The sequence below is a fragment of the Centroberyx affinis genome, unplaced genomic scaffold, assembly GCF_046629955.1.
Source record: "Centroberyx affinis isolate AG114_WGS23_722 - 3 ecotype Tasmania unplaced genomic scaffold, CSIRO-AGI_Caff_v1 ptg001129l_1, whole genome shotgun sequence".
NCBI lineage: Eukaryota > Metazoa > Chordata > Actinopteri > Beryciformes > Berycidae > Centroberyx > Centroberyx affinis.
The window spans coordinates 120,001-174,972 of NW_027279668.1; the positions used below are offsets into that span (position 1 = coordinate 120,001).

Sequence of the window (54,972 nt, forward strand, 5' to 3'; positions counted from 1 at the left end):
ATTCAGTTGATTCTCTGTTCCACTGCTTCAAAGTTGTAAATCTAGTCTGCAGTCCACTAAGTCTTTCTTGGAAAAAAGATCAATCTGCATGAACAAAGATTAGGCAAAAAAAATGACAGCAATTACTATGTGTGTGTATTCCAGCATCAAACCTGATTTTCCACTTTCCTAATTCTTCCTAAATTGTTTGTGAAATGTTTACTTTCTTTCTTGGCTGCTCCAGTGTGACCCTTGTATTTCCAGACAGTTGCTCAAATAAAAATTCCCAAAATAAAAAGTTCACTGATATCCAGCGGGAAAGTCTGCCATGTGTAAAATTCCACAGAAATCAAATAAGGTGCACCGCAGTGTAGGCTACTACCTGTTAGATGAGCAGCTACACTCCACATGTGCAAGACAGCATTTTCAGATTTCGCTCTGAGGAGGAAAAAGATCCAAGACTTTAAGTGGAACGTTGGTCAATCCAAGTGCATGTCAGGTAATCCCTCTGTCCTCTTCTCTTCCCCTGCTCCTCTCGCTCTCTCCTCATCTCTCTCTCTCTCTCTCTCTCTACCCCCGAATGACTCCACCTTCACAGAGCATTGAGGTGACGGTCTGGGGGGCAGAGCGGACACTCTCTCTCTGAGTCAGAGTTGTTCTCCTCCTCTTCGTTGGTTCCTTGATATGAGGACTCCTAGTCTGATCTCCTCACCTGAAGGGTGATCACAGAAAATGACTGTCTGAGAGGTTGTGTGAGTGTTTTGTGTAGCTGGGTGACTCTGGTAGCTATTTGATCCCTCCCTCCCTTTCTCAACTCCCCCTCTCACATATGGGAGCAAGTACTGCTCCATGTGTGTGTGTGTGTGTGTGTGTGTGTGTGTGTGTGTGTGTGTGTGTGTGTGTGTGTGTGTGCACGTGTGTGTGCACATGTGTGTGTGTGTGCACGTGTGTGTGTGTGTAATTGTGTGCGTATGCATGCCTACATGCAAGCAAATCTAACTTATGAAAGTGGGTGGTGGGACTCGGAGTGAGAGGAGATATCAGGGTTTATCTGTGTAGATGCTCTATGGAAGAAATCTGGTAGTATTTGGCCAAACCTTACAGCTACAGATTGTACTGCTGATTTCTCTATTGGTAAATCAAGGCATGATCCTGTTTTTACTGTATATGGTTGAAAACTTTTGCGTGGGATAGCGCCAATGTGTCTAGCTGTATTTGTATATGTGGTTGTATGTTTATTTGTGTGTTTTGCGTATGTGCACGTGCCTGCATGCTTGACTGTAAAGGAGATAAGTAACACAAATTGAAATGGACCCACTTGTTACTCATTAAGATGTGATAAGTCTGACAAGTGGGGATCCTTCTCTATCTCTTCAGATAAAAATCATATAAAGTTACTACAGCCGGTTCCAGTGTGGATGCAGGCTTATCGTGGGCATCTCGCCGAGGCCTCTCTCTTTCCCTCACGCTCCTCTATCGTAGTGTTTTATCTCTCCTGCGGTGCTGTAATGCAATGAAGCTCTCCAGTTTCACTCACCAGACCGCTGCCTTCCTCTGTGACTCAGGTGTCTGAGTGGCCAGCAGCCAGTGAGACTCTTTTACAAACCATGCATCATTGTCCCTCAAGGCAATGAGAGGCACAGAACGGACAATGTTATAGTAGACTAGACAATATTGTAAGTGCACTGCATGTACAAAATACTTACTGTTTTAATGAAGCACACTGATGAGGGGAATCATTATTATTGATTTCTCTTGTTAAATCTATACCAATCACAAAGGAGGAGATCTAAGAGAAGCATTTGATTTTTAAGCTTTGAGGCAATTGAGATGTGGATTGTGCAACACTGATTGAACATTCAGTATATGTCTTTAAATGGATGCATCAATATCAGCCTTATAAATAGCATGCAAGGATCACAGCAATGACATTTTTTAACAAACCAGCATAGCAAACAGAACTTGGGCTGGTTGTGTAAAACTCACTTCTTATCTATATTTCCCCTGATCCCAGCTTTCCCATCTCTTTAATGTTGGGGCCTGTCCTGCTCCCCGCTTTCTCTCCCGCTCCCCCTAAGTCCTAGTTTTTAGTGCCTGCTTTAATGTCTGTCAACGATCTACGGCCAGAGCGGCAGTCTGGTCTTAGGTCTGGTCTTAACTTAGCCGGGCTTTATCTGGGGGTACAAACAAAGCAATCTTATCAGCGCTTCCTTTGTGGTGTCCCTTCCCACTGTGATAACCTGAATCAGTGCAGAGGAGGCAGGGCTGGGAGGAGCAGGCATCATTTGTATTGATTAATGTTGCTGCAGTAATAGCGATATAATAGTGTTTCTGGATTTATTTGGGTTATTAAAAATGACCTCCAGTGAACCTAAATTGGATCAGACCTGTATTTTATTAATTTCTCAATCTAATTTGCTTTCTTCTCTTTCATTATATTTGCTGCTTTAGCATGACAACATTGTCTGTGTTTACTTAACTTGGTGAGGTTACCAAACCAATTTGGGTTTTTCTTTCCTCACCTGCATATCATTGAATGTTTACTGCCTAATGTGTGTCCCAACGTCTCTACTTGTTCTAAATAAATACTAAATACCAAAAATGCAAAATGCAAAAAATGTCCATCATAACAAGTCAGTTAATCTAGTATTGAGTCCTTAGATTATATTTATCCAAAAACAAGTGAAAACTGAAAATTGTGAAAATCTGCCAAAGAGGTGAGATCAGTTCGCTTGTTTCCAGTGCAGTTTGACTTGTTTCAACAATTTTCAACTGAATGTCTTGAAATAAGACAGATCACCCGTCTAGGATCAAGATAATGTCACTTGAGCCAGGAAATTTTTGAAACAAGCTGATGTGCCTTGGAAACAAGTGAAATTATCGCAACCCACTGGCAGATATTTTCATTTGTTTTCAGAAAAAACAAAAGAAGGACTTGTCAAGATGGACATTTTTTGTGGTCTAAATTTTTCAGTAAATCCTCCGCTCACTCTTCTATTATTTGCTGTAGCACTATGCCTTCCAGAGATAGTATGAGAGCTAATATAACATTCCTCCTCTGACAGTTAGGACCCATATATATTTATCGTCCTGTTACATCAGGAACATCTTTGAAAATAATTCACATTGGAAGCATGACTCATATTCTTCTACTATCCAGTCTCTGGGGTACAGATAATCTTTCACAGCAACATGAAGAATAAAAAACTATGAAGATATACCCTCAGCTCTTAGTGTTCTTTTCACTAAGACAGTAATGTACTTTGTAGGTGCCTCAGAGGGATGTGGGCCTGCAATGATGCTGAGAGACTCGAAAGATTTGCAGGATTTCTTTAGAGGCCAAGGAGCAAATTCTTTGTAAATGTAACCATGCCAGTGTTTGTTCTTCTAAACGCAATATAAGTGAGATTTGGAGGGACTGGAGATGGTCTCATCTCCCTCCACGTTCCACAGCTTTAGCTTTTAGTGTATCTTTATAGATCTATCTCTCTGAATTGCATTTCAAAGTTCAAAACAATAGGCAATAGAACAGACAAATGTGTTTCTGATCCCTCGCTACAGGCTGTGGCTCTAGCTGGGTTCTTATGCTATTCCCAAAAACAAAAACATAATTACAATAAAGGCAATGAAAAGTCAAATACCGGAAATTTATATGCATTAGCAGAGATTTGATTTCACACAATGGCAATGCCAAAAAGGAAAACGATTCAAGGCAAAACACACAGAATGATTCCTTTTATTCCTCTGGTTTAAATGTAAGAATCAGCCGGTTGACTGCTAGAACAAGCTCTTCTTTTTCTGCATTTATCCTTGGCAATGCAGTAAAAATGTCAGTGGTTATCAAGTGATCTTTTGGTGTATATCCAGGCTCAGAGGCTGTTACTGTGCTGAGCTGAACTCATTTATTTAGATTTTTACATTTACAGTTTATTATTTGTATAGCACCTTCTCAAACAGAGAAACAAGCTAGGAACAAAGTGGGATAAAAAGGCAAAAACAAACAGTACCTGTAAAAATTGTCATCAATCAAATAAAAAACATAAACCCAGCCTGTAGCGGGGGTGATAGTCTTGCCACAAGTCCTGGTGTACTGTTGGTGTATTCTATATTGGATGTTAAGAGTAAGAGCCTGTCTGCATAAATCAGTTTTCAAGAATCAACAACATCATCAGCTCTGACATCATCTGGGAATGAGACAGAGATCCACAATAGGAATGGTATCCTATAGCAAAGTTTGACATAAAAAATTTTTTTATTTTGGCAACATCTTAGGCGATCAGCTGTCATTGCTGTAGTGTTTTCTGCACTTCCCAGAGATCACCTGTCAATCAAACAGTGAGTCCAGTACTGTCTAGTCTAGTCTAGTTTATTTGTATAGCCCTTTATCACAAGCATGTCTCAAAGGGCTTTACATAGCATCATATACAGTACATGTCATATACATACTACATCATCATATACATCCTATACTACGTCATGTTGTACTGCAACGTCTTTTTCCTTGGGCTTTCTGTTGATGAAGTTGGAATTTCTGTAGGTGGCGCTCTTTTCTTTGTCTGTTCAGCCATGGAGGCTATCGCTGCTCATACTAACTACCCAGTTCTTCTTCTATTTATTCCAAACAAACTGTTGTTGCTGCTGCTGCTGCTGAAAAAATAAAACTTATCACAGAACACGCAACATAACATGTAACAAATTTAAAAGCTTTCATGAACTGAGTATGTCGGAGACAGAAAGTAGCAAAAGGGACATTTAATCATATGAAAATGTTGCAGATTATTACTTTAACTTTACATTTATTACAGTGCATGAATAAAAGCATTTTACAAGCGTGATCTGACATCTGAGAAGTTAGCATTTAAGCGTAATTTACTCAATCAATCCATATCCAACATATTTTTGGATCCGAGTTTCTGAAATATCTTGTGACAGCAGGTGGATCCAACCCTGAACACCGTGCACTCTGTTGTTCTGTGTCTGTTTACAATGTCAGCATTAACAAGTTCAACTGTGGAAAAAACATATCCACCTTAGTCACATCATGTGTGTCTGATTTTGTTTGGCCTCACTGTGAGCGTATTGGCCCCTCCCTCTTGAACACTATCATTAAGCAGATGTTTTACAAAGAAAAGCACCTCACTCAGAGTTACTTAAGCTCATATCCGTATGTGGTCTATGAGGGAATCAAACGCACAACTCACAAACAACCGAACTGACCTATGGGAACCATGTGTGTGTCTCCGTCTGTGTTCCCCGGGGCCCGCTCTGTGTGTGCTGGGTCAGAGGAGGCCGAGGCTTTAATAAAGGAACAGGCCTGGTGCAGGGATGCCAGTCTAACTGCCTGGGGATGTGCAGCCTGATGGGGTCCAGATGAGAGCCACCAGACTGGACTTCTTGCTCCAAACCTCCAACCAGTTGGTACATGGATTACGGTTCCACTACATTCCTCCTCAAGCCACTCTCTGGGTTTACACTGGGATTTGATAGGTAAGCAGTCAGATTAAAGTAACATTCTCCTTTAAAGAGACTGTAAAGCTTCTCATAGATCACAGGAAAATGTGTTACCTCATGTTACAAAGAGATACTTTGCAAACATATGCTTGGCTTGTACCGGAGGCTCTTTTTTTTTCTGTTGGTCATCAAATGTAAATATTTAATGTGTCCCTGGCCGTTGTGTGGAGGGGTGTCTGGTAACCTAGATGAGGTTGCTCTTTCCTGCCTTATGGTGAGCAATAGATGTTTGTCATGTTATCTTTCCCATCCTGCATAGGCACTTACATCATCCCCCTTCTGCTGAGTGTCAATTTCAGCAGGGCAGAGGAATTTACTTACAGGTCAGACATTGGATCAACTGATCCGCATTGAACTGTCCTCAGGCTTCCTCGGGGCAACATGAGGTGACGATGCAGTAAATATTACAACAAAATATTATAGTAGAATTACCATAACAAGTGGTATGATAGACACAACAAGGACTCCTGAACGAGGAAATAAAAAAATGTCAACAGGGTGCTATCTTGGTCATAAAAAAATGAATTTTATATCATTGATTGTGATAATGGGAGAAATCAGATGAGATCGGGTTTAAGAAAATGCTGTTTTTTTTTCTTGCTCATTTCCCTTTCATGAGTACTCTGCTCTACTGACATCATCATCTCTCATCTAGGCTTCAACCAGGGAATGTATTGTGGTGTCAAGACTAGAGGTAAGCTGGGGACACAACACATTCAAAATGAGAAATAGCACGAGAACTGAAAAGATGAAAAGGAATCATGTTTATTTGACTTCACTCCCTGGTGAGGCTAAAGCCACTGCAAAGTCATAGAGGCATTTTCTGATATTCTCAGGCTTTTCGTGAACATGAGCTCCATAAACGCTGATTGTCCCACGCTTAATATGGACTGAAACAATACAGTAATCCACATACTTTCCCTGGCCTCCTCATGGAAAAAAGTGTCATATCCACTGCGTATGATTAGGGTTAACAAGCAAGAGGAAAAAAAACGAGATTCTTTCCGTCGTGCAATTACAACTCCGACACAAACACAAGTAGCAGGTGTCAAATGAAGCAACACACAGTGACATAACATAGAACGAGAGATGTGGTTAGGTAATGCAACTGGATGGAGTTTGCTTCGTCATGATAACACACACACACACACACACACACACACACAAACACACACTGCATTGAGGACATGATGCTCCACATTGGCCCGGTGTCCTGTTACTCCTTCCATTACTGCTGACTAACTCTTGGTCTGGGTTGAATGACAGCAGCGGGATGCGTGGAGCGGAGCAGCGTCCGTTCGTGTCGGGTTTTCTGGCACAGAGGAGCCTGGGAAATCTGGGCCAGCTGAACCTGATCCCTGAAACAGAGCCTGATGCTACGGATTCTGGTGTTACACATCTAGTAGCATCTGGCATCCGCAGGTGAGAATGACCCTGTTGACCTGAAGGGTCATGGTGCAAAACACAGAGGGGGCAGAGGAGTGCATCGCAGTTAGCTGAACATTAGCTGTTTTCGTTATTTTTGTTATTGATTTGTTGTCTTTTTGGCATTTTTGCATTTATTTGACAGTTTATCAGTGAAGAGAAACAGGAAGGTTGGGGGAGAGAGAGGGGGATGACACACAACAAAGGTCTTAAGTCTAGTGCTGAAATGATTAGATGATTAAAGGATAAATTCAGTGATTTTGCACCTATATATTATCTGTCTCTTACATACATGTAGTACTTGGACCCGCAGAGAATATTGACTCCTGAGTCAGCTGTCGGTTGAAACAGCGATCTCCGTTGCTGCTAACAATGAGTCCAAATGGGTTTGTCAAAATATCTCCAAAAAAGCCGTTCGTAGGCTCCACAGGGGTGTTGAGAGTAAACATGACACAGTTCCTCCATTACGCACACTTTCACTAATCAGGAAATCACAGAACTATTTTTCTCTGCCGCAACACTGCTGTGGGGTGAAAGTGTGTTACTGGTGGAGGTGGAGTGATCTAGTTTTGGACGGTCAGAGGAATATAGAAATACGTGAGTCGTTTTCACAGACTGACTTTTGGAGATATTTTGACAAACCGTATTTGGACTCATTGTTAGCAACAAGAGGCAACGGAGCTCGCCGTTTCAACCGATAGCTGACTCTGGAGTCAATATTCTCTGCAGGGAAGTACTACAGGTATGTAAGAGACAATTTATATATAGGTCCAAAATCACCGAATTTATCCTTTAATCCATTAGTCATCGTTACATGGTACACAGGCCTTAGACCACTGAGGCATCAGGATGCCCCAGTGTTACTACTGTTATATTATATTTAATATAATAACATATTTAAAAGATCATCACTTTATTTCAGCAATTCACCAGAGAATAAGGTACCCAGACAAGCCTGCATACTTCACACCAACAGATTCAGAATATTCAAAGAAAAAACAAGTTGTTCAGTTACAAAGCACTTTTGACACAAACATCTTTCATCATTACATTTATTGCTGGAGACATGTTGAAGACAGCTCAGTCAAGGTAACGTACAGTATGTAGGACAATAGTAATGCCTGTACAACATCATATAAACACAGCGGCCATCTTTAGTGCGGCCGAGAGGGATGACCTGCAACACCTCATTCTCACTGGTCAATCTCATAAAAGAGGAGGAGCACCACAGGTTGGACTACAGAACTGTGCAGGTTCTGCAGTTGACTAAATTATCATCGACAATCACAGCACATCGACTAAACCAGGAACTTGTACCCAGAATAGTGTAAACACACAGTGCCAGCTCTGAGAACAAGAGCATTACTCAAGCAGAATAAAACAACAAAAATAAGAGTATAAAAACATACAGATTATTATTATTATTAACAATATACTGAGGAGATCACCCAAATTCTTTATTTACATTATATATTTACCAGTTCACTTTGAAATAATAGCAAACATATGGTAACTACCTAATGACTGTTGAGCTGTGAATCATCAGCACCACATCATGTAAAAACAAGCACCTCTTGTGCAGAAACAGGTTATTCATTATTCACTGGGAAAGGATCAGAACATTGTGTTATAATTTAATTAATCCCCCACAATAGTATTCTGAAAACTGGGCATTACTGCTTCATCCCAGTCCAGTCCAAACTGTAGGCATGTAAATCATAACGCCATAACTGCCCATATCGTATTACATCATACAATAGTAGTTACAAGCCAACTTAAGGGCAGGTAGGCAGAGAAACAAACACTGGAGATTAGAATGGGATCTTTTTCAACTGATAATGAACATTTTTAATGATAGTCAACACTGACAGTTAATATGGCTTTGGAATTTGGAATTGGTCCATTGAATTAACACAAGCAAGTCTCTGCTCTGAGAAATAGCAGTGGTGGATGAGACATTTTTAGCATTTTTAGCACAATTTATACTTAAAATCTGTCAGATTGGAATGTCGCAATAGGCACATCACCAGTGAGCCAATCACTGATCTTAAATCTACAGTGTATGTTAGCCAATATTGATCGGTGGCTAATCAATGTGAACACATCTCACATTTTGACATTCTGGACAACATTCAACGAGGCAGAGAATAAGATAAATCAATGACAATGATAAAGATGGAGGTAAACTGTAAAGAGCAGCAAATAAAGCACTTCTTTCACCTGCTAAATTTTCAGTCTCTGGCAGAGTGTAGAAAGTCTTGGACAAGTTATGGTTAGCATTACCTGATCGGGAATGCAGATTGTAGTTTAAATTTCTCGGACGCAGAGCTGCTCTGGAGGCAGAAACAATCCTATTAGGTTAAATCTCAATGGGCTGAGCCAAAGAAGATTTCTGGACGGCGGAGTGAAGTTATCCAGGCAATCGCTAAATTGCCTGGATAATGAATGGCAATGACTGGATTATGAATGGCAATGACTTCTGTTTCATTAATTGACAGTGACAGTGGCATTCTTGCTAGCTAACCTAGATCAGTTAGTATGGCTAGATTGCATTTTTTGTGTGTGCATTTTTTCAGTTAGCAAGAGCGCTACGCTTCATAATACTAGCTAACGCCTCTCTTACCACTTGCCTTTTTCACTGGGCTTCAGTCCAACTTTACTTGGCTAGAAAAACTGTATCTGGCAGGGGAATTCAACAGTATGCAATTTTTTGTTTTACTCTGGTAGCGAAATTATTAGATAGCCAAAGCATTTTAATTCTAATTTTGAACAACACTTCTGTTTTCCAGAGTGCTCACCTCAACATGGCTCCATGAACAGTAAACCTCTGATAGCTGCACTCAAAATGTGTATTCACCAGCAGTGTTTGGGCTTTTTCTCCAGCTTTCTTTATCGCCTATTGCATGTTTCCGCGCAAAATGATTCCTTGAAAAAGATTACAAAGAACATCACAAAACCATAACTCAGTCGACCCACTTTAGTTTGTATGGACAGTTTCAAATGAGCATGTGGTGGTGTGGTGGGTGTTAGCACCTTGGTTTGGAGTAGTACTGTGCAAAGCTGTGTTATTCTGGTTTTGGAATAGCTGAGTACAGCAGGAGGATAAGTATTACTGTAGACCGGGATGTGTCCATGGTATGAGGGTGTGTTACCCTGCCTACGGCCCACAGGTGACACAACACTGTCTCTGGACCGACCTGAGGGAGCAGCGGCCCAACAGCTTCAGCTTGTCACAGAAGCGAGACGACATGCTGTTCTTCCTGCATGCTGGACCTGTTCAAGAGGGAACAAGCTCAGTTGAGTTTATTTATAGAGTGCTTTTAACAAACAGGTTTGCCACAAAGTGCTTTACAGAGAACAAAGGACACAAGGACACAAAAACAAATGAAAACTGATGTGTGGACCAAAATGCATGTGTAAGTGGAAATGGGAGTCTAAGAAGGCCAATCTGCAGAAGTAAGAGAATCACAAGCTGCAGTTGAGAGATAAAGTTAAGGGATTAACAGCACAAGTACACAACTATACAGTAGCATACAGTCAGTTTATGTACCATGTGCTAAAAGTGAGTTTGCTTTTCAAAACACAGACTAGGCCAGACAGAAAGGCAGAGCAAGAGCTGCATGCGTACCTGTGTTGGTCTTGCATTCCTGCATATTGCACTTCCTGAGTGTTTCTGGTTTGGTAATCTTCTCACAGAGGCTGTTCGGCATTACAGCCAAATCCCCCTTACTCACACAGCTGACTTCGCGCTGCTGCTGACCCCCGCCGCAACTCACCGAGCACTGTAAAAACACACGCATACACACACACGCACATGCACACACACATACAGAGTGATAATTTAGTCCACTTCTAAGACTATTATAACCACTAATTATTTTTTGTCCACAACATTAAAAACATCTCCAGTGCCCCCAGTGTGCCTGACCTCCTCCCAGTCCTGGGGCTCCCAGTGGGTGCAGGGCTTTAGTCTGCACGGCTCTGTGCTGTTCGGCCTCAGTGGGGCGCTACAGCGGTGAGGCTCGGGACAATACACCAGCCGCTCCCTGACTCCCTCATCACAGCTCCCCGAGCACTGAGGACGACAGGAGGACTCATGTCAGATAGGAAATTTTGCAATTCGATACAAAGCAACAATATGACAAGAAATCAATTCTCTCCATGTGTACATTTTCTACATATTCTCAATGCTGTCTTATATCCAGTGGTCGCCATATCTGGTAGTTTCCCATTTCTGGCAATTAATCATTAAGGTTTTGACCACAAACGGCCTACAATGTATACAATTTGTGACTACATAGGTGAAATACATTGTTCCTCAATGCTTAATGTGAAAATACATGGGCAAGTTTTTGAGACCGTGTAGAATGGCAATAACACGACCTTTGGTTGGAATGTGGACAGGAAAATGGGACAAAATCAATGTAGATAATACTGGTTGGCTATAAACTATAACATGAAGGACTGAGGAAAACTAAACAAATGAAGTTGGAAATCATCTTCATAACTCCACTGTGCAACATTAAAGTTACAAGAATCTTATTAAACATGTAATATATACAGACTTGAAATATTTATTGTGCCTAGAGTGTGCGCCCTACCTGTCCCCAGGGTGATGCTCTCCACGTCAGACAGGGTTTGTGGGGGCAAGACAAGGTGCTGGGCGGTCTAGTGGACAGCGCCTGGCAGTGGAAAGGTCTGAGAGGACGTTTACTCTGGGAATCAACACACTGGACATCACGCTGCCTCCTCCCCACCACCGTACACTCCTCTGGACACTAAAGACATGGAGAAAATCACAATACAGTGAATGGCTCAGAGAATAAAAGCAACTGACGCTCGCTTGGAAAAGTAACGAGGAAGAAGAGTGATTATCAGATTCAGCCACTGCAGGACACCCGAGGTTACCGACCTTGCTCCAGTTGCCGCTAGACCACATGGCACAGGGGCGTAGGTGACAAGTACGAGCAGGCTCAGGTCTCTTCAGGTTGGCACAGTCCTCATCATTCTGGGAACTGCACACTACTGTCCTCCATACTGCGCCTATCCCACATGATGTAGAACACTGGGGAGAGGAGAGGAGGGGGTGGGGGTGGGGGGGCGGGGTGGCTTCTTTATCATTGTGTAATTGTGTGTAATTGTGTGACAGACTCATAAAATGAATTGCAATGCAACAATGTAACACAACATACATTTTTCAAGAATTCCAAAAATGACCACCAGAAATTCTTAAAGGAAAAATCCACCCTCAGATACTCTTCAACTTGCTTTTTGTTGTACCTACTTCCCTCAACCTGCCTCTTCTCCTTCTACTTCAGTTAGTGATTTACTCAGAAGGCCTTTCAACACGCCCCACAGAATGTGCCTGAACTGGTTCGATTTGGCTGTGGCTTATACGTGTAGGTGGAGGCTGGAGTTTTTCCAGTTGAGAAATAGTCAAGAGTCATGCCTCTTGCTCGAAATGCAACGTGTCTTGTGGCTGCATTGCATTCTGGTCTATTGAGGCTACTGTCGGTGGAGAAATTGGTCTCTCTGCCTCTTCTATGATGGATTTCTCCCTGTATGATTGTTGAAATGGCAGCTCTACAAAGAAGCCCTTGCCCTTTGATACGGAGGGGACTGACACCAAACCATGACAAAATGTTTCTGCTATGAAACTCCATTTTAGCTGCACTGGAAATATCTCGACGTGATGTCAAGTCATCTATGTGTGGCCAGTTATCCACGCAAATAAGAAAAATACAAACAAACAAACAACAAAATACCAAAACCCAGAAATGCATCACCAACAGTGTTAAAGTGTTTTAGGATGGAGGGAGGGTTATAAAATGCTTGGACCCACCTCACTCCAGTTTCCTGCTTCCCAGAATACGTCCATGCTGACTGGCTCTCTGGCCATCAGGTTGCTATGGTCACCGGTGGAGCTGACCCTGGGACTTCCTGGTTTCTGGTTCTGGCTCTTGGCGCGATGGGAGGAGCCTTTGGAACGGGACGAGGGCTTTTTAGAACGAGAGGCAGAACTGCTTTTCTTGGGAGGCTCAGCAGGCTTCTTCAGTTTAATAATCTTTAGTGTGGATTTGGGGGTCGCTGCAGTGGTGATTGTTTTTTTTGCAGTCGGGGAGGGGGCTCGTGTTGTGTGGTAGCGAGATTTTGATGGACTTGAGTGCCCCTTGGGTGTGGGAGTGGTGTGGGGCACCCTGTGTGTCCAGTGGGTGTATGGGTTGATGAAAGGGGTGGTGTTAGAGTTGGAGAGGGGATAGTGGCGAGTGGTCTTGGCCCACGTTTCAGTGCTGGTGTGTGGGGTGGAGTAGGTGTGTGTAGTGGACGCTCTGGTTGTGCGTGTGGCATGTGGGCTCGTCTGTAAAGGTGGGGCAGTAATGAGTGTATGTGGTGCTGCTGTGGTGGTGGGCGATTTAATGGGAATCCTGAGTGACGTTGCTGTGGTAACAACATCCAGGTCGATAATCCCCTCCTCCTCTGTTGTCCTGTCCTCCACAACATAGTCATAACCCGGAGTGTACACCACGTTTGGCGTACTCCCGTCCTCTTCCTCTTCCCTCTCTTCTACCTCTTTCTTTCCTGCATCTTCTTTTGTGTTCTTTACAGTAGAAGTGGCTTTAGTAGGGAAAGAGTTTCCTCCCTTATCTTCCACGCTCTCATTTCTCCTCACTACGACACTGAACTCATAATCATCTGTGTCTATGATTTCAGTGGTTGTGGTTTTAGGGGTTGTGAGGGATGTGGTGGTCGGGATGAAAGCAGCTGTAGTTTCCTTGCTGGTTGTTTCCTCCCTCACAGTGATAACAGCTGTGGGTGTAGCTGTAGCAGTGCTGCTCTTGGGAACCGAGGTAGGTGAGACAGGATGCCTGGTGGGGGGGCTCCTAGGTGGGTAGATGCGGCGGTACTTAGGGGGAGGCCCGGGTCGTCGGCGGAGACTTGAGTTGGGGCAGCTCTGCAGGGCACACAGAGATCTGGACCGAGGTTTGGTTGAGAGGTCGCAGGTCTTTTTGGGTGCTATCGCGCAAGTGACTGTCCGTGACCGAACACCTCCTCCACACGTCACTGGGCACTACGAAGGAGATAGAACATGGATCACACATTAACACATAAATAAAGAAATGCATTAGGATTGGATTAGGGGGATAAATACAGGAGAAAGAGGATAACGAGACAGTTAGTTACATAATCAAAGGGAGTGAGTGAAAAAACAAAAGGCAGTGTACCTCTTCCCAGATACCGACAGCCCAGTCCTGTCCACAGGGTACATCTCTGTTGCATGGCACCAAAGGTTTGGGTTTAAGGAGATGCTTGCAGTCCACAGGGTGGAGCACCCTCTCCTCCCCTGCAACTGTGCGGACACAGAGCACTGTTCGCTTCCGCACCCCATCTGATCCACAGGTGGCTGTGCACTGCTGCCAGCCCCCCACCCACCACCTGAAGGACAAGGGATGGAGAGGAAGAGGAAGTGAAGAAAAGAGACAGTCGATACTGATGATATGTTGGTATTCCAAAAACTAGACATACAAACATAGTAAGCCTCATAAGGCCAATGCAACCATCTGTTTGTTACAATGAAAATATCAATGATTGATAACAGCAGATCAGAGTATGTTTCTTGGACATACAGCTGCTCTGGAGGAAGAAATAATCTCATTGGTTGAGTTAAACCTCAGTGGGTGGAACCAAAGTCTCAGTTTTCTGGCTAAGTAATATAAAACTGAAGCCCAGGGAAAAGGCAAGGGATAAGAGTGGAGGGAGCTAATATTATGAAGCCTTCAGTTAGTAGCAAGAGTTACTAACTGAAAAATCTAGATTAAGCTAATTAGCTAGCCTGCTGACCTTCCAAGATCACAAATGCTATGAATAGGAATTAATGGAAAAAAAAAAGAGTAATTTCCATTTAGAATTTTAATTATTTTTTAATCACAGTTCCTTTGTTGCCATTCAAGATTGCCAGTAAGCTTACTTGCACTCTGAAAAACTGTGGTTCTTTGGCTCCGCCCACTGCGGTTTGACTCAGATTTTTTCTGCCACAAGACCAGCTCTACCTCCACCAAATATTTGTAAAACTGAAACTCAAATCTCCAATATAATCTCCTCTAAGCTCATAATAAGTGTTTGAGAGTACGGACCTGGCAGGGCAATCCATATTCTTGCACTTGCGGTGTCTGTCTACTGGGCGGCTCTCTGGGTCACACAGAGCCTCATCTACTACACCCACATCCATCTCAAAACAGCGCACCGGCTGATGCTGCTCACCTGAGACAGACAGGAAGACAGAAAGCAGACGGTCAGGACAATACTCAATATCGCAATACAAATTATTAAAATACTGAAATATGACCAAAAACTTTCACCCTACCATCACGTTGTGGAACACTAAACAGTGAGAAATTTTAGTCAACTGAACTGCAATACCTACCTAGGCCGCAGGTGGTGCTGCAGTCTGTCCATGCCCCGTGTCTCCACCTGTAAACGGGTTCAATGACCTCATTTCCTGTCCCGCGGCTCTTCTTGATGATGTACTCATACTTTATCCCTGGGTTCCTCTCCTGATACAGCAACTGGACAACCACAGGGGTTATTATGACTACCCACATGTCGGCACTCTATATAACCAATTATTTTCAACAGATTTAAAAAGGGCTATTTTTTTTTACTTTTTCACACATCAATTTGATGCCATTAGCTACCTGGCATCGTTTATTTTTCAGAAAAAGTTGTTTAGAGATATTTTTAATAATTTATATTTCAGCACACAAGCAAAACGAGCCACTGCTCTGATTGGCTGATCATACTGGGAGTCCACCCCCCTTCTCTAGCCCCGATTGGTTGATGTCACTTAAGCAAAATCTAAATTGCTGGTTATGAAAAATGGTAATACACATTTAAGTTTTTCATTGTTACTTCAATGCATTTCAGAATACTAAAATATGCAAAATACTATGAAAATGCAGGACTTGAAGGACCCCCTCCCGCCCCTTTAAACACACTTAGGCCTACCTGGATCATGACAGGCTGCCTGGTGGGTCCAGGAGCGGTGAGGTTCTCCATGTTCCCGCTGCGTTCGTAGTAGAACGTCGTTCCGCCGGCCTGGTACTCCCCGTTCCACTGGATGATGTAATTACCGTTGAGGAAGTACTCCTCTGACCCCTCACTCCTCAGAACCAGGAAGTTACCTGCCTCCTCCACTTCCTGCACCAGGATGTCTCGCGCCCCCTCAGGTATCACGCCCACGTCCACGTACCCTGGGAGAGGGGAGGGAGGGAGGGGCCAGAGTCAGAGCGTGGTAATGGATGGCCCACCATGGCTGCTGCCACACTCACAACAGCATCCAGACTACCAGACAGTTTCTCTCTGATCTTTAATAGAGGGTGGGCTGCGTCTGTGGGGGCGGTTGGCGTGTGTGTGTGTGAGTGTGTGTGTGTATTCGGCGTGGGGGGCACTGCCCTGTCTCTGTTTTTTATAGTATGTGGATAGGGGGATGGATGGGGGAGGGCGAGAGCAGCTATGAGTGGGTCTCTGGAGTTTAATGATGTTTGTGGGAAGGTGTGTGTGTTTCTGTGTTTGTGCAAAGGAGGGGGAGGTTTGCCCTTGGTCTAAGCCTTTTGAAGTCTTACACATCTGGGCTGGTTATCTGGAAAGGATGCTGTGAGGGGCACACAGACACACACAGACAGAGAGAGAGAGAGAGAGAGAGAAAGAGAGAGAGAGAGAGAGAGAGGAAGGGAGGAAAAATCTTTATTGTTTTAGAGTCTCTTTCTCTATAAATCTGTCTATACTGCATGTTGATTCTGTGAACTTGTGTGAGTTATTCTTTTCCGAGAAAATTATAACAGTAAACTGGGCCAAAGGCATCAACAAGCATATCTTTCCACAAATGCAAACACAGGCATGCACACACACACACACACACACACACACACACACACATAGAGACACACCACACACACACACACATACACCAGCCAAGTACAGCAGGACAAACAGCTGCATGGTCTGGACAAGAAGGCTGCCATGACAACAAAAAAACAACACAATGGCGTAATGCTAACGAACTGTCCTGAAATGACTTTCTCTCTGTAGAAATAAATTTGAATTATGTCCCTTTTTCACAGCCTCCTGGCGGGGGGGGGGGGGGGGGGGGGGGGGTCTAAGCCGTTTCTCAGAAGTGACTCAGTTTTTGCAGAAGGCGTATTAAGCTGTCTGGTTTTTGTTACTACGATTCTATATACTTATGAACATTTAACTCTGGATAATTTATTTATTTTCCACCTGAGCATAAGTATTATGAATTCCCTGTTGCCTTCATTTGCTTTTTCTTTTTTTGTCGAACTCACCAAAGCCTTCTCCTCCATCGAATGTCTTATAGACCGTCTCACAGCTTGTGCCATCTCCCAAACAGACTCCACAACGATCATCCACTGCATTTGAATCTATACCATAGTCACAGCCTACTTCCTACAGTCAAAACACACAAAAAAACCCACAAAAAACATCCACAGACATATTAGGATATAACATAAGGTGGGAGCTGACATAAAAATCTCTCTTCTTCTCTTTGCTCTAATCCTGCCTCTAAAGCTGATGATACATAGACACATTTTTAGTGCAAATTTTGGACAAAATTTGTCGGCAATGGAGTGAAAGTTGGAGGAGTGAAAATAGATGAAATAACAGATATTGCTGCCATCACTGTCATCTTTGCCTCCTCTTTTCCACTGAAAATGTAATAATTTAATCATTTTATTAAGGTTATCCACTGCAATTTCATAATGTGTATTTTAGGCTTATGTATGGATCTGTTTTGTTCACAAAAAAGAATAATCTATTCTATTGGCATCCAACAGCTAGCTGGCTTGATTAAATGTTATATAAAAATAATAAAAAATTATTATTCACTAGTTGTGCTTACTATTTAGTAGCAGTTGTGGACCTGCACCTTGCACATTCCACCATTATTTCAAAAAATATTTTGGGCTGAGGACAGGTCACCTGACCAATTTTCTTGTCTCTGATTAGTTGATGTTGAAACCTTGCCAGCAAACCTTGCTTTCTGATCAAGCTTGGCTAGATTTCTAATTGTTTTCAGTGAGGAAAAATTTCCAGCAAAAGTTGCCAGCAAACTTTGCCCCAAATTTGCCCTAAAAAAATTGCCTGTGTATCATCTCCTTAAACCTATAACCCCCTCCAGTCTCTTACCCAGCCACACTACCTTGCACACTCCGTTGACACAGATGTTTCTGGAGTTGTTGTTCATGAAGCATGGAGTCCCGTCCGTCACAGCATCAAGCATCTTCTCCGAAAAATACTCACTGACTGGTCGACAGTGCAGCTCACAGGGGCTTACTGAAGATGGTTGGGGGGTTGCATTTTAATTCCAAAGAAATGCTTGTTATTAGTATGTTTTGCATGTGTGAATGTGTGAAAAACCACAAATAACTTTAATCCCAAATGTTTCAGGGACTAAAAATTAAGGGAGTACTAATGAAGCATATTACTGACAGACAACAAAGCATTTTTGGAGCTCTATTGACTATAATTTATACAGCAGACAGAAAATGGCATCATGAGCCCTGGTAGCTTTGATCTGCATATAATTGAAAGTACATTGATTTGTCCATAGGAAACAGAACAAAAATAGTGTGCTCATTTCTACAAACGTAGCAGTTACTGAAGTTGCAACACTGGTGGCTTTACAAGGTATCTAGTGCCCCCTGTTGACTGAGACATATAATCACACCTACTGAACCTTGGCGATATGGAAGGGGAACTGCAAGTATCGCTAGTTTGTGTGTCTGTTTATCTGTGGTATCTGATCTGATTGTATATTTGTGGCTTTGAATACTTACATGGGTTAGCCACAGGAATCCACTGGTAGAGCTCATTCTGGTAGGGAACCGTGTCAAACTCACTACACAGCATCTCTCTAAAGGTGGGTTTATTCTTCAGGCACAGCTTTGTGTTACAAGTGCGATAGCGTTTCCTTTCCCCAGTACAGTACTTTCCCCCAAACTCCGGTCTGTGGAAAACAGTGGAAAGCTTTGAATCAACTGGGTGATCATAACTCAGTATCGTTTCACAGGGGAGAAAAGGATGTCATGTCATTTTATGGAAGACTTTGCCAGTGGTTGAAATGCAATGAAAAAAAAGGTTTAATTAAAAAAGGGTGGGAGAAAGAGTTGAAATGTGGTTTGTTGTGTGAGACAGATCTAGAGTCAGTTCTTACTTGGGGCTATTACATTCCCTCTCTGCTGCCTGGACTCCAGCTCCACAAGTCCTGGAGCAGTGAGACCAGGTGCTCCACTGTCCCCAGCCTCCATTCACTGTCTCTGGCAGCTTACCCACGATCACACACTCTCCTGAGATACACCACTGAGGGAGAAGAGATGTAACATGACATATTCAGCACAGAAGTCTCAGCCCCAGCCCTATATCCATACTGCCATCCATAATCCTCCCCAGACCACAGAAATCCAAACCCTAACAAGACAAAGCGACTGTCTCCATCCACCTTCTCAGGTCCACAGCGGGTGCCATCTATAGGTGAGTCCAGTTTGGAGCGACAGGAGCCGTTCACTGAGCACCAAAGAATCTGGCAAACATTCTGAAAAAAACACAACCCAAAGACAAATGAGCAGAGGATCCTACTTCACACATTTCATCAATTTTCTACAAGATTCTTTACCTTCAGTTTGTGTTTCTGCGTATGTGCACAGTACTCACATCGACCTCAGGGCAGAAGGTAGCATTGGGGCCGTACTGCAGCTGGCACTGGTGGTGTGTAGTGTAGCGGACACCCAGGTGGGCCAATGGGGTGGTGAGGTCCCTCTTGGAAGGACGGTCATCCAGACAGAAACCCCAACCACGACTAAGACAGAAAGACAAAGGTCCGATGTCAGATAGGTGACACATTGAAAGAAATGAAAAGGAGGAAGGGTCAAGAAGCAGGAGAGAGAGACAGGAAAAGAGAAAGAGTTTGATGGTTCAGAGAAAGAGGGAGGGCAAAAAAACATAGTTGAAACACTGACACATAGGAAGTGGTTTGTATGAGAAAATTAACTTCATCCTTTGAGCTCCTCTTACTAATCTGTCATTTATTGTGTTCCTGTGGATACTCTGGCCTCATTTGTTCAAATTTGTTTTGTGCTTGTTCAGTGTCTTTTGTATCTGTAAGTGTTTCAGAAGTAAATTTGACTTGGAAAAAGCAGCATGGGCAGTTAATGCAGTTTTCATGGTGTGCCGTGGATCAACTTTTTTGTATCTCTTTCTTTCTTCCAATGAACACTACACCCATTGTGTTCGATTATTGGACCATTTACGCCCACTGAAAATCTACGCCTGTCCATCCATTCATCTGCTTTGAGGAAGAGTCATTCTAGTGTTGACTTGCCCCCATTTCCCCTGTGATTAGACAACCGTGCCAAGTCCCACATCTTGCAGACCACTTTGTGAATCCCCCACAAAGAAAAACAGTGTGGGCAGTTGAAGTTGAGTGAGACATGTTATTTTTAATTCTAACTAATGACTTCAGAGTAAAGTATGAATGTAGCCTTACTCTAGGAAACGTGTGATGTATTCCTTGGAGCAGGTCGACCAAGTGAGAGGCGAGCTGTCATACATCAGCTGTCTGGACATGATGAAGGGGTGCCTCCCTTCCAGCTCACAGTCATTCCCCTGGCCATCATGATGGATACCAAAGCTGCATTCAAACACAACAAACACGGCTGGTTGAAATATCATTACTAGACATAAGTGGAGGTCCTCAGCTGTTGGGCAACAACAGCTGTCAACAGCTTTTCTAAACGTACGACTTGGTCATCTCAACAGAATTCAAGACTTAGTTGCTTTTCTAAATTAACCTGCTGGCTAGTTAGCTAGCTAACAATGACAAAAAACAACTGTTTGTTTAGGTTAACTGAGCTGATGTTTTTCAAGCAACAACTCATATGGCTTTGGAGTGGTGACTAGGACTATCTGTTAGGTTAGGGCTAAAGACAAGATCATTTCACCTAAATTTGGAAACAAATCTAACTTCTCAGACCATTCACTTTTACCTATAATGTTACTAAATGTATCTTCACCCACATCACGACAATCTTTTCAGATATCTCTCTTTTTCATGCCTGGATATTTAGCATTACTTGCATGCAGCTAATTCTGCAATGGACCTCCATGATGGTGCCAACAATGGCTGCTAGGAGATTAATGACACAACTGCAAAGCCTCTATAGTAATAGATGATGGGAACAAGTGTGTTTCATTCTTCTATTCCATTATTCTGGGTTCCAAAACAATTACACACACACACACACACACACACACACACACACCTGTGGCCCATTTCATGAGCAATGGTGAACGCAACAGGGAGGCCTGAGTCCTCATTGATGTTGCAGCTGCGGTGTGGTTGGCACATCCCAGACAGGTGGGACAGACCCAGGGTCTCACACGGCTGGTTCATCCCTGCACAGATGTCTTTCCTAGGGGCAAAACACACACAGATATACATGTGCATATCAGTACATATTATTCAGCCATTTCAAGGTATGACCTTGTGTGTGTGTGTGCTTGTGTGTTGCCTGCCTGGTGACCAACACAGCCACGTCGTGGTGAGCTGGGTGTGTGTCACTCTGTGGATTGAGGTTCTTCTGCCAGGCACAAAAACTGGCCAAAGTGGTGTCTGCATGGTGAACAATCTTCAACCCTTTCTGCAAGAGACAGTAACATTAGAAACACCCTCATGCACATTTGTCCTTCACACAAAAGGGAGATACCCAACATCATTTGAATTGCTTAGATTTTGTCACTTCAGGACAGTCTCCCTACCAATTTTATCACTGTGCTGCCCCTTAAAGTTTAGTATATGGCTTGCCAAAGCAAAAGTGTTGTACAGCACATTATAGTTTCATAAAGGTCTTGCACAAAGTGAGTTTTACCTCTTCTCCCTGTAGTAGAATGAGGCGAACCAGGATGATGTGGATGGCATTCCCTATACTGGCATCATGAAAGATCCCAGCCACCTGTCAACAGAGAGATCATTCAGTACCAGAAATATCAATGATCACTGGCTTTTTATGAAAGCATTTACCAACTGAGCACCTACGTAGAAACCTAGCTTGGATGTTAGAGGAGAGATATGTGTGTGAGAGCAGATATGTTATTGGAGTTATCAAGTGGGCACCTCCCATCATGAATGTTTCATTGAACTAGGCCCACGACACCTGCAAGTCTGCACATAATAAACCATTACTCCCAAAGCAGAAGTCAATTTACCCACTCACCATGTTCATGATCGTGAAGATGTAGGACTCTACGTTGTCGCTGCCGTGGTATTCGATGAGTTTGGAGTCGGCCACCACCATGGTCTCCACCCACCTCTCTCTGCTGACTGAGCGCTGGGAGCGGGACTGAGCCTGTTCCTCCCCCTGCTGCTGCTCTCTCTCCCACTCCTCCCTCTCCCTCTCCACCTGAACAGAGTCTCTTGGAGCATCTACAGCGTGGATAATGGAACACATCACTTCAAGTACACGAGTGGCTTGTCCTCGCCTGACATGGGCGAAGACAGAGAAGAGCAATTACAAAAACACCTGCATTATACATACACAAACACACACAGAATCAGAAACACACACACCATTAACTCCACAGGGGCCGGGTGTGTCCTGGGTCTTGGGGCTGCGTTTGTTTCTGTGCGTTTGTGTAGTAACTCTGGGGTAGATTATGTGCGGCTCCGGAGTCCCCACAGGATCACCAGGAGCCTTCTGGACTGGCTCAATGAAATAGTGTCCCTCTGGCAAGGTGAAGAGGCCTCTCTATTGAAGACACATAAAAGAAATGAAATCAATGGGTGCATGGATCCACTTATAAAGGGGTAAAGATACCTCATTACAGAATAAGCGATTTAAAGAGTGCCTATGCACCATCATCCAGTCTCCGCCTAGTACACAATTTTGAAGGTGCGAAGGGGTGAGGAGCAAGATCGAATTTGGGGTGTGTGTCTGTGATAATGGAAAGGATTTGACGCTGCCAAAGGCGAAATACCTGCCTTGACATCACTGATTGAGGTGTGGCCAGAAGTGCAACAAGGTTCAAAGTTTCAGCCCATAGAGAGCAGTGCAACAACGATTTTCTGCCCCTAGAAGTAGATACATTTGAAAAATGTTGACATTAAGTACAGAATTAATGGCATTCATTATATAGAAGCCATATAACTATGTTTACAGTTCAAAAAACGTGATTTCATGCTGATTCGCTCTTTAAAGCTGCACTAGGCAACTTTGCACTTTGGCACCACAAGTGTCAGCAGGAAATTATTGAATTTTTACAAGTTTGAAGGACTTTATTCAAATTATGCAACATGACATCAGTAAGTTGCACATTCCTCAGACTTAAATTTCTTAGTGGCTGGTGGGGTAGGAGAAGGTTCAACAGGTTCAACCATTATCATTTGCTGCTGTTTAGGAGAAGGTTTTGTATTTTGCTCTTAAATTTTGACTCATCAATTCCTGTGCACCGAGCGGATTTCCCACCAGTGACCATACCTGACACATTCAATTTACTCGGGAAAATATGGAGAGTCTACAGCATCTCAATTAGTGAGGATGTGACACTCTTCTCTGTTGCAGCCCCACTTTGTGATTTGGATTGATAAGAAGGGTGTATTTTTACACAAAAATCTTGCCTAGTGCAGCTTGCAGTCTCTCATGTGATGTAATTTATTCCCAGCCAATGACTACAATGGAAAAATTATATTATATAGCCTATTGAGTGATGTGCCATTTTGTTCTAACATTTATGAGTGCATCAATGAATCCATCAAGCAATCTCTTAAAACAAGACTGTGATATTTCAAAAATTGCCACCCCTAAGGGTGAGCGAGTAGAAGCTCCCTTGTTAAAGCCTGCAGAAAAGGTCATTGCTGAGTAATTTCCATCAGGGTGGAATCCATCATTAGCCAAAAGATCTGTATATGAACTAAGAGCGGCCCTCCTTCCTTCCTTCCCTGGGGCAAATTCTCTGTCTGCTGCAGCAGAACTGCATAGTCTGTTTCTGAAGTATGCCATGCATGTTCTTACTGGTGCAGGCTATTCCCTTGCTGATCAGAGAGGTTTGCTGTTGAACACACACATAGACAAATGCATACGCACATGCACACGCTCACACCCCCACACACAAATACACATAGATAAACACACACATGCATGCATACACACAAACACGCGTACACAGAAAGACCAAGAGAGTTCTTTCACCTCTCTGACTTTCCTATACACCCACATGCATTATGAATGTTCTCCAGCTCATTGTGAGTGTGTGAGTGTGTGTGTGTGTGTGTGTGTGTGTGTGGTTGTGTGTGTATCAAGTTGAGTGTGTGTCCAAACAAGCCCAGACTGTGCAGGGATGAACCCCTCCCTCTATCCCTAAACCAACTTCCAAAAGAGAGAATGAGAGAGGGATGCATAATTCTTTCAAGAGCCAAACAGATGGAAAAGGGAAGGTCTATATAAGCACAGCTAAGAAGGGTTAGTTGCAGGTGCAAAGAGAGAATTTTGATTTGATTTATTGTCAGCAAAAAGAGGCAGACTCATGCACATGCATTCACGTCATGGGAGATAACACACCGAAAAAAATCACTTAACATGCACATGTATTACGTGATATGAAGAATTATGAAGAATTCTATGGAGATAATAAAAATTTGATTTGCAGTTAATTCTTGGATTTCTCTCCTGTCGAGGAGCCAAGGACAGATGTGAGAAATCAGGCCGTGCAATGCTTACAGTTTGACCAATTGTGGTTCCAAGGGCCTGACCTGCTGTTTACTGCAGCTATGCGCTGTCCAGCTTTCTAGGTCATCCAGACAAGTTTTACTCTTTCTTTAGAAAAGAAGAATACAATTATTCTCCAAACACATTCATTCAGGACTCTCCAGAGCTCTGGGCGGGTTTCTTGTTTCTCCATACAGGGAGTTCACAAAGTGCAAATCTAGAGCAGTCGTTCCCTTGGAAAGACCACATTACTACACCTGTAACAGTGAATCTTACAGTGAGAGAGAAAACCGAGAAAAAAATAATATTGCCTGTCAGAAAATGGACAGGGTGGAGAAATGGATAGGGGCCAAAAACGGAGGTTCTGTTACTAACTTTGGAGTATACCACTCAGTAGTTATCTCCTGTTGATGTTCAGTTTGTTTTCATATGAAAAACCACCACTACAACAACAATACTTTTTGCATAGCTCTTTTGACCGACATAAACAAACGGTAACCAGAAGTCCTCTGTCTATGGCTGAGGTTGGGTTATCCTTGTCCAAACTTAGAGTGAATGCTTGATATGAGAAAGGGTTCTCCAACACTGACTCAGTGTGTGGCCGCTGGCCAGGGGTCCCAGGGCTACGGAGGACTCATCCATAAAGCATGCAAGCTGACTTGTGGTCAGTTGGGAAAGCTCCCCTAAAGGCCCTGTGCAGAAAAGGTTCAGCTGATCTCACTGTTGCGCTGTATCTACTCTACATGCTCTGTGAAAAGTGACAGGATAAGATTTGATCCATTTATTTATCGCTACATTTCATCATTTCACTGCTGTGCTGCACATTATGGAGACATCCTGAGCTGGTTCCATAGTATTCTCTGTTATCATGTGAGCTCCCTATGGGCTCCTATATGTTTTCATGAGTGTTATACTTCGAAGTGAGTCCCAGCAGACAAAACCAGGTGGTGGAGAGCAGATCAACCAGGAAGGAATGCTACAGAGAGGCCCATCCAAACATTCAGACCATTGCTCTGCATGATCTGTATGATCTGCATACCAAATACAGTCCTACTGTGCAGCGCTGCTGCCTGCACGGCTTTGCTTGCACAGTGTAGTTATAGTGTTACTTGTGATCCTTAAATTACCATGTGCAGATCCTCTGTGATGTCTGTGCTCAACAAACAAAAAGACATGCAGCTTGAAAGGACAGTGACAAGCTTTGTTTTTCATTTAAAGGGTCTGCAACAAAATTGGGTGATTACTCTGTCCCAGATTTTGTTCTAAATCCCAAACGTTCTGCCAGCTGAAACAGCCTTGGACTCCACAGTGCACTTTCGCCACCACTTCTCCCTCTGCCGCCTCCTGCCCTTCTCCTCCTCCTTTTCATTAATCCCCCTCCTCTCTAACCTAGAGGAAGCGTGTTGGGGTGTGAGGTGCCAGAGCCAGGGGAGGTTACCATAACACAGGTCTGTGTTCTAAATACGGCGGCCATGTGGAACTGCTTTACTTCTGTTTCCTGCTTCTGTGGGTTTTGTAGTGCAGGCCAACTGGGTCTGGAATAAAGTCTCTGCTGTTACACAGAGCCTGTGGCCTTAGCAGTGATTACTGGGACACATGGAGAGGTGGAGGCGGATGGTGCTTATTACTGCAATATGATTAATCACAACACTTTTCTACCAAACAGCATCCTGTATTTACACTTAGACAAGAACAACTCAAACACTAGTCTTTCGATAATTATGGGTCTTTAGTTTGCATTAATTTTTCTTAGGGTTAGGGTTAGGGTTAGTAATTAGTTAAGTAAAGTAATTATGCCTGAGATGATTTCTTTACCTCAAAGGTCAAAGATATCATCATTATTCATCTGGATAGCGTGAAGAAATATGCATTTAAGTAAAGAAAATACCCAAATAATAGGTCTGAACTTGCATTCACTTGTTCTGTGTTGTGCCTTGGGGGTTACCAACGCCTCTATTGAAAAAGCTTAGGGTTTGCTTGAATTGAGAAACCTCCCACAGAAACAAAAAAGATTCTTGACAGCAACTGCCTACTCTGGTCCTCACAGTTTCACTAAAGTTCTCTACAGTAAATAATGCAGATGAAAGAGAACTTGAACTTTGTCAAGACATGATCGCCCGCAAAGTCAATACAGTTCGCTGTGGCGTAGCTCTATTTGTTTGAGCAAATGTGACTTGGTTTTCTCAACCAGAAGTGTGTTGGTGAAATGAGAGGATGCAGAGGTGTTAATTTAGCAGCAGGGACCACATTGTGGCTTACAGCATTCAAAAGGCACGAGCCTGTTCTGTCGCCTGGATTGACTCCCATTCTGTGCCAAGTTGCCCTCCTTACTTCCTTCATTCTGTTCAGCCAACCAATCACAGCCGGCTCTCAAGGCAAGGAGAACAAATCAGGCTGTAGACAAAGCAAGCCTGTCACCCCTCCCCAGCTGTAGGCACAGGCAGGTATGCAGCTATTTCCTAAGCAGTTGTGTTATGCAAACATATCGCAGGGTGATCATCTTCACCAACGAAGGCACTGCTTAAAAAGAGCAATTAAACTGTGATACTATGGCACTAAACTAATTTCGTACAAGTTGAAATAGTGGGTGGCAATTATGGTAATAGAACTATTCAAATTGGGGAAAAAAATGTTACTATTCTCTAGATTTTTGAGGAAAAGTAATCCGAAGGTAAGTGAAAGTAATCAGATTACATTACGCAATTTGAGTATTCCACAATTTCAAGCAGGTTATCAGAAATCTGTGATGGATTACGTTTGGAAAGTAACCCTCCCAATCCCTGTAATGCAGTAGTAAACACTTGGCATATGTGATCTGTGTCATTGTATGTTTTATACTTAACTTATTTTATTGTATTGTCATTATTTTTAACATTTTATTGTATTTTTACTTTCCCTCCATACTTTTTTTTTGCTATGTTCCTTTTGCTGCCTGTTTTTAGGCACTTTGTACCTTCTGTTTTGAAATGTGCTACAAAAATAAAGCTTATTATTATTATTATTTCATATTTTGAAGCGGTCCGTCTCTGTCTGCATCCCTGAGGGTGACTGACCTTAACAGCAGCTGGCAATCTTTCCCTCCCACATCTGGCTGGCTGAGTCTTGCTGCTCAGTGGTCTCACTGTGGTCTGAGCTGCTATGACCCTTCTTCCACAGAACAGAATAGCACTTGATTAGATTAATATGGTTTCCCTGCGAGGTTGGAGAGAAGGGACAAACTGGAGCGCTCAGGATTGCAGAGAAATCCTCTTTATAAGTTGTAGATAAGGAGACTGAACTGCAGCAGGAATTTAGAGTGATGTAACATTTTTCTTTGAGGATTACTTGAGAGCATGTAAACTGGGTCACATGTATAAATTATGGAACCGCAGGAGCGGCTGTCGTTTTCGTCTGTTTGCTCTGAGTCAGATGCATGTGCAGATAAAACAGGCGGGTTTCACCAGGTCGTTGTAACAAATTAACTGCATTTACAAGATTTGGCAGAAAGAGGCACTGCAACCCAAACAAACATGACAGACGGGCAGGAGGCAAGACTCTGCAGGAGAGGCATTCCTGCTGGGGCAGAATCAAATACAGCGAGACATTCTTCATGGCTAAAACTGACACGTCTGATCATTTCAGAGGGGGAAGTTCCTCCTTTTCCACATCCGCTTCCGATTTGCTTGTTTCAAATCATTACTGTAAATCATTTGCTATATCCATTTTGCCCCCTGAAATTAAACAGTCAATACTTCAAAAACACAAATGACTCTGTCCTTAGGATATTACTATTTGGCAAGATAAGGTCTTAAAATGGTACATAACGTTAAAACCCACACTGTCAGTAATTATTTTGTAAGAGTATATCATTTTTTTCATATGGTGGCTATCTGATTTTGGACTGAAACTCTTCATATGGTGTGCTGCTCACTCATCTCTTTCTGCTGACCAGCTGTCTTTCTCTCCTTTGTAGTTGAAATACTTCTATGATTAGAAACATTACAGTACAAGTAAAAAAGCACAAACACTCTGAGAACAAAGTGTATGGCCAAACTCCCCGACTCTCCATCTGTCACTCTCTATTATTCCAGTCAGTAAAAATATGCCAAAGTAATTATTGCATCTGCAGTATAACTTACTGTGTAGAACAAAGTAACAAGGATGGGGTTGCAGAGATTTGAAAGAACAGATAGATAGATAGATAGATAGATAGATAGATAGTGAGTGAGTGAGTGAGTGAGTGAGTGAGTGAGTCAGGCAATGAATGAATGAATGAATGAATGAGTGAAGGGGTGAAAATAAAAAGTGTAAAATGCTGAAAGACAAAGAAGACAAAAAGGGTTTCATGGTCGGCCGAGAAGCAACAGCCGTTTGTGGGTCTGCAGCAGTCTTGTTCTGCAAATATTCTCAGGAAGTCTTTGAAGGGCAAACTAACAGACAGGGCACTGTCAGTTGGAGGGTTTGCTTAGGAGCCTGGCTAAACCACATACCAGCTTCCCCAGAGTGATGCCCCTCTCTCCCCTGTGTCTTCAAAAAAAGAAAAAAAAACCCTTCCTGCCAAAAGCAAGTGTACTTTAGAGAGTATTGTATATGCATATTCCTGCAGGATTGAGCATGAGATAAAGATCAAGCATCACATAAATTAGAGGTTTGAATCCAATGAATGAGACAAAGGCTCAGATTGAACTAATTGCACTGCTATGCATGCAACAGAATGTGACTTCTTACCAGTCCTTTACAGGTACTGATGGCAGCAGTTCCACGCGCACCAGTGTGCGCCACCGTCCCAAGGAGGTGGCAGGAATTCCCCCCGGAGAGACGATGCTCCGTCCTGTTCGCACTCCCGCCCCTCCTCTCCAGAGCGTAGTCACTTGAAACCAGGTGATTGTTTGCTGTCAAATTGAAAAATAAAACCCGACCTTTGTAGTTGACCTCGTAATAAACCTGTCCCTCCAAGCCCGGGGGTCGCAGGTCACGCTTGACTCGCCCACCCTTGAAGTGGTGAGACAGAGAGTGGGAGATGAACTGTCCATCTGCGGCGATTTTCACTGGGTGGACGATGGACTGATCTGACTGTGGACCTGTGGGATAGAATAGAATAGAATAGAATACTAAGCTGTGAGAGGTGGTCCATACATTTGTGGTATAGGTTACAAAGTTTTACCTTTATGCACTTAATTATAGAGCCTGCTCAAGTGATGCACTGCATTCAGAATCAATGCACAGACATGCAGCTCCTATTAAAACTGCAGCACACCGACCTTTTTCTGCAAAGGGGGAGAGAAGTCTGCCGGAGTCGGAGAAGTCTTCGTGGCCGGCTGCCAAAATGAAAACAAAATGTAGCAGAAAAAGAACCCGGCTCTCCTGCGAACATGGCATATTTCATCTAACCAAACTCAAAACACTGGAAAAGATTTCTCGGCATTGGAGTTCCAGTTGCGTTAGAGGCGGTCTGACGACCACTTCGGTCCTGCACTGCCCCGTGTCATGACATGAATAAGCTGAGAAATCTCCCCTCACGAAGGGAAACATGCACCGAGGAAGGCAGGGGATCACAGAACATAGTTAAAGAGGGAGAAAGCTGCGAGTGTGCGAAGGAGGGGAGGAGTGTTCTTGGGCCAGTGTCTTGTTTCCTTTCCTTGCAGGAGCGAAGGGGGGAGCAGCTGGGAGCGCTGCTGCAGGAGGAGACGCTTCACTCACTGGCCGTATCTGCTTGAATGATTATAATAGTCGTAGTAATAGTCGTAATGGTGTGTAATGGATTGATATTAAACGCCTCCAGCGGTGCAATGCGAAACGATTTGATGCCTCCCTGCCAAGCGAACAGTAAACTGCATTTACAACCATACTTTAAAACAGTGGGGCCCAAACTGGGGTCCCGGCAAAAAGAGGAATTATTTGATTTCAGTATTACCTACACAGCAAAATCGTCAGTGTTAGTTTAACTGTGAGTGTGTAAAAAACAACATTTTGCCAGTTTTTATATGAGTCCACACCCATCAGAGTTAATTTAACTTTAATATTTAAGTTTACTTTAAGTTAGTTAACTTTAAGATTTGAACAGCTGCCCTAAAGCCATATCAGCTCAAAGAGTGGACAAACTCTCCAATTAGCACTGCTCAACTCCAAATGACTATGACTGAAACACTCATCATCACTTGAAAATTTGCTCTGTGGAAGTTTGTACAATGATAAAATGCCTAAGGATGTCTATGTCTGTTTTGATCATAGGTGTTATTCTCACCACTGTTAGCTCAACAGCTACAGTGTAGGCAATTATGTAGCCTAAATCTGTATAAACTTATATCTAACATATCAAAATACATGTGGATCCATGGAATACTGCAGATTCATTTGGGAGGGCCTTGACATGGAAAAGTTTAAGAAACCGTGCTCTAAAATTTGTGCACCACTGATATTTTGTATATTTTACTGTTCGGCAAAATAATATTTTGTCTGAGATCTACGCAAAGCACTTAATTCTATCAAGGTGAAAAGGTATTAAAGTCAAACAGAAGATAAATCTCACCTAGTGTGCTAACACATGCACTAGTGTTAAGTTTTATTTGAGCTAAATTGCATCACTGACAAATATTTGCTCATTCTACACATGTTGCTGTTCATATTTAAGTTGTAGTTATTGCTTTTGAACAATGTTTTCTATTGAAAATTTTTCTAATTCTGCCTTTTTGCCTGCAGACCTGATATTCATTTTTGTAAATCACGAACTAGATTCCAGAGCACAGGATGGCGTTGGATTCCACTTCCTGAGGTTTCAAGGAAAAGTAATTTACCACCTTCCCACTTCTATATGTGAAAATACATGGGATACACTTTCATTCTCCATTGAACTCTATTGCCAATCGAGACGAGAACGTTTTTCTGATGTTTAAGGTACTCTGTGGAATAGTTCTCTATAGGATATAATTTATTATTTCCAGGGGACGTTTAAGAGCCCCTGAAGCACGGTATACTATATTTCAAGATAATGTTTTTTTCTGGGGCGTATCATCTGGAAGCCACAGCCCCTCTCAGTAAAACACTCTGCTGTAGTTCAGTGGTTTACCTGATATTTATCCCTGGAGCAGACTTGTCTGTGACTAAATGGCAACTGAAACATGACACAGTCCCTGCATTGTCATTGTCCGGGGTCAACACAGTGGCAGACACTGCAGTGGGCTTGTTAAATGTCTGGAGTCTAATGGCATCTGAGTCCCCCCCCCCCCCCCCCCCCCCCTCTTTCTCTCTCTCTCTCTCGCTCTCTCTCTGTCTATCTATCTATCTATCCATCTCTCTGTCTATCTGTCTATCTATCTCTCTGTCTGTCACTTTGTGTGTGTGTGCGTGTGTGTGTGTGTGTGCAAATGGACCCACCACAGGATTATCTACCGCAGTGTTTTTCAAAGGCCTGGGCAGCGGCCCAAATGTGAGTCAGGGAAGATTTGAATTAGTTATTTTTTAAAGAAAATATTTTCAAGTCCTGCAATTTAGGCTGCACATTACACTGTTGGATAACATGCTCTCAGCTTTAAACAGGGTAACTTTTGTTAGATTTGCCCACCCAATCTCTTGAAAATCTGTCTGGGGGTGAGAGAGAATCATTTTCAAAATGTGGGTCCCCTAAAAATAACTTTGTAAACCACTGATAGCACACAGTGCCACAAGGATTATGTCAGCTGAGCTTTGAGTTTGATTAACTCACACACACACACACACACACACACACACACACACACACACATACACACACGAGAGAGAGAGAGAGAGAGAGAGAGAGAGAGAGAGAGAGAGAGAGAGAGAGAAAGAGTGTGAGTGAGAGAGAGAGAGAGAGAGAGAGAGAGCAACAATAACAGCACCAACAGGCCTCAGTCACTGGGGTGTTTCCCCCTGCAGGCCCCAACAAAACCAGCATTCAGCATAAGTAATAAACACTTTAACATTAGGAGAACAAATATAGAAAACAGCAGCTATTTCAGTACTAACAAGTATCGCCTTGCTGGAGCTACCACACCCTAACACAAGCCACTGGTTTGTTCACCAGAACAACATTAATGTCTTACCACACATCTGGTATGTCTATATAACTGTTGTCAAATTGTGGGACTGGGCAATTTGTCTGATTTGTTTACACTGAGTAAAGATATAAATAGTTGATTATTGTGAGCCTGATGCTCACAATAATCTTTCAAAAAAAAAAAAAAGATCACACTTTTTTGATTGGGGGAATCTGGACAGATGAAAGTTCACATGGAATGTGTCATCATATGGGATGTAGCCTATATATGGTACTGTGGTAGGCAGCCAGTTAAATATGACATCCTGTTGAAAATGCATCCTTTGCCAAGGACCCGGATTGTGATCCTGAAAGATGTCTGGATTAGGTTCATCCCAGAATGAATTCATTTCTTATCATTCCCAGAGACGAGACGTTACCCAAACTGACCCCCCTGAAGTCCACTGTTACAGTAATGTGCAACAGACTGTGAAATGTCTGATCCTGGAAAATAATCAGGACCTTTTGTTAGTCTTAGGTGGGAGACAGAGGCTTTTACACAGGGAGAGGGTTGCAGCATTCCTCATAAAGGCTTCCCTCAGTTGTGGTTAATGAGACATCTGAGGGGTTTGGACTTTTCAAGTCACTTGGGGCTATTATTTTTTTCCCCAAACTGCGTTAGGTTTTTTAGGAGTGACTAGTTGGCTTCTGAGGTAAGTCAAGTTAGCCCAGAGATTGATACTGTCAGGTGATAAGAGAAAGTGAAAAAAAAAAAAGTTATTACCCTAAATACCCTAAAAAAGTAGATTAGGCTACCCCTATTTTACCCTTATTCCCTGCACCTTGTATGGTGTGTTGAGGGAGTTGCTCAGAGATCAGTTTGGCAGAAGGAAGATGTATTTTTTTCCATCACAGAAATAATTCCTGTGAATCACCCCTTTATTCCGCAGAAATTCCATGTCGGACCATTGTGAGTTGTGTGTGCAATGCGTCCTCGGCTTTTTGGCTTGTTTTCTTTTCTTTTCTTTTTTTTTGTGGTGGTTCCTAACTCCCATAAACCACAGGAGGTTGTATGATATGATGGTGAAGCGGTCTACCTGTTTATCTACCTGTAAAGTTCACTATTGATAGCACAAGTTGAATGTACACTGTTGACTCTCCACCATTTATAGTTAACCAATAAACATGAACAATGACTTTGATTGGAATCGCTCCCAGGTCCACGTGTCGGTGTTTCCCCCTCTGGCCACAGAGAGGCGCTGTTGGGAGCAACTCTGTGAACTTTGGTCTACAGCTGCTGTAGTAAATGGGCGTGATTACTCTTTCTGCTCAGTGTCTTCAGCTGTTCCTGAGGAAGCAAGGGCATGGACTGAAGTTTGACAGGTAAGGTGGTCTGACGTGACATAAAAACAAGCGTACTAACATAGAGGACTAACAAACATCTGAAACATAGTCTTGTAAGTCCAAGTGTAGGCATATGTGTTTATTTCTGGCGATGTTTAAATTGGCAAGTTTACATTACCGCAAGTTCTGATCGGCAACATTTTTGTGGGCGGAGTGTCCTGAGACGTGTCCTGTAACCTGTTAAGGCTTATTCCTGGTGAAACTGACTGTTTCAAGCCTTCATTCTCATTATTTGGTCCATTTGTCATTGTAATTGTTGTTACTGACCTTCATGCTAATACTTTTCTCCTTGTTATAGTCTATTTTTTCTACACCTGATATTTGTTTTCCCACAGTAACTATACCTGCATGTAGCTGTGTTGAGACAGTCTGTATTGTTTCAGCGTAGGCTTATTGAACTTGATAAGTGACAAAAGGCAAAACTACAACCTTTTGTTTCCCAGGCACGAGACTACATTTGCTAGATTTGGTCACAGGGCTGCATTTGCACACCCCCTGGTTGCAGAGAGTAAGGTAGAGATGGAGGAGTACTGGTCCATGTCCCTGTGGGCACTGAAAATTTGGCTCTACCTCATTGTTGCCTTCATCATGGTGCCAGCCATGTTCGGCTTCTCACTGGGCATCTCCGAAACCTACATGACCATCCTGGTCAAAACCTTGGAGGTAACTGTCATTCGTTTCTCACAGGTGCATTGAGGTTAGCAGATATTCTGATCCTCACCCAGTGGTCCACATAAAACATTAAAAACAAGCAAATATCAAACATATGCAACACAACTGACAGTGGCAGATCATGAACATCTCCTGTCCCTCTCCTCCACAGTGGGCCACTCTGAAGATCCAGAAGGCAAACGCAGACGACCGTGCACTCAAGGCCTCTGGATTTAACGGTGAGTAGAAGAAGACTGGGTCTCTGGAAGGATGGTTTGACTAGATAGATAGATAGATAGATAGATAGATAGATACATACATACATACATACATACATACATACATACATACACAGATGGATACATAGATAGACAGATAGACAGACAGCATTTCTGGTTAGGGCTCTCTTAAGAAACCTAAGTGTTTGTCACATCCTTCATTGTGAAATACAGGAGTTGAACTGGAACATTGGATTTCCTAAGATATGACAAGTCTGGACGGGCCTCTTGAAATGATACTGCTCAGTTTGAAAGAGATGTACCTGTTTAGTGTTTTTTTTTTTTGCATACAGACAAAATGCTTACAGCTTGATAGCCTTCCCTTATGCCCTTAGAGTGTATTTTCAATCGTGCTTTGGATTGCACCATGCTGGGGATCTTCTGCTCGGAGCAGTCTCTGTATGGTACCATGGCTCAGTGAATTGAGAAAGTTTATGACAGGCAACAAGGTAAAGTTGCTCCGGAAACTTGCCCTATCTGAGAAGACACAATTACTCAACACTTTATCAGTCACTCGGCTATAGCCAAAGCTACACAGGGTGGTATCCTATGTAGCACATACAGACGGTAGTTGTGTCAGCAGCTAGGAAGCTCTACAAAGTCCAAATTAGCCTATGTCAGTGTTATATTTTCAAATGTGGGCAATGAGTGTGAGCAGAGGAAAGTGCTTCATAAACAGAGATAAGGCCGACATTATTATCAAAGTTTTGATTGAATATTGAATGCAGAGCCGATCATTCCAGGTTTTGGACTTTGCTCCCACGTTATCAGATACTGTGGAGCCTTTCCAGCTGATGCCAACTCAGCTGTTCTGAGATCTGTTAAGAGGGCAGTGTTAGATCTCTCAAGAGGCCACTTTCACTACTTAAGACTGTTCTGTGATCGGCTCAGTTCTCATCTTATCCTGGGGTATTTCAGGTCAAAAAGTGGAAGGACATTTTTTGGGCACGTTGTTGATGCATTTTGAGCACTGAAGTGGATTTGTTGGAAAGTCCCTGTGGTATTGACAGCTCCTAATTATGACCACGAAAGTGTAATGTTTCATGTTGGATGTTATCAGTGGCAATGCAAAGTCTGCTTGCCCTGCCAGTTTCCAAATGACAAATGTTGTTATATGGAGGTGATGGTGAGACTGCCAGACCTTCTTCCTCTTCCGCAACTCCAGAATGCTTTTATACTTTGATTTATGTTTGATTATTTGTTTTATTTTTCTGTTATTTTTACATAATGTATACAAAATGTAATATCCTCCAAGAAACACATTCCTGAATTAACTTTGTTTTTTTTTTTTTCTCTGTTGACTCAAAACATTTTGTCTACGCAGAGTATCAACAAAATCCTAAAATATGTGGCAACCCTGATTTATCTTTTAGATTACCACTGAGATAGTGGTTCCTATCAGATGCCTGGGTTTGTTTAAGACAATGAATCTCTTATTTTTATGGTGTGTGTGTGTGTGTGTGTGTGTGTGTGTGTGTTAGGTCTCATCCAGAGGGACAATGGCTCTATGGAGAAAGAGTTGGAAGAGCTCAGACGCAGTCGACCCAAACCACCAGAGGGCGGCGATTTCACACTCAGTGACTGTTTCTATTTCTCCCGTCGAGGCATTGAGAGCATTGTGGAGGATGAGGTGCATTGATTGATTACTTTATATAGAGATAAGAAGGATAACAACTGCATGATGATAAGTATAATTTGGTATTTTTATGTCCAAGGTAGTAAGTGATTTGAAATCCGTGGTTGATTCTAGACCATAACTAACTGGCCATGCTATTCTGTCTTGTTTTGGTTTTGTTTGGCACTAGGTGACCCAGCGGTTCTCTTCAGAGGAGCTGGTGTCGTGGAACCTGCTGACTCGCACCAACAACGATTTCCAGTATATCAGTCTGAAGCTAACGCTGGTCTACGGCCTGGGCGTCTTTGTGAGATACTGCATCCTCACCCCGCTCAGGTACAGAGACACTGCACATCATTTGCAGACTGCAAAATCGGAGGCAGAAATAATCTCATTGGTTGAGCTAAACCTCAATGGGCGGAGCCAATGAAACAGTTTTTCTGGCTATGTAATGTTAGGGGGAGGATGACTTAAGCCCAGTGAAAAAGGTAAGAGGTAAGAGAGGAGGAAGCTAATATTATGAAGCCTAGTGCTCTTGCTACTGACTGAAAAAATACAGTCTAGCCATAATAAGTTATCTAGGCTAGCTAGTTAGCCTAGCTGACATTCCAAGTTCAAACCGCCATACTAGCCTTTAGCTATCTAGCTAGGCTAGTTAGATAGTCTGCTGACCTTCCAAGATCATGAAGGCCAAGGTCATGAATGAATTAATTAATCCATTTATATTTTTTGTTATATTTTGATCAGAGTCCCGGTTTTTTGCCATTCAAGTGTGCCAGTTAGCTAACTGAAAAACGGTGGTTCTTTGGCTCTGCCCATTGAGGTTTAACACAGTAAAGTTTGTTAAGTTCTTGCACATATAAAATAAACCTAAAATCTAAACCTCTCCCTTTCTGTCTAATCAGTTTAATGTTTGTCTGACCATTCACTATTCCTAATTATATATATCAGTGCTAGATTTTTCAGCAGCAAAAGCAAAAACTGAGTGTGTTACACTCTCTTCTAGGATCACCTTGGTCGCCATTGGCCTCTCCTGGCTGGTCATAGGAACATCTGCTGTTGGACTACTCCCCAATTGGAGGTGACTACAAACACTTAGCTATTCCAACAATTGTCTTATTTTTACCATTTTTTAAAATCAGTTATACTTTCATACAGATTGCTCCTTCTTCATTTGCACTTGTCTATTTTTGTGTGTGTCTGGCTTAAGGATTAAGTTCTGGCTCAGTGAGTGGGTCCATGTCATGTGCTACAGGATCTGTGCTAGAGGACTCTCTGCCACCATCCACTATCACAACAAGTAAGTGAACCCTCACCTTCTTCTACCTCAACAAAGATCAATAATGACCTTATCCTCTTATATTGACTTCATGTATTTACCTCGTAACTACAGGGAAAATATACCCAAAAAAGGAGGAATCTGTGTTGCCAATCACACCTCCCCTATCGACATTGTGATTCTCTGCAATGATGGATGTTACGCTATGGTATGTGGTACCAACTCCAGCCAGAAAACAACATTTTCTAAAGAGAGATTATACCTTTTAGTTTTCATACTAAACCATATTGTGTTGCTGTGATTGTTACCATGTCTTTCCCAGGTGGGTCAGGTGCATGGAGGTTTGATGGGAGTAGTCCAGAGAGCCATGGTTAGGTCCTGTCCTCATGTCTGGTTTGAAAGAGCAGAAATGAAAGATCGCCACCTAGTGACCAAGAGGTCAGTCTTCAGCCTAGCTTCAGTACATGCCTCTGTGTGCTTGTAATTACAAGCCTTAACAATGAAATAACATATTTATCTAGCACACTTCTCTTTCTGTTTCTCCTGCTGTGACAGGAAAACAGGTTGGCATTTTCCAGGCAGTAAAATCTTCTGTAGAATCTCTTCATCTCACATTACTCAAACAAGCATGGATATGCCACTGGAAAATTGCTACTGGACACTGACTCATATAGTTTGATTTCCACTATCTCATTGTATCACATCTTCACCCAGACACTCATGCTAAAACGTTTGAGTTATCTTCCCAGTTGTGAAAGTACATGACTCGAAGACCCAAAACTTTATGACTATAATTATGTAGTCATAAAATAATTTCCATTGACAATGTGCCCACTTGTGTTACTTCCAGGTTGAGGGATCATGTTAATGACAAGACAAAGCTTCCCATATTGATCTTCCCAGAGGGTAAGTGTCACCATGTAGAATGATAGTCACCTTCAAACAGACCACTATAATGTTGGTCTTTATATCATGAAGGATGTGATTCAGTGAGTGTTGTTATCTTAGATCAGTGCCGAACAGCAGTCTGACCACTGAATGGTTACAAAGGAGCGACTATCATTTTCTGTGGTTTTGGAAACGGCTCACAGGGCTCCGGCTCATCTGAACTGCTGATCTCTGGTTTCCACAGGCACCTGTGTCAACAACACATCCGTCATGATGTTTAAAAAGGGAAGTTTTGAAATCGGAGGAACAATATACCCAGTGGCCATTAAGGTACTTCAGTCCTAGAGTTTCTCTGCACTTTGGCTCATTTGATACATTTTAATCCTTTTTCTTGCCCTCTGGCTTGCATGTTTCAAACTGCTGTTCTTCACCGCACTTCCTGAGCTTTTGTGCATTTTTGAACTCTTTCTTCAGTATGACCCCAAGTTTGGAGATGCTTTCTGGAACAGTTCCAAGTACAGTATGGTCAGTTACCTGCTGAGGATGATGACCAGCTGGGCTCTGGTCTGTAATGTGTGGTATCTGCCAGCCATGCACCAGCAGGTGTGTATGACGTGTGCTGATGCACGTGACCACATGCATGCACGGATCCACGTGTACACCCCTCAAGTACCACTCCCACCCCTCCACACATAGAGCACACACACACACACACACACACACACACACACACACACACACACACACACACACACACACACACACACACACACATTTTTCAGTCACAAAAATTGTTAGGTATCATCTTTACTTGACAACTTTGAAAATAAATTTGCCATACAAATATATTTATTTATTATTATCAGTGCTTGAGGCCACTTTACTTGGAAATTAGACACCTGTGCGCTTGTACATTATAGTTTACATTCACTTATTTAAATGGTAGTTGGCAGTATTTAATGTTAATGAATAACGCTGTTTTAACACTTAATATAACTTTATGATGCTACATGCGCTTGTCAAATGTAATCAAATATTTTCTGTTGTTGATAAGCTTCACACAAAAAACTCAAAGAACAGCTCAAACTTAGTTCAGTTGTTTTACATCAATTATCAATCTATTTTGTATTACATCATTTTGTTGTTTGATTGACTGTTGATTAGTTAAATCTAGGTATGTTTGTTCTCTGTGAAATCCTTTGAGACATACTTGACTTGACACACACACAGACACACACACACATACAGGCAGTAGATTGAGTATATTTTTTATTCAAAAATGGCAGGAGGGGGAGGATGCTGTTCAGTTTGCCAACAGAGTGAAGTCAGCCATTGCTCACCAGGGAGGACTGCTGGATCTGCAGTGGTAAGACTAAACTTCATTTCTCAGTGATATGATTTTTCTCTCTTTTTGAAGTATTTCCCATTCTCTTTACACACAGTCTTTTAACACATACTACAACGCACACGTACATAAGAAATTGTACTTCCATATCGTCGCCACTGGGTGAAAAATCTCCCAAATTTCAACTTTTTAGGCACTAAGAAAAGATTGACCACCATGTATTTTTGAGTTCATCCAGTGGCTTTTGAAAATCCTTGAACTGAAGTTAAAACATGAAAATCACCATAATTGTAGTCACAAGGTTTTCACATGACGACATTGATATATAATTACATTAACCGTACAATATATTGTATGTGGTTGAATGATTAACACCATGCTCAATGTGGAAGAGTTACTGTATGTCCTCACTACACCTGTCTGCCTCTGTAGGGATGGAGGTCTGAAGAGAGCAAAGGTGAAGGAGTCCTATAAAGAGCAGCAGCAGAAGCAGTACAGCAGTATGGTGGTGGGAGACGACAGCAGCAGCAGTGAATGAACCCCCCGCCCAGTATGATGGACAATCACTCGCCCAAGTAGCAGAATATACACTGGAAAAATCCTCTCTGCCTCACTGTGGTCTCACTAACCGGACCAGATAAGGAATACCACTAAATGGACACAGACTGTGAAACATTAGGTAGGACTAAGGAGAGGCGTGGGGCTCATTTATGCACAGAAAATGCGGTGGAAGTGCGGTTGAACTTCATGCGAGGCAGAGAAGAGGAGCAGACTGTGAAATGGGATAGTTCTGTTTTAACTGCTGCTGTAGCTGCTATTTTAATTGAATTTTAAAGGAATGCTGACAAAATGCACTGGATGAAATGGATGAAATGGATGATTGACACTGTGAATCCTTCAGCCACTGTGACTGCAGACAAAAGTCTGAATGTCAGAGAATTTTATTCAACCAAAGACTACAGACACAGCGACTGGATAGAACAACTATACTGATGACTGCTGCTTGTTGCCATACATTCACAACCAGTTCATTCATTCATGTACTGATTATTTTTCATGCATTCATTATTTTTTAAATAAATATTTGTTTAACTCCAGTACTCACAGTGTGATTATGCAAAAGCAAAAGGAACCTGGATGTCTTTTGCAGTTGTAGGTTTTGTAATGATTGGACTAATGTGGCACACGATTATTTGACATATCAGTTACAAACTCATAAGTATTGAGGGAATTATGTTTTAAGCATTTAACTATTTGTTTTATATACTGTGATCGTGCAGAATTTTACTACAAAACATTTTAATATCTATATTTTTTTAACACTGATAACACTATAACACTATAAAACATACCTATCAAAGAGAACCTATTTGAGCAACCTTTTTCTTGAAAAGATGTCTCAATTGTGAAAACCCCTTACATTTTTTACACAACTCCTTATTACCATTACAAAGGTAAAGGGTGAACACAAAGGCAGAGACTCAAGGGTTTGGCACTTGAATAATACATTATAATGCTGAGCGTTAAAGCCCTATGAGTCCTTATGAGGTGCGTTGGCTTTAAAGGAGAGAACACGTTCGAGACTTTTTAGGTCTCTCTTCACCGGACGGTTTGCCTGAAGTGTCATTTTTACTGCCTCTGTTCCTCTGTGTGTTCTCATCTTTGGCCCCTTAAAAAAATGAAAAATGAAAAATGAGGGATTTATTACAGATTCACTGCTGTGTGCACATTGAAGTAATCCTGATATTTATTTGTTCTCCAAATTTTCAGTGTCCTCACCATCATTCTCACAATCAAGGGGAAGATCTTGTCTGTGTCCTGTGTTGTCCTGTGTTGCAATAAAACAAACATTAAATCACATAAAGACACAGGAACACCAATTACCACTTTGTTTCCCGGTGTCTGAAAATGCTCTAAATCAAACAGCTATATGCTTTTCTAACTGATGATAACACTTACCTCTGTAAAGTCACTTTTGTTCTGTTTTCTTTTCTGTGTAGCTTCCAGATACCTGCAAACGTCATCAAATGAAAGGAGTTTAGCCTTTGTGTGATGACTAGGAAACTCAAATGAGTTTAATTACAATCATAGGGGAGCAAGAGGAATTGTTTGGGTGTTAGGACATTTAATGTGTTACAGCTTTCTTCAAAATGTAACCTCATATCTCTTCCTCAGTGAAGCAGCCAGGAGAAACAAGCGGTATGGTGAAACATTTATGAGCCTGATTAGTGCCTCACATCCCTCTCTCCCCCTGCACCGTTCAGACGACATACAGGTCGCTGTTTATTTGGACAGTGTCAACATTAAACTGATTTTATAGCTAAGCAATGAAAGACCGTACATTTGAAATTGTTCTGTAACCATCTTTTTAAAGTCTGCATAAAACACACTTACTCACCACATTAACTCCTTTGTGAAACTATATACAGAAATTTGGCATAATAACAGTAATATCTTATATCCTATAATCAAAATTGTATCTTCCACACAAAAATGAAAATTGAATGATCCACAAAAGTCATGGTATGAAAACAACTGTTACAGGTTTTCACAGCTGTAATTACACTGCTACTCAGAAATAATTGTTGATTTATTTAATTTATTTGATTTAAACTTTTTTAAATCATTACAAAAGAGGCATAAATCGCAGCACACATTAAAAGCAATCTACCTACAGCTTCAGATAGGAATCAATGTGTCTGTCAGGTTTCGCCTCCCTCTTCAGCCCATCTGGACTCCATGCAATGGATGTATCCACTCCCACATCCACCCTGCCTGTCGCTCCAGACGAAATAGGCATCTCCACCACTAGAGCTACATTTCAACACCAAAATAAACAAAAATAACAATAAAAAATAACAAAAATAAACTCAGAATCTTTTGGGATGTAACTCTGCAGCTGCAAATGAGTTGAATCGAACCTGCCCTACCCAGTGCTGCACACACTCCTGCGTGTCTTGTCGTCTGCTGGCTTATCGTGTGCGACCAGGAAAACTTCAGGCAGGGGAGTTTATGGAGGGGTTTGTTGTTGTCTCCATGGCAACAGTGTTCCAAGAGGCTGGAACTGCAGCAGGCCTTCTGAATGTGATGAGACCACTGACCAATGAGCTCTTGATACTTTACTTTGCTTTAGTCTAGGTCACAATTTTCAAAATACAATACTAAAGAATAGGTCTATGTGCCTTTAAAATGATCAAGGATCACATATCGCTGTTGTCAGTTGAAAATCTTGTATCTCCAAAATGTGAACTTTTCAGGAACTAAGAAAAACAGTTATAATCTTGGCTTGATGACCGTGCATTTTTGGGTTTATCCATTTGGTTTTGAAAGGGTTTCATAAACCCAAGGGGTGTAGTATATTCTTAATCCATAGAGGAGCATGTATTCTTCAATTGACATTCAAATATTAAAATCACAGTGGTGATTATTCACAGACATTTCCTGTGTGGTCCTTTTTTGTGTAGTGCTTAGTTGTTTTTTTTTGTTTTTTTTGTTTTTATGTACAGTGTGGGGTTATTATACAGTAAAGATTTTACATGCATGGGTATGAAATTGATGAGCTTAGTTTCGTTTAGTTTTGTGTAGTTTTAAATTTCAATTTTCAAATTTTCAAAGCATATAACTACGTACCTTTTAAAATTATCGGGGACAACACATTCACATATGTTTCCTATGTTGTCCTTTCCTCGTGTAGTGCTTGTTTTTTTCTTTTAGGAGTACAAATGTGCATTTGTAATCAGCAAAGAAGCTTATGAGGAGCACAACACTTTATTCCCAATGGCATACAGTGAGCCACTTTTGAACATCATCACAACTGCAGTGTAATATTACAGCTGATTTTGCACTCTGAGGAAGTCGAACCACTCAGAAATATTCTGCCATTATTCTATCAGTCATTGAGGCATACAATTAAGGCATGTTTGGATAAGATACACAAACTATGTGAAAGAAAAGAGACCACTCCAAATATAAATAGATGCTTTACAATCCTCTTTAGGACTCTTCCTTCTCATCTCCATGTGTGATGATGTAGCAGAGAGACTTGTAGTCGATGTTGCCGGCCACATCAATAGGAGCGACTGCGAAGGCCTGATCCACCTGGAAAGTTCAGGAAGTGAGAAAGACTGGTGAATTTAAATAGGAATAGATGCTGCAGAAAATGATGATTTAGGAACAAAAGAAGTGCTGATCTTAACAAATACAAATCACAAACCTCTTCTGCTGTAAATTTATCAGCCTGGTTCATCAGTAATCGCCTGAACCTGAATTAAAAAGGCAAAGGTGGTTAAAAAGAGAGGATAAAGGAATGTATTAGGCTACGAACATTGCAAAGTTGTTTGACATGAAAGTTTATTAACTGAGGGATTTATCTTACTCGTCCTTATTGACAAAGCCTGTGGCATTAGGGTCAAAAAGCTTGAAGGCAGCCAGTATGGTGTCCTCAGGGTCAGTGCCTGCAGGGAGGCAGGACACACAACTCATCTTATTCCAAGCAAGCGATAAATACTGTTCAAGTGCAGGAGTCAGTCACAGCTCTTTTAAAGTCCACTGTAGCTTTCGGTTTAGTGACTTTCAAGAAAAGTCAAGGATTTTGTTGAAGCTCTCACCATTGAGTTTCTCTCCAAACAAAGTCAGGAACACAGTGAAGTTGATCGGACCTTTCCCCTCATTCAGCATCTCATCCAGCTCCTCGTCCTTCACATTGAGCTTTCCTGGCAGGGGCGCACACACACACACACACACACACACACACACACACACACACACACACACAGAGTGAACCAATAAACATGACAGGAATAGCAGGATGCCATAGCTGGTCAATCTCCAATGGTAAAATGAATTACCCTCCTTTGTTTTGTTTGAACATGAATGTTTTTGGAAATTTTCCAAGGATGTAACTTTATATAGCAACTTTTTTGATTTTTTTAACATTTGGTATAAATTAATGGATTAAAAAGATAAACAAAAAAAAGATAAAGAAAATACCGAGCTGTCCATAGGTCTCCCTCAGGTCCTGTTTTTTGATAACACCGTCTCTGTCTTGATCAATGCAGCCAAAAGCCTACAGGAGGAAGCACAAATTAAAATGCTGCTGAAAAACTTTCAACCACAACAAACAGAGTGAATCATATTCATCAGCAATTTTAGCCTCTGTTCTACAATAATTTTCTAAAACAGCAGTCAGTGGACAGGAGCTTTTCAAGTACAGTGAATTCAGCCATACAAATGCCAGGAAATAAAACTGGCTCCTTGTAATCATTGCTCCAAAATTGCACCTCCAAGGAAAGTCTTCAGTGACAATTTATTATCATTAATTATTAATTGCTCTACTATCTGATGTAGAAGTTTTTTTCAAATGTAACCGTCTGTGATTATATTGCATGGCATGTGAAATAGTAGCAAGAATGCAATTTTACTTTTTATTGCCCTTTAATGGGCAATGCAAATGTTTTTTTGTTTTTTTTTTGGAGTCACTTTAGAAATAAAGTGTATTAGTGGGTAGGGAAGATGAAAACACCCAGTCTGAAAAGATATTCAGCCCTTATATTTTTTGTGGTGAAGACATGATGGTGAAATATTTGATTTTAACAGGTTTGAGAGGGAATCTCTTTCATCTTATAAATTCTTAAAATATTTAGGCTATGAAAGAAAAATGATAAATGCTTTTTAAAATCAACCTAACAACTTACATCTTTACTTTCTCTATGAGATTAAATGATTTGTACAAGCTGTTTTTTTTCCATTACAAATTTATCATCCATGCACTCTCTTGTTGAAGGTTTCAGTTAGATAAGATGTGATAGTTGTCACACTAAGGAATAACTCTGATGAAATTAGATCAAATATATTAAAAATAGAATTGTTAGAGCTTATAAAACATTTAGAATTCTTAAAGCTTGTAAAAAACATTTAAACTAAACTGAGAAGACATGAAAATTATTGGACTCAAGCATTAATTTGGGTACGCTGTCATTCACAGAATATTTTTCAGAGACGTGCTCTTCATGTTGTGTAATTTAAATACACATCTAATCAAACTGAAGTAGTAGTGGTAATAGCAGTGGCAGCAGCAGTAATAGTGATAGTTACTAGTATACTGTTGGCCATTGGGATTTTGGGGGTCTGAGAGAAGACAACTAATTACATTTACTCCAGTTACTGTAATTGAGTAGCTTTATTGTGTACTTGTACTTTTTTGAGTATTTTTTTAGTTTTTAAGTCAGTAGTTCTACTTTTACTTAAGAACGTTTTTACTTAAGTATTGTACTTCACATTTTAAATCACATCCAGTACAGAGTACAGATTTTGTAGACTCTCCATAAGCAGAAACTGAACCAATGTTCAGAAACTGGACCAATGTAAATTGGCTAATTGTGAAGCCATTCACAGTGAGAAGAGTAATCTGGCTTTACTTTGTTTGTGCACTTTATTTTGTAATTTCCAAATTTTCCAATTAAAAGAATCTAGTTTGAACATTCACTTTTCTAAAAAAGTAAGTCAGTAACTTTTACTCTTAATACATTTTAAATTAGCTGCTTTTTACTTTTTCTTAAGTAGATTTTTACACCGGTACTTTTACTTATACTTAAGTAAAATATCTGGAAAGTAACAATACTTCCACTTGAGTAAGACTTTCTAGCCGTCATATTGTCTGTGCCTTGGCCTCTCTAGTGTTAACACATCCATCTCAGCTGTGACAGTCCTGGCAGGACCACATACCTCCTTGAACTCCTGTATCTGGGACTGCTCGAACATGGAGAAGACATTGGAGCAACTCTTCTGAGCTCCTCTCTGTCTCTTATTAGAAGCCTTCTTACTCGCCTGAACACCGTTTAAATAGAGAGGGTGAACACCAATTCATTCAGTCTGCACAAACAACACAGTGTATCATCCAGGGTCACTGCAGGTAAATATGACACTATCACTACAGGTTTAAGTTTCATGTAGCAGATGTCTTTATACAATTTGACTGCAACTTTCAGAATAACAAAATATTGGTAAATAGTTCCTACATTTGTAGGTACATCAATTAATGTCCCAATCAACTGTACACTAAGGTTATAATACTATGGCACACAATAAGATCACAATACCATTTCTCAATTACTAGACAGGTTCTTTTTGAAGCATCACAAAAGGAATGTATCAAAAGACCCTGAAGGTATCATCTTGATTTACTCACCATGTCTGTATGAGTGTATGTGTGTTTTAAATCTGTTGGCTCCCAGACTAGGTGTGATGCTGGGATGGGTTTTATGTATGGCCCATGTTATCTGCTGCCCTCCTATAATAGCCTACGGCGGGCAGCGCAGTCCCTTACATGGCCATCTGCTCTCTGTGTGTCTCTGAAGGGAGCTGATAAGCTGAAGCACCCAGGATTCCTCTGGGCTGGAAAGTAGAGATAGTGAGAGTGAAGAGGGTCTGGGAGGGAGAAGGCAGGGGGCAGAAAGTGACCTGTGACGTTCACCAGTCATCCCACCGGCAACTAATGTTAACGACTGAGGTCAACTCAAGCTTTAATGGTAACTTTCACTGGTCTTTTATGCACAGGAGCCTTGTAGGTTTGGCCAACATAGTGTGTAAAAGGCAATATGTTACGATGCTTTGCAGTATCGGGACCTAAGGCTGAATTCTCGAGAAGCTGCAGAATTCTAAAAGTAGCAATAGTGTCCAAACATAATACATTTACAGATTAATATTACATTAACAAGAAGGTTGTAACTTTTGAAATGTAAACCATTTACAATCAGCAGTAATCAATCATTGACAGTTATGTATTGAATTTCATCACATTTTTATTTACAGTTTTATTACAGTTTTTTTTTTTTTTTTACAGTTATTCCATTTTCAATTTCAACCCTGCAATAAACAACAGGAACAACAAAAATAAAGTATTACATCAGTGGTAGATACATTTTGTTACATTTATTGGACATTAACAGGATTATTATACTATTTGCTAAAAATTGTTACTGTGTGAATAGTTTATGACGTTAATGGGAAGTTCTTACATTAGCAGATGTTTAGATGTTCTCTTTGATTAGCAGCGTTTCTCAGACTGTGTAGTCCCAGTCTGTTATGAGACGTCCGGGCCAGTTAGCTCACATAGATATAAACTGTTTTTTAGTATTATTTTCAACCGTCCTGACAACTTGTCAGGCACTGAGGAAAAAAACAATTGTTTACAAGTTCACATGACCAAACAAATGACAAAATTTTGTGCATCAGCCCATTTTAGCTGTGACCTCAGATCTTATCAGTATAAATCTTTGCAGAAAACTAAATTATTTTTACATGATTTGCTAGAGATTAAATTATATACATTCAATTAAAATACAGTGGCGTCCACCCAATGCATGCTGGGATGCCCCCCTCCCCATGACCCTGTATAGGAATAAGCGAGTATGGAAAATGGATGGATGGAATTAAAATACAGCAGTTTATCATAGAGCAATTTTATTTACAGTGAAGCCTATTCACATTCAAAACACAATTCATTCTGAAGCACATTAAGACCATTTGTGGCGAATATATAGTGTTGTCAACATAACTTTTAAATATACAATACCAACGAAATATTTCATTGCACTCAAACAGTAAAGGCTACACAGTAAAGCAATGAATTTGATTTAGTCATAGTAATCCCACTGAGTTTAAGTTTACAACAGCATATACAAAAATATGAACCAACCAGTTTCCACTGGTATTATATTACATTATCATCAATAATACACCAACCATTTTCAAAATGGGTCAGTCCATACTCAAACACTATCAACAGTCATTGACACACAAGGAGCTTGTCTTTTGAGCTAGCTTTCATGCCACCTAATGTTTTTGGGTGCAACAGTGGACCATGGATGTTAGATATTCAGAAACATACAGAAATTGCTACAAGTTGGAGTTTTGTTTTTCTAATACTACAAATTGGTCTGTATAATACAAGTTGGTTTCTTGTCTGTACACCTTCATGTGGTGAGGACCCTTGCTCACACGCTGACACACATCTCTCAGCTGAAGCCTGGAGGAGGCGGAGCTGGACGTCCGCAACTTTCTTAGGTCAGAGTTCAGCCAGGCTTGCTTCACGCCGTCACGGTGGGCCGACTGCTCACTGCACAGCGCCCTTACTGTGTCAGCATGCACGCCGCCATCTTGCAGGCCACCGCTGAGATGAGGGCCGCGCCACGACCGCTGCCCTCCTCTGACTGGATGAAGGTGATCTCGCAGTGAGGTGTTAGCTCCCGGACAATCTTGTGGAACCTGTCTTGGAAACTGGGAGAAGGGAAGAAGACGTTTAGTGTACAACATCAGTCATATCTCACTCTCTCTCTCTCTCACCCCTTTTTCTCCACCTCCCTCTTTCTCCAATTCACCCACTGTCTCATTTCTTAACCCTAGATAAGTCTTCAATTAAAGGAAAAATCCACCCTAGGATTCTCTAACACTGTTAAACACCATCAGTGATATTCAATACATTCCAGGAGTTACTTTGTGATGTTGTATTTTTATTTTTGGTGTACCCACTTTCCCTCAACCTGCCTCATCTACTTCTATTTCAGTTAGTGATTTCCGACATTTCAGTATGAGTAGGTGGAGAGAGCGATAGCGATAGTAAAGGAAGAGCAAGAGAGCCCACTCCCCTTACTGAAAACACAACATGTCTTGTGGCTTCATTGGATTATTGAGGCTACTGTCAGTGGAGAAACTGGTCTCTCTCTGCCTCTTCTACGATCGACTTCTCCCTGTATGATTGTTGAACATCGGTGCATAATGGCGGCTCTAGCAAGAAGCCCTCGCTCTTTGATTTTGAGGGACTGACACCAAACCATGATGTTTACTGTTAAAACCTATGTTTACGCCATTGTAGCTGAGCTACTTTTGGCCTGTTGTCCACGGGATATGAGAGCTACAAAACAAAACAAAATGAGATACATCGCCAATGGCTGTTTTTTAACAGTGTTAAAGTGTGTTAGGGTGGATTTTTACTTTAAGAGGGTAAATCTAATCATATTTCCTTGCATGATTTTGAAACTCTTGCTGGTTTGCACAGAAAGTGGCTCTAGGAAAATCCATGGAGGGATTTTGAGAACGGAGATATTTTTATTCTAAAATTCAAAGCAGTCATCAGCTGACTGCAGCTCTGTCCTTCTAGTGTTACTCTCCCCGCTCCTCACCATGGATGCAGCTTGTAGACCGAACCATCAACCCCCACTGTAATCTTCAGGGCCTCCTGGCTGCGCCGCTCCCTCATGAGGTTGATGACACCGGCGAGTCCGGCACCACACATGTGAGCTGAGCGAGTGGAAACGCTCTCACACACCAGACGCACGATGTCACAGTCCAGCTCCGATGGCAGCACACCCAGCGAGGACAGGATGTTGTAGATCTGTTTCCGGTCTTCCGAGTCGCTGATCAAAACAGGGCAAAACACAAATGTAAAATATCAGCAGTGAATGTTTCATGATGCACACTTGCACATCATGTATATGGCTATAAATGCACATACTTGCTTCTCCAGTTTTTCACATATCTTGCTCATTGTTATATTCTGGATTCATGATGTTTTCATGAATGGTTCCACTATTTTCTTATTATTTTCTTACATTTGTATGTTTTTACTACATTATGTTTATACATACTTATATTTAGATATAGCACATTTCCATTTTAGTAATCCATATTTAAATAAGAAATTGTGACAATAAAAAATGTTAGTAATCCATACTCCTTCCCCACATTTCCCATCAATACAGTCTACTCAAGATGCATTTTATCTGTCACCAGCATACACCAGCATTTGTTATTTCTATTGTCTCTATTGCTTTTTTGTATTTATGTGCTTATATTCTATTTGTCTTTTTTCCCTTCTTACTTTTGCTGCTGCAACAATTCCCCACAGGGATCAATAAGGTTTCATCTTATCGTATCTTATTTTTTGTTAGTTTTTTTCTGCAAGCAACATTTTATGAAAATGTAGTTGTTTTAACTTGATGGCTTGATTGCAGCCATCACCATTAACTTGATAACTTGTTTGCAGCCAGGTCAGGCCAGAGAACAGCCTGATTCTCACCTCTCCACCTGTGAGACGTAGCGCGTGTCAAAGCTGCCACGTGTCTTCAGCAGGTCTGAGGCTTCACCGTTAAACAGCAGGTCCTCATTAACCAGCTTCAGCAGAACCAGCCTGACCAGCTCACCCATATACTTCCCACTGATCAGCTTCTCGTATCTACAGGGAGAGAGGCGTGGAGGGAACGAGAAGAGAACGAGTGAGTTAAAAGAGCAGGGGAGACTTGATGGGAGGGGCGTGAAAAAGTTAAAAGAGAGAGGAGGGTGGACTAGGGAGGGAAACAGGAAGGATATGTGCGTCACAAAACACATGAGCAAACAACTTTCCTTTTCTACGTGGGTTGGGAGCAGGATAGCAACCTCCACGTCGCTCTGGGCCCTAGAGCTAAAGAGGCTGAGTGAGGCTGAGTGAGGCCGGGCTCAGTGGTTGTCTGTCAGTGCGAAAAGTAAACAGCCATTAGGCCCGGAGGCACTATGGCAAGCACTGTGGAGAGATCATTAATCTGACACCCCCACCCGCTGACTGACCGCTGACGTATGAAGACTCTGACCACTCACAAACATCACCAGGAAAAACAGCTGGTACCTTAGCAACCACACAGAGATCTCAGATGAGAGTCAGGTGAGTATTGCCATTGAATGATATGAGTGAGGAGATAGTGTGTGGCACGTTTCAAATTAAAAGCCTGCGTGTCCCTAAAAGTCATATGAATGTCACACTCCCAGCACCATCTTTGACTCTCAACTCTAAGCTTGGATGGACATGAATACATACATACATACATACATACATACATACATACATACATATATTGGAAGAAGTATGGAATTGTGTGCTATGCAACCTATGACTCACAGTTGCTGTCGGGGGTTTATCGAGGTCTCGTCCACCACTCTGTCGTACTCCAGTCTGAACTCCTCCAGCTCCCCGTTTTCTCCAAACGCCCCCCACTCCGTGTTCACGCACATTCGGCCCTCCTCCCCCTCCACCAGCTCCACCGTCCGCATCTCCTCCATGTAGCACGCATTGCAGCCAGTACCTGGGAAAGTGCAGAGACATTGACCATATTGTTTAAATCTGTGTGTGTGTGTGTGTGTGTGTGTGTGTCTGTGTGGTCATGAGCGTGCATGCTTGCTCCTTACCCACAATCATCCCAACTTCGCAGCTGCGATCCTCGTAGTAGCAGGAGATCATGGTGGCCACTGTGTCGTTCACCATGGCAACCACATCCATCTCAAAGTCCTGAATGATGTGGCAATGTCAAAATGGATTTACAGTCATTTTCCAGGTGACATGACTTTGAAACAAAACTCTGTCTGTTTTGTTGTTTATAATGGTAAAAGTTCACTCTAATGTAACATGGGAGACCCAGCCTACCCCTCTTCTCTTGATAGCATCTCTCAGCAGACCCACAACATTGTTGCCCTCTGCCCCAGAGGCCTTGAACCCTTTGGTCCAGTTAAGGAGGATACCCTGTGGGAAGAGACAGCACAGTGTTTAATCTCTGTGATAAATACCTGTGACCATGAACAACAAGTCTAGGGAAAGTTCAAATGAATGTTTTCAGCAATAAAAAACAAAGTGAATCAAAGAGCACGTTTTTCCTGGCAACGAGACGTTGTTATGTAATCAGTCCCATCTTGCCCATCTTATCATTTCCTAAAAAGTTGCCCAGTGTATTCAGAGCCTACCTTATCAATGTCCTCGTGTCGTACGGGAAAGGAGAAAGTAAAGCCCAGAGGAAGCTTCTTGTGTTTGATGTGGTGTTTGTCCAGGAAGTCTGAGATACACTCCGCTATGTAGTCAAACAGCTGCAGAGAGAGAGAGAGAGAGAGAGAGAGAGAGAGAGAGAGAGAGAGAGAGAGAGAGGGAGGTCTTCACTGTGTCACTACGATAGAAACACTTCTACACAGCAAAATTATTGTTCATTTAACTCTGAGAGTAAAATCCAACACTATATAAGTCCAGACCCATCAGAGTGATGTTTACATTTTGTATGTTGTGATGAATTAGCAAGAGAGTCTGTAGTAAGTGATTAATACACATCAAAATCATCAGTGTTTTAACTCTGATAATGTAAATATCAACACTATGTCAGTGTTTATAACAGTCCACACCCATCAGAGTTAATTTAACACTTTTAATAGTTTTGAACAGCTGCCTCAGGGCCATATCAGATCTGTGAGTGGACAAACAACTCTCCAATCAGCACTCATCAATTCCAAATAACCGTCACTGAAAAATCAACACTTAACACTGGAAAATATGCTGTGTTAGTACATGCACACTAACCATTTCCGCGGTCCCTGTCATGGCATCTTCAGGGATCGAGTACATCTGGTTCTTGGTCTCCACCTTCCAGCCCCTCTCCTCATCTTCACCCACCTTCACTAGCATCACACGGAAGTTTGTCCCCCCCAGGGTTTGTCCCCCCCAGGTCCAGAGCCAGGAAGTCTCCCACCTCTGACACAACACACACATCTGAATGCATTAACCAGCTTTCACTGCCCAGGTGAGAAGCGTTGGATTCCTGCCATTCACGGATAAATGAAATTCAGTGACATCTACAGGCTGAGAATGAGAAAGAATGAGTATCTACCTGATCCCTCTGGGGTGGAGCAGACATAAGTGGGAAGCATTTTGACACTGGCCTCTTCGTGCGTCTCTAAACGCAGCCCTCTCTCCATCTCGCGCTGCATCCTCTTCATTACCTCTTTCAGTTCTTCCTTGTTCAGCCTGAACTCCGACAGGATCTGCTCCACCTGCAAGGAGAGGAGAGCAGAGCTGGTCAGAGCTGAAATGACCTAACTAGCTAACACAAAGCAACTAGCTTACATTTTCTTTAGTTGTGATTGATGTATTGGACACATGTTTGTAAAGGTTTGCTGTAAAATATGATACTTTAACTTATTTTCAAATATTAGAGAGAGGATGGCACAAGGAAAAAGGGGAGGAAAATGCAGAAATTGTGAGAATGAAAAAGAATACAGAACACAAAGTAGATATCAGAGAAGGAAAAAGTGACAAACTAAACATTTCATACAAAACAGTGACATAAAGTGGAGAGGACTCAAAGCTCTGCTGTACAGCTCTCACATACAACCATGTTTTTAATAAATTACAGGATTACAAAAAAGGATGTGAACATCTAATACAAAGCATCTCACCCAGAGCTTCTTCTTAAACAACATGGAGCAGTCTGTGTGTGAAGACTAGGGTTAATTCAGACAACATTCACGTGGGATAAAAGAGTACAACCATAACGTTACTAAGGGTACAATGTACTGTAACCTCTAGAGAATGAACTTTGCGAAAAGCACGTCTTACCATGAGGATTTTATCGACCACAGAGCTGTAGCTACAGGGCATCTTCACCATCTGGTTGAGGTGGGAGCTGACACACGGCATCTTCACGAAGCCTAACTAAATGAGCTTGTCAGTGTGTATCTAGGTGTGTGGTGAGTGTGCGTCTGTGCTGCGTGTGTGCAGAGCCAGTCAACTGTGAGTACCACTGAATAAGAACCTCAGCTGTTTTTATGCTCAGGTGAAGTGGGCTGGTCACAGAAGACGGTGGCCTCTGTGCACACATGCCCACCCCTTCCCCACCTCACCCCATCTGGCCATGTAGGTTCACACCCACATGCGTGCACACACACACACACACACACACACACACACACACACACACACAGCAGAATAACCCCTGTACAATGCAAATGAAAAGAGAGCCAAAATCTACATGACCTAATTTCTAAATTAGTATCCACTCCAGCCTAACGATTG

At 41.9% G+C, this 54,972-nt stretch overlaps 4 protein-coding genes across 4 annotated transcripts; 1 reads left to right on the top strand and 3 right to left on the bottom strand.

Annotated features, from left to right (window-relative positions):
* Positions 1-7,869: 7,869 nt before the first annotated feature.
* On the bottom strand, positions 7,870-30,113 carry LOC139647865 (A disintegrin and metalloproteinase with thrombospondin motifs 12-like). Its single transcript, XM_071523856.1, has 24 exons — positions 29,927-30,113; positions 29,394-29,746; positions 22,553-22,730; positions 22,200-22,408; positions 21,855-21,938; positions 21,502-21,626; positions 21,249-21,398; positions 20,474-20,617; positions 19,642-19,786; positions 19,430-19,522; positions 19,145-19,290; positions 18,768-18,937; positions 18,131-18,264; positions 17,256-17,376; positions 15,919-16,163; positions 15,338-15,479; positions 15,048-15,174; positions 14,139-14,349; positions 12,758-13,984; positions 11,828-11,980; positions 11,517-11,693; positions 10,844-10,990; positions 10,544-10,697; positions 7,870-10,188 (listed from the first exon to the last, which is right to left on the bottom strand). Exons 1-24 carry the CDS (start codon positions 30,042-30,044, stop codon positions 10,073-10,075), a joined length of 4,869 nt encoding a protein of 1,622 aa, XP_071379957.1. The 5' UTR covers positions 30,045-30,113; the 3' UTR covers positions 7,870-10,072.
* A 3,866-nt stretch (positions 30,114-33,979) lies between these two features.
* agpat9l (1-acylglycerol-3-phosphate O-acyltransferase 9, like) lies at positions 33,980-41,215 on the top strand. The gene is made up of 14 exons (XM_071523857.1): positions 33,980-34,041; positions 34,506-34,725; positions 34,886-34,952; positions 36,473-36,621; positions 36,797-36,942; positions 37,613-37,687; positions 37,817-37,906; positions 38,000-38,093; positions 38,208-38,323; positions 38,736-38,791; positions 39,018-39,103; positions 39,248-39,376; positions 40,060-40,139; positions 40,551-41,215. Exons 2-14 carry the CDS (start codon positions 34,582-34,584, stop codon positions 40,654-40,656), a joined length of 1,338 nt encoding a protein of 445 aa, XP_071379958.1. The 5' UTR covers positions 33,980-34,041; positions 34,506-34,581; the 3' UTR covers positions 40,657-41,215.
* Positions 41,216-44,093: 2,878 nt separating this feature from the next.
* Positions 44,094-46,877, bottom strand: myl7 (myosin, light chain 7, regulatory). Its single transcript, XM_071523854.1, has 6 exons — positions 46,842-46,877; positions 45,108-45,183; positions 44,726-44,830; positions 44,494-44,572; positions 44,332-44,380; positions 44,094-44,216 (listed from the first exon to the last, which is right to left on the bottom strand). The coding sequence occupies exons 1-6, from the start codon at positions 46,875-46,877 to the stop codon at positions 44,112-44,114; spliced, it is 450 nt and encodes a 149-aa protein (XP_071379955.1). The 3' UTR covers positions 44,094-44,111.
* Positions 46,878-48,826: 1,949 nt separating this feature from the next.
* Positions 48,827-54,612, bottom strand: gck (glucokinase (hexokinase 4)). Its single transcript, XM_071523855.1, is given in 11 exon segments — positions 48,827-49,394; positions 50,297-50,530; positions 51,193-51,348; positions 52,045-52,228; positions 52,332-52,431; positions 52,567-52,662; positions 52,881-53,000; positions 53,482-53,610; positions 53,612-53,652; positions 53,789-53,951; positions 54,517-54,612. Coding segments are annotated over 11 exon segments (1,452 nt in total). The 5' UTR covers positions 54,598-54,612; the 3' UTR covers positions 48,827-49,246.
* Positions 54,613-54,972: the final 360 nt, after the last annotated feature.

Coding starts and splice junctions, on each gene's coding strand:
- LOC139647865 (XM_071523856.1), bottom strand. CDS start 30,044: ATGCCATGTTCGCAGGAGAGCCGGGTTCTTTTTCTGCTACATTTTGTT. Junction 19,523..19,641: donor CCTTCTGCCCTGAGGTCGAT/GTGAGTACTGTG, acceptor TGTTTTTTTCAG/AATGTTTGCCAGATTCTTTG. Junction 10,698..10,843: donor AGCCCCAGGACTGGGAGGAG/GTCAGGCACACT, acceptor GTGTTTTTACAG/TGCTCGGTGAGTTGCGGCGG.
- agpat9l (XM_071523857.1), top strand. CDS start 34,582: ATGGAGGAGTACTGGTCCATGTCCCTGTGGGCACTGAAAATTTGGCTC. Junction 34,726..34,885: donor TCCTGGTCAAAACCTTGGAG/GTAACTGTCATT, acceptor TCTCCTCCACAG/TGGGCCACTCTGAAGATCCA. Junction 37,907..37,999: donor ACCATCCACTATCACAACAA/GTAAGTGAACCC, acceptor TCGTAACTACAG/GGAAAATATACCCAAAAAAG.
- myl7 (XM_071523854.1), bottom strand. CDS start 46,877: ATGTTCGAGCAGTCCCAGATACAGGAGTTCAAGGAG. Junction 44,831..45,107: donor GGAGACCTATGGACAGCTCG/GTATTTTCTTTA, acceptor CGCCCCTGCCAG/GAAAGCTCAATGTGAAGGAC. Junction 44,381..44,493: donor GGCTTTGTCAATAAGGACGA/GTAAGATAAATC, acceptor TTTTTAATTCAG/GTTCAGGCGATTACTGATGA.